The following is a 72,089-nucleotide window of genomic DNA, read 5'->3' on the forward strand; positions in this document are numbered from 1 at the left end:
TCTCGTAATTAACCGTGCAAAACCCTTGAAAAACCCTCTTCATTTCTTTCGGTTAAAATAAATCAAAATTTTTATGATACAACTTGAGTGTTGTTTTTACATTAGACTTTTAATAACTCAATAACAAATCAAATAAAACTTTAAATTTGTGTGTTAAAATATTCTTAACAATATACAGCTAAGAAATCCACTATCTTATTTTATTTTTATTCTAAAATATACTTAATTTCAAAAATAAAAACTTATATATAAGGTTCTCTCCTAAACATAATGTATCTTCTTTCTCCACCATTTTCAAACCCCTAAAACTCATCACAATTCACAACCATCACAAAAATCTCAAACTTTTACCATTTTCATTACTTATTATGCATTGCCTAAGATACACGTAACACAACACCTTGAACGCACCGTTTCAAATAACTCTTCATTTCACTGAAAAACCATTTACACGAAATTACCAAAATGGGCACCGTTCGAAAACTCATAGTAGAAGTAATAGACGCACAAAACCTTGCACCAAAGGACGGTCACGGAACTTCAAGTCCTTACATTGTAATTGACTTCTACGGCCAAAGAAAAAAAACCCGAACCGCGGTTCGTGACTTAAACCCGGTTTGGAACGAAACGCTGTCGTTTAACGTCGGCGAACACAACGAAATTTTCGGCGACGTGTTAGAACTCGAGGTATATCATGATCTGAAACACGGACCGATTCGGAGAGAAAACTCACTGGGTCGAGTTCGACTCAGTTCAACTCAGTTCGTTAGAAAAGGTGAAGAAGCTTTGATTTATTACGAGTTGAAGAAGAAAAGCTTGTTCAATACAGCACAAGGAAAAATTGGATTGAAAATTTATTATGCTGATGAAGAAATTCCTCCGGCGCCGGTACCGGAAAAACCAGCATCACCACCGGCGGAGAAGATAGATGAAGCAAAGATTGATGATCCTGAGAAAGTAGAGCCACCACCGACCCAGCCGTCTGATCCGTCGCCAGAAGGTGAAAAGCTAAGAGAAGAACCACCGGAGGTAGAGAAAACCGAACCACCTCCGAAACCCGAAGCTGAACCCGAACCAAAATCCGAACCAAAATCTGTTACAGAAGGTGAAGATCCTGTGGATGCGCTACCACCGGAAGCATCTCAAATGTCAGCAGCAACTATTTCAAGATCAAATTCAGAAATCAGATTCAGCGGAATCAACGGTCCACAACCAATCAGAAGATCAGCATCAACGGCTAGTTTTACATCAGAAGCTTCAGTTGACAGCATGTTAATCGAACGGTCCACATTCGATCTCGTAGAAAAGATGCATTATCTCTTCGTTCGTGTAGTAAAAGCAAGGTACTTACCAACAAACGGTAACCCGATAGTGAAGATTTCTATTTCGGGTTCGGGTCAAACCGTAAATTCCAAACCCGCTCTCAAAACAACGTTATTCGAATGGAACCAAACTTTCGCTTTCACCCGCGACACACAGGATTCTTCCCCTATACTTGAAATCACCGTGTGGGACCCACAACAAATTGCTGATGTGGAGAATCATAGTTTGCTTGGTGGTGTTTGTTTTGATGTGAATGAAATTCCGGTGAGGGACCCACCGGATAGTTCTCTTGCACCACAGTGGTATAGAATGGAAGGTGGTGGGGCCCAACATGGTGACTTAATGATTGCCACGTGGATTGGTACACAAGCTGACGAATCATTTTGTGACGCGTGGAAAAGTGACACTTCCAATCACGTGACCTCGAAAGCCAAAGTGTATCAATCACCAAAACTATGGTATCTTCGTGTAAGTATTCTTGAAGCTCAAGATATAACACCGTTAATAACTCCGTCAAAATTTCAGTTTCAAATTAGAGCTCAATTTGGATTTCAAGTGTTGAAAACGAAAACCACCGTTAGTTCAAACGGTGTCGTTTCATGGAATGAAGATCTTTTATTTGTTGTATCAGAGCCAATATCTATAAGTGATTACATTGTTATAAGTTTGGAAAACCGGCAACCGAAAGCGCCGGTGACAATGGGTGTTGTGAGAATACCTTTGGCGACAATTGAGAGAAGAGTTGATGACCGGAATGTTGGGTCACGTTGGTTTACTTTTGAAGATTTAAAAGAAGAGAACAAAAACAGTTACAAAGGAAGAGTGCATTTACGGTTATGTTTTGATGGAGGGTATCACGTGATGGATGAAGCTGTTCACGTGAGTAGTGATTACCGGCCAACGGCAAGACAACTTTGGAAACCACCGGTTGGAAGTATTGAACTTGGGATCATTGGTTGTAAGAATTTGATACCGATGAAAACGGTAAATGGTAAAAGCTTTACGGATGGTTATTGTGTTGCGAAGTATGGGAACAAATGGGTGCGAACGAGGACGGTTTCAGATAGTTTGGAGCCGAAATGGAATGAGCAGTACACGTGGAAGGTTTTTGATCCGTCGACTGTTTTAACTGTCGGAGTCTTTGATAGTTGTTCGATTTTCGAGTTGAATGATTCGAAAACTGAAATGACTAATGACTCGACAAGACCTGATTTTCGTATTGGTAAAGTACGGATACGTATTTCTACGCTTCAAAATGGTCGTGTGTATAAAAATGTGTATCCGCTTTTGGTTTTGACGCAGGGTGGTTTAAAAAAGATGGGTGAGATTGAGTTAGCGATAAGATTTGTTCGCACAGTTCAACGGTTGGATTTCCTTCACGTGTACTCTCAGTCGATGTTTCCATTGATGCATCATATAAAACCATTGGGTGTGGTTCATCAAGAGGTGTTGCGAAACACGGCGGTGAAAATGGTGGCGGGGCATCTTTCGAGATCTGAGCCGCCGTTGAGAAAAGAAGTTGTGTTTTATATGCTTGATGTTGATTCACAAAATTTTAGTATAAGGAAGGTACGTGCGAATTGGTATAGAATAATTAATGTGGTTGCTGGTTTGATTGAGATCGTAAGATGGATAGAGGATACACGTGGATGGAAGAATCCAACAGCTACGATTCTTGTTCACGCTTTACTTGTTATGTTGGTTTGGTTTCCGGATTTGATTGTTCCCACATTGGCTTTTTATGTCTTTGCTGTTGGCGCATGGAATTATAGGTTTCGCACGCGTGATCCTCTTCCACATTTTGATTCGAAGATTTCACTTGCTGATGTGGTGGATATGGAGGAGGTTGATGAAGAGTTTGATACGATGCCAAGTAGTAGGTCCGTTGAAGCAGTGCGTATGAGGTATGATAAGTTGCGTACGCTTGGGGCACGTGTGCAAACAGTGTTGGGAGATTTGGCGACTCAAGGGGAACGAGTGCAAGCAGTGGTTACATGGCGTGATCCATGTGCGACTGGAATTTTTATTTTCCTGTGTTTGGTTGTGGCAATGATATTGTATTTAGTACCTTCGAAGATGGTGGCTATGGCTTTTGGATTCTATTATCTTCGCCACCCTATCTTTCGTGATCGCCTGCCGTCACCAGGGTTGAATTTTTTTAGAAGACTCCCTTCATTGTCAGATCGAATTATGTAGAATTTTTTTAATTTTTTGTTGAATGGTAAATTAATTTAAAGAGATTTAAAAGTTATACAAAATTGATATGTTATAGTAGATGAAAGGAGGTTTGATTGAGTATTTGTCAGCCACTTTTAACTATTCTGAAAATGTAATTTTACTTTGAAAAGGAATTTTTTTATCAATTATACAACTTATAAGTTTAAGAAATGCTTACGGGTGAGGCAAAACTAGTACAAAGTACCAATAGAAAAAAACATTAACTATTCTCGAACATTATGTATAAAATACATTAAAGTTTTGTTTGGGAGTTGGGAAGACGGGATCTTGAAAAAAGGGGAAAAATATTGTAAAAAAAGAAAGAAAGAGTAATTTAGTTCATGAGGTTTTTATGTGTTTCATTTGATTTATAATACGAAAATCCTCTAATTTGAGGGAACTTAAAAATTATATTGGAGGAGGGTTTGACGATTTTAAAGGGCTTAAATAAATTCTTTAATTATATTCTATATTGTTATAATATTTTAAAAATAAAAAATATATTGATAAATATTTATTTATCATTCTATGCAAACTCATTGTTTTAAAAAACTATTAAAGATTTCTCTATATTTTGTTCAAATATCTCTTTTTTGAAAGTTATCTCTTCTCATCTCCTATAAACTCCTAAACAAAGTCTAAGATCCTACCTACAAATCAAAATAGCCAAACAATCCACTTCTCTCCTATTACTTGAGATCAATACATTAAGCATATAATAAGTTAACATTCAATACATTTCAAATCAACGCTAAAAACTATCACCCTTTTCCAACGAACAAGATCAGTACCAGGAAGATGAAAATGACAACAAAATGCTACATCCACACTTTTTCATATCTCCAAGAAATGATAACTAGCTCCTCACAAAAACAACAACCAAAGGGAGAGATACATAAAACACTTTCCTCCTTTAAAAACACCTTAAGAAGTGGTAACGCTTTTCCGAAACCACGCACATTTGTTATTAACCGATTTTGCCTCGACAACTGCTAGACCTCCTTCATTAAGGTGGGGGCTTCTCATATAAATTATGGTCTGGCATTTTTCGGGGTTCTCCTCTATTCCTTTTATAGTCAGAATGAATCCCAAGAACTTGCCCGCCTGAACCACAAAAGAGCATTAGGCGGGCTTGAGACACATGTTGTAGCTTCTGACTGACTTTAGGATTTCTTCTAGGTCACTACATTGATTTTCTTCCTTTGGGATCTTTAAGACCATGTCATCAATGTAAATTTCTAGGGTGCGCCCTATTTGATTGAAAAATACAACTTCCACTAATCTCTAATACGTGACACATACAGATTTGCTCCCGACAAGTGTTGAGAGGCATAAATTTTTTACTGGGCCTCCTACTTTTCTTGAAAGTCTCCATGTATCTATCTGACATGTGAGATATAATGACCCATGCGATGTTGTTCCTATGAATCGAAAAATGTCATATGCACGCTCCTTGATGTCTCTGGCCTTCTTTGTAATGTTGCTTTTTTCACCCTTGATGTAACACTTAGTACGAGCCAGGATTTCATTCATGGAGGCGACGAGCTTCTGGGCAAGAGATTTGTTAAAATTTCCAATCCTTACACTGTTATGGAATACTCCCACAAACTTCTATTGGTTTGGGTGAATTACCTTGATCACCTCATTAAAACAAGCAAGATACTCTCTCAGCGACTCACAATGTCCTTGGCAAACATTGAACAGATTGGTCGTAGACACCTTTCAATGCTTAGTAACCGAAAATTGGTGGACCAGTTTTTTGGACAGATCCTAGTAACCGGTTGACGAGAGCCGAGGGAGGCTCATGAACCTCCTCAAGGTTCCCTCATTGAAAGTGATGGATAACAACTTTCACTTTAAAGAGTCGAATGCAGCTATGATCGCCATCTGAGTGTTGACCATGTCATCAATGTACATTTCTAGGATGCGCCCTATTTTATTGAAAAATACAACGTCCACTAATCTCTAACATGTGGCACATGCAAAATTTATTCCGATAAGTGTTGAGAGGCATAAAGTTTTCACTGGGCCTCCTACTTTTCTTGAAATTCTCCATGTGTCTAACATGTGAGATATAATGACCCAGGCGATGTTGCTCTGATGAATCGAAAAATGTCATATGCACGCTCCTTGATGTCTCTGGCCTTCTTTGTAGTACTTCTCTTTTCACCCTTGATGTAACACTTAGTAGAAGTCATGGTTTCATTCATGGAGGCGACGAGCTTCTAGGAGAGAGATTCGTTAAAATGTCCAGCCCTCAAACTGTTCTGGAATAATCTCACAAACATCTATTGGTTTGGGTGAATTACCATGGTCGCCTCATTGAAACAAGCAAGATACTCTCTCGACGACTCACAATGTCCTTGGAAAATATTGAACAGACTGGTAGTAGACACCTTCCAATGCTTACTAGCCGAAAATTGGTGGACCAAAATCTTGGAGAGGTCTTAGTAACTGGTTACTGAGAGGCGTGGGAGGCTCATGAACCTCCTCAAGGTTGCCTCTTTGAAAGTGATGGACAACAACTTTCACTCTAAAGAGTCGGATGCACCTATGATCGCCATCTGAGTATTGATGGAGGCAGTGTGTTCTTGAGGGTCTTTTTCCTTCAAAGTTCACTAGTGATGGCGGTTTGAAGTTTTAGGTACTAGAGCATCCCAATTCTTGTATGAGAGAGGTTGGGATTCCAGAACCTCATCTTCCACCCGAATGTATTAATGGTGCCACTCCTAGAGCGTTAAGATATTCACCTTGATTAGAATGGTGTAGCTTGTCCATAGAAGCATGCATCTTTGCAAAGGTTTCCTGGTTGTTGCGGTTGCATTGGTAGCTGTGGCCGCGCTTCATCGTGTCTCCATATTGGAGAAGGTGGTTGGAGCGCTTGAAAGTTGAATTTGAGTGTGGTATACGTTAGTTTTATCAAGACCCCACGGTAGGCCCCAATTATACTTGTGAAATATTGCGTTATGGTTGTAAGAGGCATTATATGCTAGGTGTTGTAGAAATATTGCATAATTATCCAAGCCGATAGGTTGGAGTACTTATGGACAGCTTCCTGGGCTGAGTAATAGGGAGAAAAATGATTTCCCTGACTTCCCAACGAGCACGTGGGAGTATGGAAGACTGGTTCTTCCTCAAATCTTGGAAAGGACAGTTTCCTCCATGACTGTCATGACCTAACCCAATTTCTCCTATACACCTCATTGACCCCATGTGCTAAAACAGATGGAGGATAAGCATGGAGGATAAGCATGGAGGATAAGCATAGGTTCAACGGGGCGACCAAGGTCCAATTAAACGATCCGGAAGAACACTCACCTGATAATCCAACAACTTCTTTGCCTCGCTTTCATAAACCGTCTCTTTATAGGTCCAATAAAATCATCATAATTCATAACTCAATCCTCATCATCTCTAACCACAATAGGAACACAATCAAATTGAAGTTTAAGAGCAACCAAATTGAAGTTTATGAACATCAAGATAAATAAATATTGAAGGAAAAACAAATTTCACAAGAGCAAATAAATAAATAAATGCATATTCTATAGATAACAAAATTTCTTGTTATATATATTTTTTAAAAGTAACTTTTCAAGCACATCAAAAATATTAATCTTTGAAAACATAATTACCTGTAGTTATCAATACTATATGCCTTTGCTCTTCTAATAAGTTACTAAGTGATTTATTTTTCATAATTTATTTTTGCAACTTCTCAAGCAACATTTTAAAAAATTGGAAAATCGAATCTTATTAAAAAACACCTCTCCAATATTGTAATTAAAAATCCAATATTCTGTCCAATTAATTTTCTCACTCACCGGTGGTATATATTATATATATTTTTATATTTACAATTTTGCCCCTTGGTGACAAATTTAGCTACATCTTATATGTTGACATGTATACCCTTTCTCCACTTACACTTGCCAAATTTTATCCTCATTATTTGGTTTAACACTAATAAAAATGGAAGTTCAATTTGTTGTTTTTGTAATGTTTGTTATTGTTGCTTCTTCATCTTGTTTATGTGTTAGATTAACATCAGATGATTTAAGTCACAGCTTCAATGTTCTTGACTATGGTGCTGTTGGGAATGGCAAAAATGATGAATCAAGGGTATGTTTTCCAAGTTACTTCTTCTTTTAAATGAAAAAAAAGAAAGAAACTCTATAGCAAATTTGTAAGATGCACATTTCTTTAAGAATAGATTAAATGTACCAAATTTTAATGAAAAATTAAGTTATGATTAAAATGTATATATTTTTTGGCTTATCACCACCGGTATAGTCCAGTTCGGAGGATCAATTCTGGCATCAAATAGGTCAAGCTCCCTCCCGATCGCAGTTACATTTTTTTTTAAATTATTATTTATTTACTAACTAGTGGAATCTTATAAAGGCTTTTATGGATGCATGGAAAGATGCATGTAGTGCAATTTATGAGAGTTCAACACTTCTTATACCTAAAGAAAAAACATTCATGTTGCAACCTATGTGGTTTATGGGTCCTTGCAATTCTCCAACTATTTATGTAAAGGTAATAGAGATGAAATTTCAATAATAAATTTTACTCCAAACAACATAATTAAATATAGTTTAGTGTTGTTCTTCTTTTGCTTTTTTTCTTCAAATTATTTATGTATTGTTGGATTTTGGTAGCTTGAGGGAATTATCATAGCTCCAAGCACCATTGAAGCTTGGAAATGGCCCAATGAGAATGATAGAGGCTCATGGATACGTTTCTCAGAGATAAGAGGGCTTGTTATTTATGGAGGTGGACTCATTGATGGCAAAGGTGCTCCATGGTGGGATTGCTATTCTAATGCCATGTGTGAAAGTGAAAATCCAACTGTAAGTTTTAACAATGTCAATACTTTTACACTGATAGTGTTATATAAATTAAACTTTTTTCCTAATTGTTGGAGAGAATATGAAAACAAATTAGAGAACATGAATTTTAAATATAAAAAAAAAATCTTATTTGAAAATTTTCAAAAATTTCCAAATTATTTTTTAAAATCTATTATCAAAAACTTTCATAATGTATTCTTCGTAATTTATTGTTAGCTATACTCCTTTTGGTTCTTTATGTTTATTTTAGAGTTTATTTTTGTCCCTTAAATAAAAAGTATTATATTGATCTATCAACTCTTCCAAATATATTAAGTTAGTCTTTTCGTTTAACTAATGATAAAAAAAATTCAAAAATCAATCGTTAAACTCATCAATAATAAATGGAAAGAACAGACCAAAAAAATTAGAGAGGTCAAATTAATCCCTAAGAAAAAAAATCTCAAAAGTATTTATGTCGCCCAATTTTTGACTGGAGTGCCTATATGTACTATTTGCATCAAGCAAGGCTTACCCCTAGTAAATTCTGAATAACACTTATATCAATGCAATTTTTCATAATTTTTTTTATCATTAACAATACTTTATACATTTTTATCACTAACAAAAAAAAGACCCTTCAGTTAGTCTCATACGTTCAAAAGTTAATTAGAGTTAACATTTTGATCTCTTACAAAATTTAATTCGACCATGTTAGTCTCATACGCTCAATCGTACAGTACCATCACATTGAAACCAAACAAAAAAAATCTACATTATCATCACATACATTATAGATGTATCATTAAATTCAAAATATTATAGTACCATCAAATTCCAAAATATTGTACCATCAAATATAACTTCAAAATCTAAAACATCTATCACCAAAATAAAACCAACAAAACAAATAGAGTGCCCTCAAATTGCAAAGAGCGTTGTACCAACAATTACATCTTAAAAATAAAATATATGTTGATGCCATCAAATCCAAAAGACAAACTAAATAAAGTAGAAGTAAATGTCATGTTGACCGTCATTGCGTAAATTCAAAATTAGACATGAATTTTGATGGTACTATAATATTTTGAATTTGATGGTACATCTATAACGTATGTGGTGGTAATGTAGAACTTTTGCTGCCTAGTTTCAATGTGATGGTACTATAATGTATGATTGAACGTATGAAACTAACATGACCCAAATAAATTTTGTAAAAGATCAAAACGTTAGGCTTTATTAAATTTTGAACATATGAGACTAACTTAAGGGTCTTTTTTTTTAGAGATTTGAATGTATAAAGTATTTCTAATAATTAAAAAATAATAAGAAAATATATTGATATAAGTGTTATTTGTAAGATAAATTAAGAAAAATACATTGATATAATGGTAGAGCAGATTGTTCATTGACCATGGTTTCAACTCTTGCTTGGTGCAAATATTTTTATTTTTATTTTTGCATATTTCTTTGATAAATAAATTAAATTAAAACAAATAAATAAAATTAACAGAGTCCAATCACGGTTTAAAAGTAGGAAAAAATCAGTTTAAGAAAAATATTAATATAAGAACTAACACGGCTCGGTTAAATATTGCAAGAGATTAGATAAAGACTCTTTATTTCTTTGGGATTAATTTGATCTCTCTAATTTTTGTGAGGAACTAAAATGGAACTTCACTATAGACCATATTTTAAGATATTAATTGAAATGAAAACATAAATGACAAAAGGTAAATAGGATTTAATATATAAATTTTTTTATTTAGATTGAAATTTTATTAGAACATTAATTTATCTATATGATTGATGATAACTTGTGTAGGCTCTTCATTTTCACGCATGTGAAAATCTAATTCTAAGGGGATTAACTCATATCAACAGCCCAAGAAATCATATAAGTTTAAACGCATGTCATGGCTCACGAATCTCTAAATTGCATATTATCGCGCCAAATGAAAGCCCTAACACTGATGGAATTGACATTGCTGAATCAACCAACGTCATCATTGAGAATTCAAAGATGGAAACTGGTAACTAAAAAACATTTTGTATGAAAATTTAAATCAAATTGTTACACACTCATTTCTTTTTGAAATATATTTCTCTCTCTGTCATTAATTTGAGTGTTTTAGTCAATAAATCACGAGAAGGTTAGGGTGGGAAATTTATGAGTTGGGTTTAAGGTTCATGAGGATGCATTTTGCTTAGGAGGAGGAGAAAGTGACCGAGTGTTGTTATTTGCTGAAAAACTTTGAATTACAAGATTGGTTAACTTAATATTGGGTGTGGATTCTAGATCATGAGATTGGATATATAGTGAAATGAGGTTGTCATGAGCTTACTCATGTATACTAGATTGACTCCGAGCCTGTTTGAGAGTTTCTTTGGAACAAAATCGTGCGTCTAAAAGTATCTTTGTTTGCATGGAAGTTTTTTAATCACATAATTTTGGCTAAAGAAAACTTGGTCATAAGAGAAACTATATTGAACATTTATTCTTGGAATACGAGTTCTTTAGTTAAATTTAGTCTACCTTTCTAAAATGGTTTAGGATTTAACATGTCCAACCAAATATGATCTATGTTCATGGTATTCGAATTTGCAACCTTTACTTATTTAGAAGGAGGCTTATCAGTGTTTTCAAGTAATTTGGTTGAAAGGGTTTCATATGGCGGAGTGTTGTTTTTTCTTGGATAACTTTGTATTGTAGGATAACTTAGTTGATTGTTGGATGTGGATCCCAAATCTTGAGATTGAGTATACAGTGAAAAAAGGCTACCGTGCTCTAACTCATGCAGGCCTGATTGATTCGAAGTCGATTTAATAGCTTCTTTAGAATATAATTGTCTCTAAAAGTCTCTTTGCTAGCGTGGAAGCTTTTCAATCACACAATTTTGAATAAAGAAAATTAGGCCAGGAGAGGAATTATATAGACTGCCTTGATAGGATATGTAGAGGGTTTCAGGGAAAAGAAGAATATTCAACATTTATTTTTGGAACGCGAGTTCTTTGGTCAAATTTGATCTAACATTTTCAACAGTAAAGAATTGTTTCTTCCGCTTTTGCTGGAAAAGATTAAAAGTTTTCTTAGTAGTGAATGAAAGCTAAAAGACCAGAGGTGTTTTTTTGAGACAATTACTTGGTGGTGTACCCTTGTGTCTTTATAGGTTATTCCACTCATAACTTTGTTGTGTTTTGTTGTTTTTTTCTTCTATTATGTGACTTTGTGACTTGTGTTGAACTTTCACGATAGGTACTTCTTGTACTCGATTGACTTTGTTATATATAGATATATTTTTATTTGAAAATATATATTAATCTAACTAGTTTTGTTTGATCATTACCTTATTTAAGGTGATGATTGTATTGCAATTAATCATGGTTCCACATCGATTGATATTGTTGGCATTTTTTGTGGACCTGGCCATGGCATAAGGTTAGTTCAAAGTTAATTTTTTTGATTTCAACAATAATTAATAAGTAAGTGTCATGGTCAATAATAAAATTATTTTGGGATGCGTTGATGATTATAATAGTGTTGGGAGCCTAGGAAGAAATGGAGCTGAAGAATCAGTGGAAAAGATTTATGTGCGAAATTGCACCTTCAACAGAACAACAAATGGAGCCAGAATCAAGACATGGATGGTAAAATTTATTTTTCTACATGGTGATATAAAGGTTCCTTTTCTGAATCTCGAGTCTATTAAATTCCATGTGAATATTAATCATCATTAAATAGTCGTTGAAACTTCATAGGTATATCATGGTAACCCAAAATACAATAAAAATTAAATTATAGTTAATACTAGACGCCGTAAAATATAAATTCAAATATTAATCATCATCATCAAATAGTCGTTGAAACTTCATAGGTATATTATGGTAACCCAAAATACAATAAAAATTAAATTATAGTTAGTACTAGACGCGTAAAATATAAATTCATATAATTTAAATAGTGATTATAACGCACTTTAATATTTTGTGTGTTGTTTTTAAATCAGGGAGGAAATGGGTATGCAAGAAAAGTGACATTTGAGGATATCATACTTATTGAAGCTAACAATCCAGTGATTATTGATCAAGAATACAATCCATATGATAGTTTATACGGTAATGGTGTTAAAGTGAGTGATGTAACCTTTCGCAACATAAGAGGAACATCAATTTCTAAACATGCAATTCAATTACATTGTGATGGATCCATAAGTTGCACAAACATTATACTTGAAGGGATTAACATAACATCTTCAATAGGAGACGAAGTTCACGCATCATGCAAAAATGTAAATGGGATATGTACTTCATGTATTCCATATGTTCCATGTCTTTCTCAAGAATGACAAAATTTGTGTGTGGGTCCATGTGTTTCTCGATAGCTAATGTAGGGTTTAACCTAGGTTTTTTTCTTCCCTAGTTACATTGTGATGAATCCATATGTTGCACAAACATTATACTAGAAGGGATTAACATAACATCTTCAATAGGAGAGAAAGTTCACGCATCATACAAAAATGTAAATGGGATACACGCTTCATGTATTCCATATATTCCATGTCTTAGTGACCAAATTTTTATGGCAATTTGGTCCATGTGTTTTTTGATAGGTAAAGTACGATTTAACCTAAGCTCTTTTCTTCTCCATATATCTCACTGACTCCTGATTGGTTAGTATGATCCTAGAAAATTGTGTTAGATCTTAAACTATTTTTCACTATAATTTTAAATATTATATTTAAAATTTAGATCTTAATTATTTTTAGTTATTACTTTCCCATTTCAAAATAAATGACATATTTATGAAAATAAATTGTTTAAAAATGACTAACATGTTCAAATTTATATACAATATTGATTTTTTTAATTGTTCCATCTAATTTGATATTGTTTATATCATTCTCAATTTAACATCTTCCATTTTTTATTTATAGTGAATACACAAATAAATAAAGATAATTTGGTAAAATATTATTCTTCTGCTTTCATTTATTTACTATTTTTAACTTGTGTGAGTTAGTTAACTATAGGTCAGTTTATTGGGAACAAAGAGAGTGTTACATTATACTCCCTCTGGTCCTTAATATAAGAAGATTTTTGAAAAAAAAATTGATCCTAAATATAAGAAAAAGCACAACTTTTAATGTCTTTTTACTTCTTAAATGTTATTTCTACCCTTAATGATAATTTTCACTCTATAAAATTTTCAATGCAAGAGCCTTTGAATGCACGCTACATGCTTTTTCACCAAAGATTTTTGAAAATAAAAAAGAGATAGGATAGATGTTGTATGCTTGTACATAGTATTTTAACAAGGTTGCTGTATAAATACCCATTATAGAGCTTTTTGAGATTTAAGTGTAAATTGAGTTCCATGAAAGAAACTTTTCATGTTCACACTCTCAAAGAAAATAGAGGGCATGCAAGCAATACTCAAGTGAAGAGCTTCTTTGAATAAATAAGTTAACAGAGAAGTTTAATGAAGTTGCTGAAGAGTTTGTTGAGGATTCAATGGATAAAAGTGAAGAAAATTTTTCAGATATGAAGGAGGTTGGAAGTATCTTTAGAAGAAAACTGAAATTTTGGAATGCTAATTTTTTAACAAAGTTGCAGTTTGATCTCAACAAATATCCAAACAAAGGCTATGGTTTTGGGTTTGAAAGCTTTGAACAATGAGGTTTTAGTGTGTGCGTGTGTGTGCGTGTGAGTGCGTGTGTGTGCGTGTGTGTACTATATTCATCCACCCGAGTATGTCATACCACACTTTCTTTGTGATAACGCATTCAAAGAAAAGATGGCTATTCGTCTCATTTTAATCGCAAAAAACACATTTATCGTCATTGATCTCTCCAAAATGCTGCAGACGATCTTTGGTTGGAAGCCTCTCCATACAAGTCATCCAAAGGATAAATTTGGCCTTAGGTCTAGCCAAATTCCCATAGAAGAGTTTTCTCCAAGTCACTTTAGGCTTTTCCCCTCGCAAAAGGTTATAAACTTTTCGAGTAATATATTTATCTGTACTACATAAGTCCTTCCAAATGTCCGTATGAACAAGGTCATCCCTATGTTTGAACATAACTTTAAGGATCCAGGAGCATTGGGTTCTAGGATAAAAGGTATGAGGATCTGATTTTTTTTATATAATAAGTGTGAATCCAAGAGTTCCACAACTTGTCCTTTTTTTCACAAACATTCCAGAGAAGCTTACCAATAGTTGCTTTATTCCATTCCATGAGAGAGATCAGATTTAGCCCACCAGCAGCTATAGGATTACTCAGATAATCCGAAGCAACAGGTGCTTTCCTGGATATGTGCTCTTTACCTGTCCAGAGGAAGCTCCTGCAAATACTATTAATGTGAGAAATAACTTCTTTAGGGAGCGGAAAAATCTGCATCCAATAGTTTGCAATAGAGAAAATGACACTCTTCAGTAATTGGGTTCTTCGTGCATACGATAGTAATCTTGTGCTCCAATGTCTCAATCTAGTAAGCATTTTCTCAATCAAAGGCTGACATTGGAAAATGGTTAACTTCTTGCTGGTTAGAGGGACACCAAGGTACTTGAAAGGCATATTTCCAATAGCAAAGTCGGTTTCTTGTTGAATTTGATTAATGGTATCATCATCCACACCCCAAAATAAATTATACTTTTTGGGATGCTGATCTGCATGCAGTCCCGTAGAAGCTGAGAATCCACGAACTTTATCCATGATCAATTTCACTGATGCTAGATCACCTCTCACAAACCTCAGGATATCATCACAAATTAATAATCTTTAACTTTTCACATTTCGAATGGAAATTGAAGTTTGGTACCCGACATAATCCTTGAAGGATCCGATAAAAGTATTCCATAATAAGCACAAAAATGAGAGGTGAGATGGGATCCCCTTGTCTAAGACCTAATTTTGCCTTGAGGATCTTAGAAAGAGTTCCACTCATAGAGAAGCGATAGGAAACTTTAGTCACATAAGCCATGATCCAATTAACATAGCTTTACAAAACTAAGCCGCACAAAAACATAGCTTATATTTGATACGCAAAAACTAAGCCATGATAGAAGATATTTGATACACAATTTAGAAAACTAAGTAATAATCTAATAAACAAGTTAACCCACGAAAACATAGCTTTACACACAAATAAGCCGCACATAAATTTTCTCTTTTGTTTTTACTAATTTTTTAATATACAATTTTACTCACAAAAAAACTTAGATGCGAATAAGCTGCAAGAAAGTTTTCAAAAATATTTTTTTTTATAATTTTATTCACAGAAACTTATTTTTATCTGCGGATAAATCGCAGGTAAATTTCTGTACAATTTTCGCCGGTCACACATTTGTAACAAGCATAGCAGATTGCGCCAGCTGCTAGACGTGTTAGACCTCTTTCCTTCCTTGGCACCTCTGGATCTCAATGGGAACTGGGAAGATCTCCCACAAATCTAAATCATCATAATTAGCTGCTTTAAAATATATTTATCAATTTCTACCTAATATCCTTTTTAAAGCTAGCTGTTTTAGCCTGCACCAAATCTTTAAATATGAATAATAGTAATTGACTAATATAAATGCCTCATCCACGCTTATGTACTTCATAAAATAGCCTCACTCACATTACTTACTGAGAGCAGCTATGTTGACACCAAAATTCAACACCGTAAATGCTACACCGTATGACATATAGTTAAGGGCATGTTTAAATTTGTGCTTTTATACAAAAAGTAGAAGAGAAATTAACATTAAAAAATTTAAAACCGTATCAAATACGGTGTAAGTGTTAGATTATGGTGTCAAAGAAGCATATCTATTACTTTATATTTAAGAAGATCAAATAATTTTTAAATGTCTTAATCAATATTTGAGCGGCAAAAGAAATTCGATTGTCGGATTTGTTTTTATCATGGTAAGTCGGACACTTTCTTACCGAGTAAATCAAGATTTTTATGATCTCAGAATATTAATATGAATTTTTATATTTTTAGATATTCAATCTTGTGTTTATTAAATATTTATATTTAATGTCATGAAAATGAAAATAATTAATTTTTCTATAAAATAAAAGCTAAGTTTTTTTTAAAATATTTGCATCCAATGCCTTATAAATTAAAATAATTGATTTATTTAAATAATATTTTTTATATTTAAAATTTTTAAAGAGTGTTTCTAAAGTACTCGTTAGCATGATCCTTTTAAAAATAAATTTAAGTGTGTGTTTTCTTTTTCTCTCGTTTAAATGTATATTCTAGATATTAAGTGACTATAATTCTTGAATAGTTACAATAATGTGATCAAAGTGAGAGGTCAATGTACGCATTATCTTCTCAACAATCATTTTGTCAATAAGGGTTTCAGCATAACTTTTTCTTAGATGAACAATTATGCACATTCGGCACAACCTGCAATCTTTTCTTCTTCTCCCATCTGCAGTAATTCATACTACCTTTGTAGTGTCTATAACTTGACAGTTTTAACCTTCTCACGTCCTTCGTAATACTTGACAAGAATGTCTCATGCCTCCTTTGTCGATTCAGCATGAGAAATCCGATCAAAATTCGTCGTATCTATCGCCAACTAGATACAATACACAACCTTGCAATCTTTTTTCTTCGCTTCCTTGTGAATAACTCTTTGAGCATCGATTGCATTGTCAGCAAGTTCAGAGACGCCATTGTTGACCACTTCTAGGGTTTTATGAAAACCAAACAAAGATTACATCTGTTTCTCTATCGGATCCAATTGTTGCCGTAAAAAATTGAAAGATAATTCGACATGCCATTGGTACAATTCATCTCTGCAGCAATTAATTAACTACCCACAATCTAAAAAACACGGTCACCAACGTGTGATTCTTGAAAACACGATCAAAAACCTAATCAAAATTTTATATACCAATTTGTAAGTGCGTGAGATACTTTGAGTGAGAGAATTAATAAGATGAAAAGTATTAAAAGTAGAGTTTATTATTTACATATTTAAAACTGAATTTTTGTTTTTGTTTTTACTTGTAGACAGCATATACGGCATGAATGAAGTATTTTTATTTACTTATTTTTGTGAATACTTCAACTACTTAGAATTTTGTTGATGAAATAAAATTCAATCGATACACTGCATAATAAAATTCGTCTTATCTTCCTTGGATTGATTTGCTTGTATTATTGTTATTATTAATATAAACTAAATCATGTTCAAATTCTAATTCCACTTTAGTACTAAAAGAATAATGTAGCAACAAATCCACGTACTTGTTTTATTTGGTTTTGACACAATCCACGTAGTATTTGTTTTGTGTGTTAGTGGTATGCATATCCTAAATCTTGCCTTATTCAAGCAGCCGTAACGTCACAGATGTTATAAATTACTTTAATATTCTCAAGGGATCGACCTGCACGATTCTTCAAATACTACGGGTCAATGAAAATTAAATTTGCAACGAATAGAATGAAAATTAAATTTGCAACGAATAGAAAGATAAAATAATTTTATCTTAATTTTAAATAATATTTGTGAAATTTTATAAATAAAAAATTAAAATTAAAAATAAGTTTTTGTTGCAAAAAATTAGACGGAGATCAAAATTATTTGAATTTAAAATAAATGGATTAATTTTGTAAATCAAGTAAAGTAATGGGACAAAAATTGTAATCAAGTCAATATCTTTAAAGATGAATTAAACGGTAGTTCCTCGTAAATTAGTATGTAAATATTTTTTTTACCGATGTACTCATGGTTCCATGATGGCCAAAGGCCTTACAAGATCGACCAAACTCTGGAGGTCCAACCCAAAGCATCCTCATTGAAGGGCAACAGACAAGTGAAGTATCACTACAAGGCATGCACATGATCCAAGTTATTGTTCATTAAACACTATCAGATATAATCAAACGATCTCCCACAATAGGATTTAGCGAGAGCGATTTTAACCGCTCATACATATATCAGTCATACGCCATAACAAATATTCATCTCACTCTTGCAAGTTATACATGTTTGACGAGAATATGGCGTAAGAAAATAGTTTAGAGGGGTGAGTAAACTTCAAAAATAAAATTATACTGATTGTTCAAAAACGAAATATCAGAGATTTTTAGAATTGCACGCAAAAATGTTTTAAAGCAAAATTGAGCCAATTATACTCAAATTAAATTTAAATCATGTACATTTAATCAATGTACAAATATCACAAATTGAATTAATGATGATACACAACGTATTCAATTGATATCAATCGTACAATTCACGAGAAGCGATTATACAATGATTCAATTTGTAAATTCTAAGCTCAACATATTTTTTCAGATTTAATCCCCACGAAAGCTCGAGTAGGTCCTAATTCCAAAAAAATATAATCTTAAGCAATAAATCCCTATCAATGCAATATACAATAAACTACTATATGAATTGAAATCCTAGGCATGCAATATACTACAAAATTTAAATGCAAGAGTAAAGGTAGATAGAAGACACAAAAATTATAATGCTTCGACTCGGTCGTTCTCGCGTGAGTCTGCGTGCACTCTTCAACGGCTTCCCATTGGGACCTGCATAGCTTTATTATATTTTGACAAATATTCCAAGAGTTTGTACAACCACTAGTCCACAATAATGTTGAAGAAAATAAAACTTCAACTCTAAATCTTGACTTGTATGTAGCTTTACGTGAAACTCTTCTACGCAATCTTTACTTGATTAATGCATCAAGAATCTCCCAATATCACCAATTCTACTCCAAGCCTCCATCTGTAGCAATCAACCCTTTGATCCTACTGATTCCTTGAGCGGTGAATTGTCCGAAGATCTGAGCAGAACTCCGCATTATCCGTAGCCTTCCACACAATCACTACTAAGGCAATTTGGGAGAAGAATCTTGAACTTTATACATTGGAATTTGTCAGTATTAATGATAAATTCTCAATCTTGCAACAACCTGAAAAATCTTGACCCAATCTTCAAGAACGTTTAATTTTTAGACAACGTCTCCCCCAATCAATCATGGATCTATCATCATCAAGATTTGAAAACAAAACTAAGATTGAAGATGAAATAAATTATAATGCAAGATTTTTGAACTTTTTCAAAGCGAAAGAGAGTTGATTTCATAGAAAATCACAAATGATTATGAAATTCCACACATGAAAAGTGTTGACAAAAGGTTTTATATGTGCTTGAGCATAAAAATGAGTGGTAAAAGTTGGTTAGATTTGAATCAAGAAAAATACATGGTTTGATTCAAGTGAGCAAGTCAACGGAATAAAATTAATTTAGATTTTTGACCCATTTCTGGTTTGATTTGAGTCAAGTATAAAGCATGATTCGAATCAAAGACCTCGTGATTCGAATCATGTATAAAGTGTTATTTGAATCAACCGCGGCTGGCCCTTTAGAAAAGTGTTCAAACACGGCGTGACTTGAATCAAGTGCAAAGTGTGATTCGAATCAAATTAAGCAGAGGTAACCAGTAAGTTATTTGATTCAAATCAAATTGTTTAAAAAGATATGTTTCACCCCTATTGGATTTGATTTGAATCAGAAAGCATGTTTAATTTGATTGATTTGAATCAACACACAAAATCTCAATTTTTCATATTTTCAAAAGTACTTTCAAATTTTTCTTTGCATCTAATTTAAATAAATAATACATATAGTTTTTATTCTACCAACTAATGTAATTGACTAAAAGCATATTGATCAAGCTTAAACATAACCATTGATTTATGCATGATAAAATGAATAACAAATCATTTTTAAGCTTGATTCAAAAGATGTGTTAACACGAGAGAGACACAATAAACGATGATAAACGAAAGCGATAAGACAAACAACAAAATAACCGTATTGGGGGTACTCCTCTGCATGTGTTAGGGACATGCAACAATCTCCTAGGGATATGCAGCTTCAATACATCCTAGGCCTCATTATCTTAGGCGTTAGAATGCTAACCTTGTAGGTCTACCCTTACTCCATTGAACCGGAGGCTCGTGTCGACGCATTAGATAAGCTTCTTTTCTACTGTATCACCGATCTCTCATTTTACTACAGAACAAAAGCACCATCTATGAGACTCAACTTCTTATTCTCACGAATTTTCACAAAAAAATCCATCAAATCCTAATTGTTTTTCCACCGCAATTGATCCAACTTTCGTTCAAATCCTCGATTAACTCTATATCCACAATGGTAGCATTTAAATCAGCTCAGACAACCGTTCATCACAATGCTAACGCCTATGTTGAAACGACGACACATATTTTTTCTCTCATAAGAGAAGCTCCTCCTCCTCCATTAGGAGAAATCGATCTAGTCCTCGTAAATTCTCCGAATGTCTCGTACCCTCAAGCTTCAATCCATCCCCTATTGGTTAGAGCACTTTTCTGATCTTTTTGATATTCCAACTTCTCTAGCAACTACTTCAAAGTCAAACCTCAAAGCAACCTCAACAACAAGAGCAAATTTTTAAACCAGGAATACTACAAAGCCTTCATCTACTCTAAGTCAATCTAGGCATGCAAGGAATTAACAAACTGCTTACCCACTTTTATAACTTGGTTTAACAACAGAATGTGCACCTCCTGACTAAGAGACTTTTCAGAGTATAAGAGAATCTACACAAATCATAATAAGATTAATGATGACATGAAAAAAAATTGAAGTCTTCTGATGTAACTTTCAAAAAGTTCAAGTCAACACGACCTTAAAAATTTTCAAAATCAATTTTAATAACAAGGTTACATGTTTTATCTTTCTTTCTTATGTATGTGATAGACAATATCTTAAGCAATAAAAGCATTATTTGTGGTCATAACCGTCCTAAAGCATGTTTTAATTTTTAAGGTAAAATATCCTTTTTAGTCCCTTATGTTAACCTTGGGGTTCATTTTAGTCCCTTAACTTTTTAAATTGTGTCATTTTAGTCCTTTTTGTCACATTAGCGACGGAAAAACTCAAAAATCGATCGCTAATATGACAAAAAGGACAAAAATGACACCTTTTGAAGAGTTAAGGGACCAATATGACATTTTTTGAAATTAAGGGACCAAAATGAACCCCGAGGTTAATATAAGGGACCAAAAAGGGTATTTTGTTAATTTTTAAAATTGGATCTCTAATATTAGGGGTGTTCACAGTACGGTTTGAACAGTTTTTACGTAAAAAATATATGAATCGCAAGAGAAAAAAATGTGTGATTCGGTTTGATTCGGTTGACTTTTAGAAATAAAATCGAACCAAATGAAACCAATGCCGTTTGGGTTGGTTCGATTTTTTTAAAAATAATTTATTGAGCCATACATACACATATAGATGACAACATAACTTTGTATTTAATCATTTATGAGTTATCGAATAACAACAAAACTCATCATATTTGGACAACAACTTTCCATTTAATATACATAAATAAGATTATATAAAAATGAAATAAAAACATAAAATAGTAGCATAAAACAATATCAAAAATATTATAATGAAATAGAAAGAAAAAAAGAGTGAAAGATTAGAGAAGATGAAAAAGAAAGAGCAATAGAGAGGAGAGATTAGAGAATAAGAGGAGCATCAAAAACTTAATTGGAAGAGCGAACAGTAGAATAAAAATAATAAGATGAAAAAGAAAGAACTTAAGAGATGAGAGACTAGACAAGAAGAGATGATATGTACTTGGAAAAAAAGATGGGAAAAGGCGCGATACCGCTATGTGAGATTTGAGAAGACATAAACTAAAACCTTTAGTGTGAGGAAGAGAAAATCATTGGTAATTGTAAGTCTAAGGTGTAATAGGTTTGAGTTTGGGTTGGATGTGGGTTAAATGAATGTTGGTTGTAACGTAATGTGGTTTAGTTCGGTTTGTAATTTACAATCCACAAACCGAACCGCGCGGTTTTGTTTAAAAATGGTTCAAACACATCCGAATCAAATGCGATTTTTTGCGGTTTCAATTTGATTTGGTTTAATTTTGTGGTATTGTACCAAACCGGTTTGATTTTAAACACCCATATCTAATATAAAGAGGCATAATCATTTTTTTTAAAAATAATTACACGTAGAAGATACCAGATTTATACCAAAATAATAATAATTTTTAAATTTGAATCTCTAATATAAAAAGGCATAATATATTTTTTATAGTCGTCTTTTATCGATAATTTCTATACATTTTATATAATAAGCAATAATAAAATTTGACTAAATTTATTGTGCTACAAATATAAATGATTAATTATTAGGATAAAGCTAACATGTGTCCCAAAGGCACATGTTAAAAAATTTAAATATAATAAATTTGTATTGAAAAATGTAATAAACATATTAATTATAATTTTTTTATAAAAATAATGCATAATTTTTTTTAAAAAAATTCTACATTTAGCTCTTAAAAAATGTCTACATTTAGCTTTTAATTTCTCGCATTAACCTAATTATTATCCAATGTTAATATAAAATACTTTACACGGCTGATGCATCACAATTATTTATAAGTGATATTTTATATACGATTAAGGTAAAAGTCAAACACTATCAAACATCTAACAATTATGATTAATTGAATGTGTAAAAATTCTTATAATATTGATTAAATATGTATGTTGCGGTTTGATATTTTCTTTGTTTTTTTTTGTTGTTATTGAAATTAACAATTAAATTACGAAGATTCGAATCCAAGGAGTCAACATAAGACATATTATGAATCCTATTTTACATTAGCTTTCAATTCATTAGGTAAGCTTATCGGCTATTACATTTTTAACAAAAATTTAATGTAATCATTAATATTAAAAATTATTTAAAAATAGTCCATATTTGAGTCGATCATTCAATTTGAAAAAAAGTAAAATCTAAACAATAAAAATTCTAAAATAACATCGTTTTCAGACCAAAAATAAGGTTGTTTTCACACTGTAACAGCTTGCATCACATACTCTTATTTTGTATCTATTTATGTTTCACACTCTTACATTACAATTATTCATTCTTAGTTGCATTATTATTTCTTCAGAAACAACACTTTTCTGTCTCTTTCTCCTTTTTTTCTATGATATTGTAGAGCCATAAAAAAGTTTGTTTCATACAAACTCAAACTAAGATGCACCTTTTTCCATACTTTTCAATTCATAATTAATACATAACATACACTAATAATTTGAATTAAGACGATAAATTTTAGAAATATCTTGTTTGATTCAGATAATGATTTGATTTATGTGATTCGGATTAAGTAATTACATAATTCGAATCACTCACTCAGTCGTGGTTTATCTTGCGCCTCAGTTCTAAACTATGGCCAGATTGTAAAACCATAGTTTTTATTTAATGTATAGCATACGGTTTAGTTGCCTAGGTCTTGCCACGGTTTGTTTATGGCCACTAATTAAAACCGAGGCTAAGTTTTGCACGTTTTACACCATTATTAATCTTGCCACGGTTTATTTTTGTGTCATGGCATAAAAATGTCATTTTAGTCCTGGAGGTAAACATCGATATCGTTTCCTGGAGACTTTGGTCCAGGAATCAACAATGACAACATTGTATATTCCGGTTTCATGGACAGCCAACGTGGTGTGTTGTATACCATCGTCAAGATAGGCCATGTACTATGAGACAAGCTCATCGTCCTAAATGGATTAAACCCATCACTCGTTAAGCCAAGTCTTACATTGCGGGACTCACTAGAAAAATCTGGATGGAGCTCGTCAAAGTCCTTCCAGGCTTTACCATCAGCAAGATGCCTCAATTTCCCATCCTTTGAGCGCTCTTCCTCATGCCATCTCATTGACTCAACTGTCTTTGAACACATGAACAACCTTTGTAGTCTAGGAATTAACGGAAAGTGCCTCAAATTTTTTGCAGGAACTCTCTAATCATTTTTCGATTGCTCAGACTCACATCCTTCAGTTGGAGCATTTTGTTTCCACCGTGAAGCTTCACAAATAGTGCAAGAATTGTCCTTTTCATGCTCTTTCCAAAATAGCATGCAATCATTTGGGCATGCATGGATCTTTTTAAATCAAGGCCTAAACCACTTATCATGGTTTTTGTCTTGTAAAATGATACATGAATGTTTAAATCAGGCATTGCTTCTTTCGACAATTCTAAGAGGGCGGTGAATGAGGTATTTCTCCAGCCGTGAAGACATTTCAACAAGTAGAGTTGAATCGTGAATGATAACGTAGAGAAGTCTTTGCATCCAGGGTATAGTTCTTGTTCCGCCTCTTTAATCAAATTGTAAAACGTTCTAGCATCGTCATTGGGACCTTCATGAGCTCCGTGTGCTTCTGCCCTATATACATATATGTCATGAAATAAGCCAGAAATGTCATCATGTGATCCCTCTTAATCTTCCATTTCATCACCAATTTCCCTAGACCTTTGTAGTTTCTCCCCATATTCCAACCATACATCATAACCTTTTAGAAAACCTTTGACTATTAGGTGATCCTTAATAATATCTCTTGTTTTTCAATACAAATTTTTACACTTGGCACAAAGGAATAAAAGCTCATCTCCATGAGGTATTCCATTAATGAAGGCAAAGTCTAAAAATTGAGTAACACCGTTGATGTACTCTAGACTAAACCATGGAAATTTAGTCCACTCTTTGTCCATCATTTATAATCTAAATATTTGAAACACACAACACATAACACATTTAAAGCTGAATGCATACATAAACCATACATGAACATATACAAAACAAATATCTTTGGAGCTGTACTAACAGGACCAAGGCGGTTACTTATTATTTGCAGTACAATTATTAATGTGCTGCAATGAATTTAATTCACAATATAAACATCAGTTCACATCAGCAAACATGCATCAAATCACACCCTATCCAAATTATAAACATATAAACATGCACATAAACATTATACAAATTCTAATAACCAACTGCGTTCCACCGTTCTTTCGCATTTTGGTTTCGAACTCCGCATTAGATTACTGAGTTGAGTTTTTGGAAATTTTATCATATACCCCAACAATTATCCCCACATCTGCAATTTAAACGAGTTAACCATTTTACCCTTGTATAAACACTTTAAGCTTAAGGATTTTTCATTTTTTTTCATTTTGATTTGAAGACATCTAGTCTTGTGTTGAAAGTTGAGAATTTAAAGGATTTTTGTGTACCGAAAGTCTTGAAGAGAAGTTTTTTCGATCCAAATAAACACCCGAAAGTCATGAAGAGAAGTTATTTGGTCCACATATTAGTCCCAAAAGTCATACTAAGTAGTCCGGTCAAATTCATTGCAAAAATTATACTTAATTTGTTTACTCCAATGAAAAAAATTAACTCTTTCACATGATGTCTTTAGTATAAGTTGTTTGGGAATGTTGAGTTTTTGTCCACTAGATCTTGTGTGTGACTCATTTGGTATTTATTTTTTGCAAAATTTTCTAAAATTATTTTTTGTTTTAATAGTGGTATGTAGTCGAGGATGCGATGGTATGGTTATTCTGCGTGGTCATATGTGAAGGTGTCATGTCATTTTTCAAGAGGGTCGTATGACAAGTCTCTTTATATAGGGTGCGAGTGTTACGTTACTCGTCATTTATGATACTGATAGGTAAGTAATTTCTTTTTATTAATTTGAATAATTTTATTTAATTTTAATTATTATATTTTAAATTGTTTTTAAGAACAAGGATTGAAGAAAGAACTTAAGATTGCGGCACATAGAAGTAAATTGTTAGAGAGGGTTGCACCATATCTCCCACGTGTGATACAAGGCTGGTTGAATGACTCGTGTCTGTATTCACTTCAAAGAACTAGTTTGAAAAGGATTGATGACAACCTTATATTTGCATTTGTGGAGAGATAACATCCATAAACATAATACTTTCATATGCCATTTGCGTAAATGACGATTACTTTGGAAGATGTTGCTTGATTATTTCACCTTTTGATTAAGGGTGACTCATGGGATGCCCCATCAGGTATCAATGAAAAAGGTGTTGTTGCTCTTGCTGAAGAGTTATTAGGAGTGACTATAAAAGAGGCCACACTAGAGACTCATACTTGTAAGAAGTATAAATTACGGGATAGAGTATATGCATATTTTATTTGAGCACCATCGATGTCTTTATCAATTTGATTATGTTGTTATAACTTATATGTTGATATTGGTCGGTTGCATTTTTTATAGACAATAGTTTTACTCTTATAGAGGCAAATAACTATCATTATTTAGGAACATGTCATGTGGTAGATATACTCGGGGGCACAACTGCTTTGGTCATCATGTATAAATTTCTAAGAGATGGATCTATGTTTACCTGTAAGTAGCTTGGTAGATACGCCACTTTACTACATGTATTTATTTTTAATTATTTTATTTATTTATTTATTCTTTTATTATATGATAATATTAATGTTGTAATAGTGTTGCATTTATGAGTATTTTCGAACTGTTAATAAGATAGTAGAGGGCCAGATTGCAACTAGCAGTAGGAGACTTCCATAGGCTATGACATGGACATATAATCAAGGAACATTGAAGATTGATGAGCTGAGGAGTGCGTTGGATTAGTTGACACTTGTTCATGTTATATGATGCTCATTTGAAACACATAAACATGATTGACCATCTTCGATGGTATGACACAATTGTTCCATACTTATCTGACAGGTATATAAGTTAGTATGGATTTAGACAATATATATCGCTTCCACCTCCTAATTATAACACATATGATGTTGATGTTGATTGGATTGGTTAGCATTCCAGCGTGCACTAGGTGGTTGGTCATGCAGTTGCGGCGAACACACCATAGAATGTTGATGTTGAATACATGAACTGGAGTTAGAGAATTTCACATCCTCGATTGATACCACCTTTTAAGATGTGTAGAGTGTAATGCATGTTCATATTTATAATGTAGTATTGTCATATTCGAGGCTATATATATTTTTTTGATTTAAAGAGGTGAATACATTAAGCACCTGAAGCATAAAAAACATTACAATGCATCATTTTATCTAGCGAATAGGTGCTCATGAGGAGGATTTTAAGTTTATAAATTTATTTTGAACATTAAACTTAGTTTAAGGAGTATTAGGAAGATCTTAAAGTCCCACATTAGTTGGAGATAGAGCATTGTCTATATATAGTGTGACACTCCTCACCTTACTTACCGATTTTGTAAGGATGAATTAGGTCAAACTCTAATAAGGAGGATTATTAGATAAGTTGATTTATGTATTATTTTGAGACTTGTATATTATTATTTTGAGACTTGTGTGTATCATTTTAATTCGCATTGGATTGATTTCCATCTAGTTTAGTTTTTATGTACTACTTTAGTTATTCTCTAGCTATTGTATTACTCATTTAGTGTTGATATGTGGTTGTTGGATCAATATGTCCCAATTATTTTATACTTTTTTCCTATTCATTATATTTTCCTTTAATTAAAAATATATATTTTTATAAATAATAACTAATAGATGACAAGTTGTTGACATTAATGATTTTTTTTCCATATAACTTCATATTTGCTATCAACTTTATCGATTTATTCTCTTAAAAATTTATAACATTATATTTATCTTACCAAATGAATCCAAACCAAAATAATCTTTTCTTGGAAAAAATGGATATTGTAGATTTTTTTCTTATAATTTAATGTTTTAAAAAGTATATTACTATAATATTCATATAAATTTTTGTTAAAACATAATGATATTAACTTATTACCAATATTATTTTAATAATATTAAATCTTTTGCTTATAGAAGATACTGCAGAGAGTATCTTTTTAGATAGTGACTTGGAGAGATTAGATAGTCATTAAATATATTAATTATAAAATGGATAAATTCACATTTTAGTTTCCAACTCAATAGGTAAGCTTATCTACTACTATTTCATCTTCAACAAAAATTTAATCTAATCATCAAAATTAAAAAAATATTAAAAACTGCCATATTTGAATTGATTATTAAATTTTCAATAAAAAATTAAACAAATAAAAATTCAGAAGTAACGTTGTTTTCAAACTGTAACAGCTTGCATCATAGACTCTTATTTTGTACCTATTTATATCCCACACTCTTTCATTACAATTCTTCACATTCTTATTTGCATTGTTCTTCTTCGATACAACACTTTTCTGTCCCATTCTCTATTTTTCTGCAACATTGTAGTAAATTGGTATGAACAATTTTTCTTCGTACTTTTCATTTCAATCATCTGCAGGCCGGTCGGTTTTATGGTACAGTTGACTCCAGACAGACTGCTAGTGTCTGGAGCCAGTCATACCATAAAACTGTCCTCCTTAAATGTATTTATATAATAAAAATTTTCGATGTGAATGATTATATTAATTTGTAATATTAATATGAATTTTATTGTGATCTCACAGTGAAGTTGTTTTTGAGAGGAAGAAATGGAGAAAGGTAGAATGTTTTTGGTGGGGCTGATGTTCTTGCAGTGTTGGATAGCTATGACAGAAGCTGAGTATTTGAAATACAAAGATCCGAAACAACCTTTGAATACTCGAATTAAGGATCTTATCGATCGAATGACTTTGGAAGAGAAAATCGGTCAAATGGTTCAAATTGATCGCACCGTTGCTTCAGCTGATGTGATGAAAAAATATTACATTGGTAAGTACTTTTAATTTTCAACAAAAAATGATTGATCGATGCGAATTTGAACCGCGACATCGAAGGTTTTTATGTTTATTTGTTTTGTTATAGGGAGTGTTTTAAGTGGTGGTGGAAGTGTTCCAAAACCAAAGGCTTCTGCAAAGGATTGGGTTGATATGGTGAATGAGTTTCAAAAAGGTTCACTGTCAACTAGGCTTGGAATTCCAATGATATATGGAATTGATGCTGTTCATGGACATAACAATGTCTATAATGCTACTATTTTTCCGCACAATGTTGGTTTAGGAGCTACAAGGTAAATGCTGTACTTTTTTGTATTGATGATTTCTTGTATTCAAAATTCGGTAGCACAGACACTCTGAAAAAATGTGTTTTTGTCAGTATCGGTGTCTGAAATCAACACCGATATTTGTGATTATATTTAATTTTTTTTTATTTTTTAAAATTATTGTTAATCTCGACGATTCAATGTCGGTGTACTGTTTCTACTGTCTATGCTTCTTAAAAGGTCTTCTCTTGTGTGTTTTAAAAAATGTTAAGGTGTGCTTTCATGTTTTCTGAGGAAGGTACAATATTCAAACAAACAATTATTAAATAGATAAGATATTACAAGTGGTTGATGAGACTTATATAATGCAGGATCTTACCTGTAAGATTATGAATGATGTTATCAAATATTTTATTTATTATAATATCGAAATCGTTATCAAATATTTTATCTATTATATCGAAATTATGATTTTAAATTGCGTTTAAGGTTATAGTTGCAGTTGTGATTGCAGGTGTTGCGATTGCGTTTTATGTTTTGTTTCACTGTTTCTTTTATTGATGATTTGGTTTCTTTGAATTTGAAGGGATCCTCAACTAGTGAAGAGAATTGGTGATGCAACTGCTCTCGAAGTCAGAGCAACTGGAATTCAATATGCCTTTGCTCCTTGCATTGCGGTAACTAAGATAATCGAATTTACATATCTGTCAATCGCACATCACAAAATATAGTCATTTGTTCAAATTCTACTTCGCACGCTATAGCGCTGAAGTGCGTTTATTACCACTATTTGACAGTGATGTATGTTTGTATAGGTTTGTAGAGATCCGAGATGGGGTAGATGTTACGAAAGTTATAGCGAAGATCATAAAGTTGTTCAAGCGATGACCGAGATCATTCCAGGTTTACAAGGTGACGTCCCTCCGAATTCACCAAAGGGTGTTCCGTATGTTGCTGGAAACAAGAAAGTAGCAGCTTGTGCAAAGCACTATGTTGGTGATGGTGGAACAACAAGAGGAATCAATGAGAACAACACTGTTGCAACCAGGCATGAATTGCTTAGCATTCACATGCCAGCTTACTATAACTCAATTATCAAGGGTGTCGCAACCGTCATGGTCTCTTACTCGAGTTGGAACGGAGAAAAAATGCATGCTAATCGCGATTTAATCACCGGTTTTCTCAAAAACACGCTACGTTTTAGGGTAATGTTTCACCTCATAGGCCTTCGATATTGTTATTACGAATGATTACATCAAGAAATTTCATGTTTTTTTATCTTGCAGGGTTTTGTCATATCAGATTGGCAAGGAATTGACAGGATAACTTCACCTGCTCATGCTAACTATACATATTCGATTGAAGCCGGAGTCAACGCCGGTATTGACATGGTAAACTATGATTTATTTTCAAGTTTGTTGATTAGCTTTTCTTTATCATTAGGAATCGAACTCGGTATGCTAGACTCCGATGGCATATTAGTCTCATTTTGTTTTCTGATCTTGTAATGCTGCAGATAATGATTCCATATAACTACACAGAATTCATAGATGGCTTAAACTTGCTAGTGAAAAGCAATGCTATTCCTATCAGTAGAATCGATGATGCGGTGAAGAGAATTTTGAGAGTCAAGTTTGTGATGGGTCTATTTGAAAATCCATTGGCTGATTACAGTCTCGCTGACCAGCTTGGAAGCCAGGTTAGTCGATCGATCACCTTCGAGTTAAATATGGTTTTAGTCCATACAAAACGATAAAATTCTATTTGCATGATAATTTGACAGGAGCATAGAGAATTGGCTAGGGAAGCTGTGAGGAAATCGTTGGTACTGTTAAAGAACGGTGAAAGTGCGGATGAGCCATTGCTTCCTCTTCCGAAAAAGGCTTCGAGAATACTTGTTGCTGGAACTCATGCTGATAATCTAGGTTATCAATGCGGTGGATGGACGATTGAATGGCAAGGACTGAGCGGCAACAATGTTACTAGTGGTACGACAATTCTGAGTGCGATAAAAAACACAGTCGACAAAGACACTGAGATAGTTTATCAGGAGAATCCATCTCTCGACTACGTTAAATCAAATGATTTTGAATATGCAATTGTGGTAGTTGGCGAGACACCTTACGCAGAAACAAATGGCGACAGCTTAAACTTAACAATATCCGGTAACGGAGCAGACACGATATACAATGTATGCGGCCAAGTGAAATGTGTGGTTGTATTAATCACCGGTAGACCGGTGGTTATGTTACCATATGTTGATATAATTGAAGGACTTGTTGCTGCATGGCTTCCTGGGAGTGAAGGTCATGGTGTTACAGATGTTTTGTTTGGTGATTATGGATTTAGTGGTAAACTTCCACACACATGGTTTAAGACTGTTGATCAGTTACCTATGAATGTTGGTGATTCTCATTATGATCCTTTGTTTCCATTTGGATTTGGTCTTACAACTAAAGCTGCTAAGGATTCTTATTAGAATTTGTGGAGTCATTTACCAATTTTGGTGTGTTATTTTTCTATTTTACATGTTGACACCACTTTGGAATTGTTGTGTATGTAGTTTGGAATTGGTGAAATTAATTTAAGAGATTATGCTTGGAATATTTTTAAGCTTCAATTGTTATATGAACAAAATATTAGTATAACTATATGTGTTGATTCTGTGAAATTTAAGTGCAGATTTTCACTTGGCATTTAGTTGCTTGATTCACAGGTTTCAAAATATTGCTTTTGAGAATGAAATCAAAATGGATGAAGCATGAAATTGAACACAGATGTACCATCTAGTTTTGACTTATTATTATACAATGTATTCAAGCTAAAAAAGCATATCTCGTATTGTATGTATCATCGACAAAGACACGGTTTATTCATACAAACATGATAGTGATTTTATTTTATAGGTCTATTACAAGTATTGAACATCAGACACGGTACCAGACACGGTCTATTATTGTATGTATCATCGACAAAGACACGGTCTATTAATTTACAAGTATTGAACATCAGACAAGGTACCAGACACATCGTGTCGGTGCTACATAGTCATGAACATCTACTCAACCTTCTCAATGACTACATTACCTTCACCTTCTGCTTCTTTTATTTGTTTTTCTATGTTTGTCTTTTCTTCAACAAGTGCTTCTATTTTTCCATTGATCTTTTCGAGCTTTTGCTTCAATTTGGTGACATCCTTGGGTTTGTCCTTACCGGTTAACTTTCTCTTCTTACCGGATTTGTCTCTGTCTTCTTTTTTCTTCTTCTCTTTCCCTTCCTTCTCATCATCTTTTTCCTCATCTTCCTCTTTCTTCTCAATCTTTTGTTCAACCAACTCTCTTGAAGCAACTTCACCCTCTTCTTCCTCACCTTTGTCTTTCTTTTCTTTTTTCTTTTTATCCTTTTTCTCTTTTCCTTCATCAGTTTTTTCGGCGTCTTTCTCAGGCTTGATTTTCTCATCCTTGTTCTTCTCTTTTTCTTTCTTATCCTTTTTCTTCTTATTATTCTCTTCGCCGCCATCCTCTTCTCCCTTTCCCTTCGGTTTCTCCACATCTTCTTCATCCTTGTTCTTTTTCTTCTCATCCTTGTCCTTCTCTTTTTCTTTCTTATCCTTTTTCTTCTTATTCTCTTCACCACCGTCCTCTTCTCCCTTTCCCTTCAGTTTCTCCACTTCTTCACCCTTGTGCTTTTCCTTCTCCTCTTTCTTTTTGCTCTTTTCGTTCTTCTCTTTGCTATCCACTCCTTCATCTTCTTTCCCCTTGTTCTTCTTTGTTTTAATTTCTTCATCCTTGTCCTTTTTCTTCTTCTTCTCGTCCTTCTTTTTCTCCTTGCTACCACCATCATCTTCATTGTCTTTTCCCTTTTCATCCTCGGAAACTTGTTCGACCTTTTCTTTCTTTTCCTTACTCTTCCCCTTTACTTTCTTTTCCAAATTCTCCTCGCCATCCTTGCCGTCTTTCTCTTTGTGCTTCTTTGTTCCACTTTTTTCGTCTTTTTCTTTCTTTTTCTTTTTCTCACCGCTGTCTTCGCCAATATTTTCTGATTCATCTGCTTTCTTTTCATCCTTATGCTTTTCCTTTTTCTCTACTGATTTGTTTTTAACCTTCAGTTCTATTTCTAACTCACTCTTATCTTCCTTCACATCACCTTCTTTTTCATCATTGGTCTTGATCTTCAGGGAGAGAGTTGATTTGTCTTCCATGTCTACAAAAACCTTGCCTGAATCTGAGAAGTCCCTGAAACATATGCGTGAAAATAAAACAATAAATTATGTTGACTTACTTGATATGATTGCATGCATGACATTAGATAAACGACAACACAGAAAAAATCAAGAGCAAAACATGAATCCTGCTTTGAAAACAATGACCTTATTTGAGCTCTTATAATAAATGTTCATCAAATAAGCGTGTATCTGTAAGCTATTTCAGCAATAAAATATAAAATAAAGTCAAACAGTTTTCATAAGCTATCCTAACATGCCCTAGCTAGTAAAACGGTACTCGCCCCATCAGAGAAAACAAGAATCAATCATATCATATTTATATATTCTACATTGCAACCAGAATCAGTGTTAAGTTAAAAATGTTTACAGAATACAGAATAGCCAAGAAAATCGGAAATCAAAAAGTTCAAGTCTATCATGTTATTTACCCTCTAATTGAATATTTGCAGAATATTATAGTATATTAATCCAACAGCAAGTTTATCAAGCATCCTATAGTTTAAGTACACGAGTTCTAATGCATGGGGCCAGACTCTATTTAGTTTTGCAAACAAGGAAGAAAGATAACAAATTAACAATGAATCTCAATTTTCTTAACCAAGCATAATTCAGAAAGGTAATATGCATTCCGGAGCTATAAATCTGCTTATAACAACAGTTTTTCACTACACATTGTTTTTCACTACTAGTAAGATAAACCAAACATAATGCCTACAAGACTAATGTTTTATGTAAGAAGAAGAACACTTAGTAATACATTTAATATATTAACCTTAAAAATACTACGCAAATCAATTGGCTTCGATTTGGATTTTATTTTATCGAGTTTCAGACACATCCTATTCCTAAGACTAATTGGTCAAGAAAAATCTACATGAAACAACATACAATATCTATCAGATTATTTGGTATTCTATATGAAGCCCCAACACAAACAGCGACAAGAAACTATCTAACATGTAGACAGACATGTCTTTAATCTAACTCTTTAATCTAAATAGCCACTAGTAATAATTTGAAAAACTGAATAACTTAAACGTAATCACAAGTGTCGGTGTCAATTTCGGTGTCCGAAACTGATTCACCTTTTTTCCGAGATATCAGTGCTACAAAGCTTATTACTCTAATTCACTATATAAATTTCCTCTTCAACCTGAAGACTTCTCATGTTATATCAAGAAAAAGCTATTTAAACAAAAACATTTCCAGGATTAGCTATGATTAATCATCATCATAATGAATCCCAATATCTTAATAGCATAAACATAAACTGAACCAAAGTTTACACCAACATATCTTAGTTTTCTTCTCAGAAACAAAAAAATCAAACAGAAAGGATGCAAACTCAAAAAGCCATAACATCAATTCAACGCTAAAAGATTACCTGTTTTTTCCAAGAGGAACTAACGGTTGGAATTGGAAATTGGAACTGTGTACACAGAAATGGAAACCTTAAAAGACAGAGTTTCTAGGTCGGTTGTTTTTGTAGTGTTTCCGATGAAAATGAGGGTCCCAACAACTTTAACAGCAATCGGTGCCGTTTGCATATGGGTGGTAGAATAACAAAAATTCAATCTAATTTACAATTTTTTATTTATATTTCAACCGAACTAATTTTCTATTAATTATTTATTAAATATTAAATTAATAAAAAATGTATCCAACTCAATTGGTAACAATTACTATTTTTTTTTTTTAATCAAGGAAAGAATATATTAATTCAAAAAACAGTTTATGTGCAAAGGTGATCTAAAAGATCCAACCCCCAAAAATTCTAAACCATAAGGTTAGCTATGTGATTCCTAATTTTATTTGATCTCCAACTCCTATACACTATACAATCAAGAATACTATCATAAGTGTTTCTATTAGTATTGTGTTGAAAAACCACATCATTTCTAGAAGCCCATATACCGTAAATAGCTTCAGTAAACGCCAATTTAAGGATGCTTGCCTTTCAGCCTTTCTTAGAATTGAAGTTAATAACCCAGTGGAGCTCATCAAACCAATTGTTAGGTGTGTGCACAATCTCAAGCCAAGCTAAAATCTTCTGCCAAATGCTCAGGGTATGGGGGCATTCAAAGAAGAGATGCCCAAGGGACTCATCCACTGCCTTACACAAACTGCATTTGCTGTCATGTATCATATTAAACCGGCAGAGCCTGTCTTTCGTGGCCAGCTTCCCATGGCAAGCAAGCCAAGTCACATGAATGGCACGAGGCCTCGCCATATTACCATGAAAGATAAATCTCCATGGTACCTGCAAAGTATTCACACTAGACGCAGCATAAAATCGTTTCATATTGAATCTACCTTTACCAAGCCACTACTCACAACAGTGGCTTCCATGATATTGGAATTCTTTAAGTAACGACCATGAATCCATTTCACCCAAAGAGATTCAGAATTTATGAATAAACTCCACAGACACCTGATCATACACACCTTGTTCCAAGTAGATAAGCTGCAAATGTTCTGGCCACCTTGATTAGTAGGGGAGCACATAGTTTTCCACGCCACAGGGCTTTTTCTACTGTTGTCCAGCTTACCTGTCCAGATAAAAGTCCCGCACAGAGTGTCTATTTTGTGAATAACAGCTTGGGGAAGGGGGAGGCATTGCATCCAGTACTGAGCCATGGGAAAAATCACACTTTTAACCAACTGTATCCTACCCGCGTAGCTGAGTAATCTCGAAGACCAGTGTTTAAATCTACTAGTGATTTTATCAATAAGCGGCATATAGTGGTTGATGTTCATTCTTTTACTAGTAATTGGGATCCCCAAATAACGAAACGGCAGCTGGCCTTCATCAAACTTAGTAGCCTCGATCACTTGAGCCTTGGACAAGTTATCCATGCCACCACAAAAGACTTTGTACTTCTTTGGATTAATGATCAAACCTGTAGAAGCAGAAAAAGTACTGACCACAGTGAGGAGTCTTGAGACAGAATTGAGTTCACCTCTACAAAATAAGAGAATATCATCAGCAAAGGTGAGGTTAGTGATTCCCAATTTCTCACACTTTGCATGGTGATTAAAATTGTAGTTGTTCTGCATATCATCCAATAACCGATTCAAATACTCCATCATAATCACAAAAAGCAAGTGGGAGATTCGGTCCCCTTGCCTCAGACCCCTCCTAGCCTGCATAGGGGTAGAAAACTGACTGTTTATATTGAAAACATAGCTGACAGTGTTCTGAGCAGTCGTCACCCAATGGACAAATTTCTAAGGAATACCAATCTCATTAAGAACCTGTTTTAAAGCAAACCAATCAACCATGTCGTAAGCCTTTTGTAAATCTAACAGGAGCATGCAGCGAGGAGTGCCTCCCTTCCTAGTATACCCTCTAAGGAGCTCGAAAGCTAGCATAATGTGGTTGTGAATGCTCTGACCAGGTATAAAAGCAGTCTGGTTAACCCCAATAACACTAGGAAGAACCTGTCCCAACCTGGCAGTCATGACTTTAGAGATAATTTTATAAACAATAGTGTAGCCAGCAATTGGTCTATAGTCTTTAGCATGCTTGGCCTCATCAGTCTTAGGAATAAGAGTAACAATAGTTTTATTAAAATCTCTCAGAATTTCACCCTGTTCAAAAAATTCCTGCACACATCAGACTTTATAATAGGCCAACAAGACTTAAAGAAAAGAGCTCCATAACCATCAACCCCTGGGGACTTGAGATTGCCTATGCCATTAAGAGCTTTTTCAATTTCATCTATTGTAACCTGTCTAGTTAAGAATTCTCCCTGCTCCAAACTGATTTCTTTACCCTTTCTCATGGCTGTAATGTTGATGTGGCTGATATTGGAAGCTTCCTTCCCCCATCAAGTTCCTATAGAACTCCATAATTTCTGCCTCCATTTTAGACTGAGTGTACAACAGAGTACCATCATCCTTCTGAATAAATTGAATGGTTTTAGCATTATGCCTGCTCTTGAGATAGGCATGGAAAAAGGCAGAGTTGCTATCTCCCATATTTAACCAATCAATCTTAGATCTCTGAGCCATAGTCTTCTCCTCGATAATGTTCCACTTAATGATATCATCATTAAGACTTTTAACTTTCTCAATAAGGTAACAATTACTATTTATTTGTGCCAAATTTTAAAATATTACTTTACAAAAAGAAATCAAATATTTAATTCAGTAAAGAAATAACAACTTTCTATATGTCATAATCACAACAAATATTTCACAAAAATTAAATAAAAAACAAACGTAATATATCTGTCACCATCGCAGTTACTATTTCAAAACTTTACGTTTCACAACAAAATAATAAATAAAAAAAGTAAAAATATTCAAAAATGGAAATAGAAGAAATAAAATAAATAAAAATAAAAATCACGTTCATTCTCTCTGTGTTTGTTTCTGGCCTGGTTTCTTGTTCTTAATAACTTATCCAGGTCTTAACAAGCTCCAATTCCTTTTCCAATTTCCTCTCACATTCTCTCTTTTTTCCTTCAATTCTGTTACATTTTCTTCAACAATGAACGATCTTCTAACGGTAATTTACAATTCTCAGTTTTTTTTTTATTTTGTTTTAGTTTCGTTGATTCTTTTTTGTGTATTTTTTATGGTTTTTTTTTCAGATCTAGGGTTTTGCATGATGATGATGTGTATAGTTTTTGTTTTTGGATTTGAATTTTTTTTTTGTTTTTGTTTTCTGTTATGCTTATGCTTGTTTGGCAAGAAATTGGATTTGGAAAATATTGATGAATTTTTTTATATATATGAGTTATACTGCATTGTAGTTGGATTTAGTTGATGGTTAATATTGGTGGATTAATATTAATTTGTAGTTTTATGGAATTTTTTATGTTTCTGTTTTGGAATGTGAGTTGATTTTTATGTAAGGTTTAATGTTTTATATTGAGTCCGTGTTTTGAGCATTGTCGACACCTATGAAAAAAAGTGTTTCTGTGTCTGAAACCGACACTGACACTTGCGATTACGTTTAATTTGTTTTTTTTTTTCAAATTATTGCCGGTTTCAATGTGTCAGTATCGGTGTCGTGTTTTCGGTGTCAGCTTCTCAAAACTTTTTAAAACCGAACCTGATTAGATGGTTAAACAAGTTGAACTAGGAACCAACAATGTCCGCGGTTTGGTTATTTGAGCTATTTTATAGTTTTATCAATTTTTAGATGTTTCTATTTTGGAATGTGAGTTGGTTTTTCTGTAAGATTTGATGTTTTTGTATTGAATCGGTGTCTTGAGAGAATTTTGAAAACTGAACCCGATCAGATGGTTAAGCGAGTTGAATTGTGAAGTGACGATGTATATGGTTTGGTTATTTGAGCTATTTTATAATTTTATCGAATTTTAGATGTTTCTGTTGGTCATACTTTCAATTTTACATGCATCTAATATTGGTGTGTAGTTGCAGAAAAGGCGTCGATAGTTTAACTAGGATAGCCATATATATTAATTTGATGTTTCTTTTTCCAGGAGTCGTTTGATATCCACCGTGGCCAAGGTCGTGGAGGTGGTGACGTTGAGTTGGGAGACTATGGAATGAATTCAGGAGAGCTTGGCTTGGAAAACTTCTTCAAAAAGGTGTTCATCTTTATTCATCTTATGAAAATAAGCCTTATTTAGCGTATGGTTTTAAGACTCATTTTGAATCATTTTTATCTAACTCGCTAAACGGCCCTATGCTTTAATTGTTCAATAGGTTCAAGAGCTCGATAAACAATATGCTAAGCTGGATAACCTTTTGAGAAAGCTCCAGGTAAATTGAAACATTTATAGGTTGAAATGAAACTTGTTTTTATTTGTCTTCACTGCTCACCATTTTTATGAAAATCTGTATGCAGGACGCCCATGAAGAGTCCAAAGGTGTTACCAAAGCTCCTGCTATGAAGGGTTAGTACGATATTGTTTAATTTATTTTCGAACAATTTTTTGTATGTTTCATTATCTTTTACCTAGAATTATGAAAATATATACTTCTTTTATGATATTGAAATTTGTAATAAAAATTCATAAGTTTAAAGTAAATGTACATGTTGTTGAGAAACAAATTATTTTCCTATAAGTGTTCTGCGGCTAGAAATGAAGTTAATGAGTATTAAATTAATGAATTCTACTTGATTTCATGTCTTCAGGTATAAAGCAGAGAATGGAGAAAGATGTAGATGAAGTTAAGAAAACTGCACATTACTTAAAGACCAAGGTTGAAGAGCTGGACAAAGAGGTAAGATCTCAACGGAAAATATTCCATTGTTTTGTTCAATACTTAGAATCTTTGTTATTTACTCCTTGATCTCGTCCCTTACTCACTTATTCGTCGTAGAATTTGGCTAATAGGCAGAAGCCTGGTTGTGGAAAAGGATCAGCTGTTGACCGATCAAGAACAGCAACGACAGTGTCAGTAATCATCCATCTTTTTCATCTTTAATTTTTAGTGTCATATCTCTTAGACAATTTTTATGACTAAACCTTGAATCCCTTAATCTCACATTAACCGAAAGAAAGAAAGTTGAAAACATAAATGTACACAGATCATGACTAAACCTGAGGTTTTTCCTCAAACAGGGATTACACTTTTGGGCTTCGAATAATTTTTGTGATTCTTATTGTCTTAGTGTTTTTTATTGAACCAAACTCATCTGAACTTTGTGTTTTGTATTATATAATTTTGTAGTAACTTGAAAAAGAAACTGAAGGACAAGATGGCTGAATTTCAGGTAGGTTTGTGTCATATTTCTTGTTTGAGAAATTGTTTTTTGAGTCTCTGAATCTTCAACTTAATTGCTTTATTTGTCAAAATCTTTCAGATCCTGAGAGAATCCATCCATGAAGAATATCGCGAGGTTGTTGAGAGACGAGTATTTACAGGTTTGAGCTCTTTACTTTTTTTATGCAATTTGACGCCATTAGACTTTTTTACATTAACTTGGAGTTAGTAACATTATTTTTATGTATTTTCTGGTTTTCGTGATTGTCAGTAACGGGCAAACAAGCTGATGAGGAGGTAATTTTGTAACTGAATTTTCATTTTTGGAAAAAAAAATTGTGCTTTAGAAGTTTTTCTTCTAATCGTTTAACAATGTACAGACGATTGACAGATTAATTGAGACTGGAGACAGTGAACAAATTTTCCAGAAAGCAATTCAAGAACAAGGACGAGGCCAGGTTTGTCCCTTCGTTTTCTTCTTCATTTCCTCAAATTTTAATAAGCAATGTTGTATAGAACTAAAGATCCGTTTGTTACAAATTATAAAAAAAATTGATTTTGTCATTCACAAATTTAGAGAGTATTCTTAAGAAATTTTTAAGAAAAGCGGAATCTACCTTGTAAGGTTTTCTCTCACACATTTGAGTTATCTTTTTTAGATAATGGACACTCTCGCAGAAATCCATGAACGACACGAAGCAGTCAGAGATGTTGAGAGGAAACTGCTTGACTTGCAACAGGTATTTATTCAGTTCATTCAATTAATTTGACTGTCATACATATTTGGTGTACCTCAACAAATTAGGTTAGAATGGTGTGACATTTCAACGGTTTATCTAGAAATCCACGTAGTAGATTTTAACGGATACACAATTTTTTACGCATGCATGTAATCAATCATTAATATAGTTGAGATCGGTGTAGTCAAGATTGAGTGCTGGATCGTAAGATTGCCAAGGATGCCTGAGAGTGCTACGATCAAAGAAAGACTCTTTTCATCGTTGCTGTGGTCAAGATCAAGTTTTTTGAAGCAAGATCGTAAAAAAAACATGTTGGACCTGTATTATAATTTTCATGTTTTTGTTTACATGTCTGTATAAATATATATATGAAATTACCATTTTTTCTTTCAGTAGGATCTTACCTGATGTGCTAAGGATCCGAGTTTCGCGATCTTTCACAAGCAGATTGATCCTACTTAAAATCTCATGCTTGACTTCATTGATTGAGATTTCATACTATTTCCACTAAGGTGACAGTAGCTTTAACTTCTTGGCAGATATTTATGGATATTGCAGTGTTAGTTGATGCACAAGGAGACATGCTTGACAACATAGAATCACAGGTATTTTTCATCACTTTGCACATAACGCGCCATCATCATCGAATTAATAAAAAATAATAGAAAAAGAAAGTCAAGCTCTAAACTCGTGTTTGAGTATAAATACGCAAACCTATTTGGTCGGTGAAAACTGAGAAGTTTCGTTTTGATCTTTAAAAGTTAAATAGTTGGTCGATGAGTCGGACCTATTCATTTTCGATCAAATGTTGGTCAAAATAGTCTTTGATAGGGAATGAAAAAGTTAAACTTAAAATGACGAATTTGCTCGACGAGTTATATTTGTGATCGAATTTGTTTATGTTTTTCCCGTTCTTGCATCAGGTTTCAAGTGCAGTAGATCATGTGCAACAAGGAAATAATACTCTCCAAAAGGCAAAGAAACTGCAAAGAAACTCAAGAAAATGGATGTGTATAGCCATCATGATACTTCTCATTTTTGTTATAATCATTGTTGTTTCTGTCATCAAACCATGGATCACCCAACAAGGTGCATAGTTACTAATTGGTAACACATGATCACACAAGAGCTGAATGTTAATATTCCTATTCATAATTCATTCAAATTTGTGATTATTGAACTTGAAACAAACATTGGAACAAATATTCAAATTTGTCTCCTTTGAAAAGAAAGAATGTACTCAACAAAATTAATCAACTTCACTCCATTCATTATACACGTCTATGTATTTATCATACTTCAGCCTCTTCAAATTCAAAATATTCATGTCATATACTAATTATGTTTTTTATTACATGTCGTTTTGACATTTTTACACGTATAAAAAAAAATAATCGGTGTTGTGTAAAAAAGAGAAATTATGAAATTTTTTATAGAATTGTTCTTCATTAATTATATGAGAAAAACAAATTTAAAGATTCGAAAGAAAGAGAATAATAAATTCTTAAAGTTGTAATGAAAAATAACATTAATGATTCATTAAAATGGTAAATGACTTATAGTTTGACACAAATACTTTTTTCAAAACATCTTATAATAAAAAATGTACGGAGTACTATTTTCACACAAATGTAAAGATTTTGTCAACATAGATAATTCGACCCTTTACTGATATTAGTTGTGATTTATGTTTGAATTTAGAATACATAGAAAGTTATAAATAAATTTTTGTTGACATGGATAGTTTGACTTTCTACACGTATTAGCTGTGATTCAGATTTGAATTTAGAATATCCTCGATAGTAGTGTAATGGTCAAAAAGTACAAGTGTGCATGATACCTCTACAAATGTAGGGATATTCAGAGGGCTTAGTAGGTTTATAACAATTCGGAGTGGTTAGGGTTTGCTCAAGACGGCGAGAAGTCCTCTTTTGTGATGCTATTGTGGTTTTAGAGGACTTAATCACGTAAGGTGAGGAGAGACTCTGTATTTTAGCATTATGCTTTTGGTGTTATGCGTAAGTTATGATCTGTCCCCTCAACTACTAGGGGTGAAAAAATTATAAATTCTGAGCTGCAGAGTTAGTGAGAAATTATGCCCTAACTCTATGACTAAGAAAGTGGTCAAGGGAAGATTTTTTTCTTTCTAGAATCATGGAGGAAGTGGATCCCTTATTTGACTAGCTCTTTGGGTTAGGTATCTAAACCTAAGTTCAACAAGGGGGCTTATTCCCTCGTTGTGATATTGGATGCTAGCCCGGGGGCGACTCCCTTATTCTTCAGGCTACCAGATGCTAGTCCCGGGGACAATCCACCCCTTCTTTAGACTGCCAGGTGTTAGCCCGAGAGACGACTCATCCTTTCTTTGGACTACTAAGTGTTTGCCCTAAGGGCGACTAGGTTCTAGTCTTGGGGGGTGATTCTCTCCTTCTTTGGGTTATCAGGTGCTAATCCTGGGGGCGACCACTCCTGGACTACCAGGTGCTAGACCGGAGGGACGATACCCCCCTTATTTGGATACTAACCCTCCTTCATGTGCTAACCCTTTTTCGGACACTCATATAAAGATCCAGTAAAATTATATCAACACAAGTTATACATCAATTTTGTCACACAGATAGTTGGAACTTCTATCCGAAGTAGTTGTAACTTAGGTTTGAATTTAGAATAGTCAATAGTAGGTTATACATAAATTTTCGAAAAGGATGTTGGTCACAAGTTTTATCATGCTATTTTGATTGTTAATCTATTTTATTGAGCTGATTTTCTGAATAATTGTAATCTATTTAATACATTATTTGTGAAGCTTTCCATATTTTCCTTAATAATTTCAATTAAAAAAGTTTAAACTATGCTTAATCTTAAAATTGTTGTTAACATGATTGGTTAAGTATTGCAGTCAATACAAATAAATAATAGCCAACTTGTTGAATATTGTAATGCTTGTGTCGTTTGCTTCTATCATGAAATTCAACGACAACACGTTTTTGACACGCAATATTTATTCATCAAATTTAAGTTAGTCACAGAAAGTGCATGTTTTGAATTATTATGATGAGATTCAAGAAATTACGGTGGTGTAGTCTGTTTGTGGTGACTTTTAAAGTAGTATAGTTTTTTCTGCGCCAATAAAGTAAACATAAAATTTTAAAATTATGGCAATCACGGCGACTATGGGAAAGAATAACATTGAGGGAAGATGAATATGGTTCAATATGCAACCAACAATCATTTTTTATTCTATTAACTTGAATCGACTACATAATCAAGTTTTGTCATAAGGTTTTATCTAAATTCATACTTTTATCTAGATTATTAATCTTGGGATCTTTGTAAATAATTTTTCTTTTAGTTTTTTTTTTAGGTTTTGTTTCACCTCTAGTTGTTTGACATATCTCCATATGATATATTCTCATTCTTTACTATAAAATATATAGGTCTTTTCTCTACATGTCCAAACCATCAAACAATTTTTCACAATCATTTTTGTTTCAGTACTTATCCTAACACTCTCTCTAATATTATCATATTTAGTCTTATATATTTAGTCTTATCATGTTTAATTTTACTACACATCCATCGCAACATCTATATCTGTGTTACCCTTACTTTATTCTTGAATTGATTCTTAACCGCCAAACATTTTGTCTCGTGCAAGTTCGTGGGTCTTATTGCAGTTCGGTAACATTTTCCCTTCAACTTTAGCGGTACCTTTATGTCACATAAAACTCTTGAATCTTTTCTCTATTTCAGCCACACAGTTTAAATGTGATGGTTTATATTCCCTTAAATTTCTCCATTGATTTGTATTATGGAGTTAAAATATTTAAACTATGCGATTTGTAGAATGATATGGTCTCTAACTTTGACTCTTGGTTAGAAATACTAATCCATTTGCTGAACTTACATTCAATATAATTCGTCTTACTTCTACTAAAGCGAAAATTACATGTTTCTAAAATTCATCTTCAAGTCTTCAGTCTATCATTTAAATCCTCTATCGGCTATCAAAGTAGGACTATATCGTTTACAAAAAAACATGCATCTTGTTGCTAGCTCTTGCATGTGTTTCGCCAGTATATCCAAAATTAAAATAAAAAGGTAGAGTTTTTGGTTGAACCTTATAATGGAGAATTATCTGTTCTTCCACCTTTTGTGACCGAACACTAGTCGATACACCTTCATATATATCTTGAATATCTCGAATATATACAGATCTAAATGCCATCTTCTCAGAGACTTTTCACATAATCTTTCTAAACACTCTATCCCACCACTTTCATGATTTAATATAAATGAATGGGGTTCAACATAATAATATAAAAAAAATTAACTTAAAAGAAACTTACTGCCAATCTAAACATCTAGAAGATATATAACAAAACAAATTGAATAAAAATATTCCATAATTAAGTCAAATTAATTGAAATGCCTTTTTGTAGTTTTCTTATTATCTTTCTTAGTCAAATGACAAAGAAGACAATGACAATGTCTCATGTATCACCAACATTGGATTGGTTGAAGATGGAGGATAAAGTAGTGTTGTCGGTGACGTGAGAAAAAGGTTGCAATTTACAACAAACGCATTCTACACGACATGATCATATGCATAAAATATTGTAATATATTATGAAAAATGACTTTGTCCAACTAAGTGCCAAACATGAAAAAATTTGAAGTCTTAGTACTTGGATGCATTTCAAAATCAATTTTGAGCCTCCATGTGGAGACCATTCATGCTATATCTACTAACTTTTCATATGCTTGACCTAAGTAAATTCATTATAGGTATCAATAGAGGACAAACACTAACTTCTTTGATTTTTCTAGTAATTTAGGGATTCCATTTTCTTCATTCTTGGTCTAAGAGCATTGACAATTTCATATCCATAATTAATGGATCTTTGTTGAACTTTATATATATATATATACACTATGCCAAACAGTAGTTTTTACAGCGCTTTTTTTGGGCTATTAGAGCGCTTAAAAGCGCTGCCATAGTCAGCGCTGCCGTAGGTAAAGACAGCGCTTTTTGTTACGCCAAAAGCGCTCTCGTAGCATCCCCTATAGCAGCGCTTTTTCTAGGAAAGCGCTCTCGTAGCATCCCCTATAGCAGCGCTTTTCCAGAAAAGCGCTCTCGTAGCATCCCCTATAGCAGCGCTTTTTCTAGAAAAGCGCTCTCGTAGCATTCCCTATAGCAGCGCTTTTATTTAGAAAAACGCTCTCGTAGCATCCCTTATAGCAGCACTTTTTTTATCTTTTATGTTTTTTTTATATTTAGCAGCGCTTTCGTAGGTAGGCCTTTAAGAGCGTTTTTGAAAACGCTGTCGTTGCTAAACGCAGTATTTTAAAGTGCAACCTGTAATTTAAGCCTCCCAGTTCGACCTGTAATTCATATTTATTTTCAACCTGTAATATTTTCGACCTGTAATATATTTTCAACCTGTAATATTTTCAACCTATATTTATTTTCAACCTGTAATGTATTTTCAACCTGTAATATTTTCAACCATAGGTAGGACATTATATACCAATATAATACCATTATAATCCAAAATAAAATATATACACCATTATAGTTCAATTCTCATGTTTACAACAGATACATATAACTAAATCATCTCTAACAATAACTAAATTAGAATATAAGCCCGAAATTCTCAAAATCCGACGAGCGCACGGTCCTGGTCCTGCAAAGTATGAACAGAACAACACGATCAATTAAACTAACTTTGCTCAAACACAATTAAAGGCTCCAACACAAAGTCATTATCAAAATCTGTCACACAATAATGAGCAAGCAACACAGAATGACCCAATCCCCTCATATAAAATTCTACACTAATAGTATTTCCTCAATATGAAAACAACACAAAAATTCTATACCACAACAAAGTTTCAAAACAGACCCCACAACAACATCTATACTTCAAATTTTCCAAGAAAACAAATTGTCATTCAGAAACATCAATAATATTATTAGCAACAATTTCATATGATTTGCAACTCAATCCACCAATGTAATGTGTCATCAATCCAGTCTCAAATCAAACTATCAGTACCACTTATTTAAGAATCAAACTCAACAACAAAAACAAAGTTCAGCACTCTTATTCAGCAAACAACAAACTTGATTCATATAACAATGTCATCATCGTCAATTAATATTAAGCAAAATGAACTAACATCCACCAAAGAAACTCAAACACAAAGTCATTATCAAAATCTGTCACACAGTAATGTATTCATAAATATTTTCACAGAATAATGTATTCATACCTATATGAATAGTCGCTGAATATAAAATTGACACAATTCCTCTTTGATTTCTTCCAACTTAAGTCTGGTGTAAGAAGCAGCATAGAAGTCATAAAAGTACAACATAACAAAAACATAATATGCATGATTTAGTTAAATGTAATAAATTATAAGAAATTATCCTAAGTTATAAATCCATACCGTGATTGGAATCTCTAATTGATTCGTTTGAAGGATTTCTTTCAAAAACCTCAAAACAAAGTATCCGCAATCTGTACTGTTTCGCTGTTGTGGACACTACATAGAAAAACAAATAAGATTTTATAGTTGTCTTGTTTTATCAAGTAGCATAACTATTATAAGCAAAATTGTGAAAATTAATGTACATGCACTCTGATCCAGGTAATGTTGTTTGATTTAGTCCGGGATACCTGTGCGTCTCTTTGACTTCGGAACACTTGTATTGATCTAGCAAAATATAATAGCATATATTTAGATCAATCTCACAAATAATTAAATATATAAATATACACGAATATTTAGAACGATCTCACTTACCTATCAATCGTTGACTTCATAGCCGGATAATTGGTCCACTCACCATCTATCGAATTCAGAAAATATACCACTTCTTTTATAGGGTTGATAGCAAGCAACAACCAGTGTGCTCTATAAATTAAAACAAAAGTAAATCTCCCAAAGTGTTGTGCACTTTTCCCTTGCCAACTAGGCGATAATCCGGTGACGATAAGTATAATTGGTAAGATGAAATGCCCTAAACCAATAATAAATATAGAGTCATTATCATTACAGAAATAGAACAATTGTAAGAAAAAAGAATTTATAATTACCTCGGGAAATTTTCTTTGACAATTGATACTAGCTTTATCACTAGTTTCTTTCACCGATGAAGTATTGCACTTTTCTCTCATATATATCTCTTTATCTCTTTGCAATTCAGAGACTTGTGCTTGTAATTCCTGCAATTTTTGCAACACTTCTTCATTGGTAGGATTTCTTCTCCTAGAATGCTTATAGAAAGAGGTTGGAGTCACACCATGACCTTTACCCCTCACCCGACAGGGATACTCAGGAACATCTAGTGCTCTACTAAGTACGCTCCTATTATCCTAGTCCTCACCGGTGGATACCAATTGCGACATGGGCTCATGTAATTCATTTACATTTCAAAAATTATTAGTGGAGATAAAAAATTAATTATATATTAATAAACATTTGATTTAATTAAAGACACAGTGTTATACTTACACATTCATCATAAACTTTTTGAACATCGGGATCAACAGCTCGATTCTTGCCCACACGAGCTTCCTTCCACAACACATATACTAGAAGTGAGGTTTCCTCACTTTTCGTCTCCTCTAACTATACATTGACACAAATGATAAAATCGTCAATTACAACACATTTAGACAATTAATAAGAACATAGCATTTCTATTTACTTACAATTTTTTCCTCTAAGCGTGCATATCCCAAACACCCTTTTTTGTATGGATACGCGGGTTTTGATGCTCTCTCCCTATTTGTGGCACTCCTTTTCTGAAAAGCTTCATCTCTTTGATTTACAAACTCAACCCAATCTTCTTCTTTAATGAAGATCTCATACTTTTTTGGACGTCTCGGGGCCTCTTCAAGAAAGTTTCCTTCTTTATCCTTAAGATAGGTGTTTGTTAAAAAAGCTTTCCACCCTCTATATCTTTTTATGGCCAAACCAAGTATGTAGCGTTTACGCTCATCTGGTATGTTAAAAGACCTCTGCGAAAAAACATACGCATAGAGTGTGTTAGTATAAGTAATTTAAACAAATTATCGTCAAGATAATAACAACAACCATATATGATACCTTAAGCTCAGCCCAAAACATATCTTTTTTATCGTCCAATGGTTTGCTTTTCATATTCCATTTAGATACGGAGATTGGAATATGCATACGAACAAGTGTACCAATGTAGCTTGTCAATTTTGCAACATTAGTACCAATTGCTTGGTTATCAGAATTCCATTCTAAATTATATATTAATCCTTTATCTCTATCTCAAATGATTCCCTTCATAATGGTGATGACTCGTGCAACTTCTATTGTTGATGTACCAGATGGAGGATTTGTATCTAGAGCATCTCTATCTTGTGAGTTTTCTTGTGAGTTTTCTTGATTACTAGCCATTTGACCTTGTCATACCCCAAAATTTGCCCATACTATTTCTCTTATTCAAACTCAAATTAAGGTCTTAATTCAAAAGATTGATCCCTCAATTGTTCAGAAAGTCAACAGTCAACTAGGTCGACCTAAAAGTCAACTGTGGTCAAAGTACAGTCAAAACTCCTGATTTTTTGTCAAGATCCTCGTATTGAAGTATCGTTCACCATTTGATCAAGAATTGATCATGGTTCATCAAGGAAAGATCAGAAATCAACAATTTTAAAAGTTTCTAAATTAGGGTTTTCATAGGAGAAAGTCAATTGAACTTTGACCAGCCATAACTCTCACATGGAACATCCAAAATTTTCCATCCAAAGCTCATTTTGAAGGAAATTTGATCCTCTATAATTTTGTCTCTCACATGCCAAGTCTAAAAATGCTTCATTTGGGAAATATGGACCAAAACATTATAGGTCCTTTTCAGAAGTCAACAAAAAGTCATTTTTTTCAAAAGGACGCACAAGGAGCATGGAAAATAATTTTGATATGAGACCAAAGACACTGGTTAGAGGACTCTCTAAGGTTTCTAAAAAGTCCTAGAACACTTCCATACCTCAAAAATTGAGAGAGATAGACCTTGTCAAAGTTGGTCGATTTTAAGAAGAAAAATGTGAAGAAAAAGGCTTCAAAATGAATACTTTTGCAAAGAGGCCCAATATTTTTTGATCCAATCTTGTTCTACAAATCATCAATGAGGTCTATATCCATTTACACAAATTTATAGGATTTAGTTGATTTATTATGAATTTTTTATTCATGTAAAATGATTAAATTCAAGTGAATCAAGCAAAAAATCAAAAGATGTGATATGGCTTGGATTTACAATCAAATATAATTATCCAATTGCATTATTATTGATTGAAAGTCATGGGAATATTGATTGAGAAGAAAAGATTGAAATTGAACCAATTTGGAAACCTTACAAATCAAATTTCTCAAGATTGGAAATCATGGATTTAGCAAGATACAAGCCAAAATTATTGACCTAATCCTTTCTCCTATAAAGGCATAACTCATCCAAGGCATTAGGGAACGGATTTGAGAAGAAAATTTGCTGCAGAAACCTCAGTCTTGAACTCAAAAAATCGTGGACAAAGGGGAAGTGCAAAACCGAGCTTCATTCGGATTTAGGCTAAAAGGAAGATCCCAATCACTTCCTTGGAGTCTCCTGAAGCTAATACGATCATTCACGAAGGCCAAAGCATCCAGAATCATTCATAATCGATCACGGTTTGTCAAGGATGATTTACTTTTGATTATGCCAAATTATATGCTATAAATGATTTTTGGTTATGTGTTTGAATTTGTATGATCATAAGGAACGTTTCTGGACTGGAAATTCATAGTTTCGTGGCAAAACCATCAATCCGCCATTGATAGGGTTCGGAGTTTGGAATTGGGGTATTTCTAAATAACCAAAATTAGGCAAAACGAATGGTACCATCGTGTTCGGAGGGTCAATTCCAGTCGATCCATGGTCTTTATATAAATTTATATTGCATATTGTTTGGTCTTGATGGTTGCAGGTGGTGGTGTCGTCGCGAGGAAGAAGATGATCTCCAAACATGTCGCGCGCGAGTTCTTGCGTTTGAATGTTAAAGACATTATTTTTTTATATTATTTCTTGGTTTGATTGCATAAACAGCAAACAGGTGATGGCCTAATGGTTGATGGGAGCGCGTGATCCCCATGCGTAGAGGGACGGGTTCGATACCTGGCTCTCTCAAATATTTTGTGCATTTTCCTTGCTTCAGATCCCACGCTTCTCATGCCTGAGGGACCATCATACGCTTCAACGCATTAGCCAATGGATCACAAGCTTCTAAGATCTAATGCCCCTGGAGCGAAGGACCAGGTTGTACTCCCTCAGCGCGCGCCACAGCGAATCGAAGCTGAGTATTCTCTAGTTTCTTTTTGTTTTAATTATATAATTTAATTGCATTTTTATTTTATTTGTTTTCAAACCCTCATTAAAAATTCCTTTTTGTATAAAACTTGCTTCTTGAATTTCTTTTCATAAAAAAAAATAATAATATCAAAAATAAAAATGTTTATTTTAAATTAATAGTTTTATTTGATTTAAATTGTTTAAATTACATATTTAATTACTTTTCTTTTTTATTATTATTTATTAATTGATAAAAATATATTAGGGTTAGGATATTTAATCGAAACCTTATTTTCACCGATTTAATTAATTGGGTTGAAAACCAACAATTAATTTGTTTTATTCTATTAACTATGGCTAACTTGTGCCCGAACCAGGGTTTATGAGAATTTGCCCTACACTAAAAAAAATGTTATTTTTTCTGTGCCTTTTTTCAGGGTTGATTTTTCAAATGCTTCCCGACAATGCGCCTGATCAAGATTCAAAGCTAAGTACATTATTTAATTTAAAAACTATTTTGTTTCCTTTTAAATAATCAGGGTTTGCCTTGCCTTCATTTCTCTTCTGCCTTTGCCTTTTCAGGGTTAACCCCGAGGCTTCCCGCTAACCATATCAGATCAAATCAAGCTAAGTGATTTTGTTTATTTTATTTTAAATACATTATATCCTTATTTTTAGGGTTAACTGTGTTCGTCTTCGAACCGATAAATGCACTCACCCTATTTTGTTTGCCTTTTCCAGGATTTGTCAAACCGCCGAAGCTACAAGTTTGGTAACCCTAAACCTTGTTTTCCTGTTTTATTATTACTTATGTCAAACCCTGATTAAGGGATCCGCTGGTTACAATTTCCCTTCCCCATTATTATTGTTATATTATTGTGTGGTTAGTAATCTTAGGGAGTGCAAGCCTTAAATCAATGTAGATAATTAATTATAAGATAATTTTCTGAATATAATCACGTGATTGTTGCACACACGCACGCTTTTGGGGTAACCTCTCTGTTGCCTTGTTGCCTGTTGCTTGTTGCCTTTGTGTTTTTTGCAGAATAAGCTATGTCCCTCGAATTTGAGGATACCTCAGCCATGCTGCCTCGATAATAAAAGGTCATGCGACCCTAAATGATGCTGCCTTCGATACACAATTATGACCTCGACCCTCGGATGTTGCCTACGGAAAATGGCTGAGGTATCTTCTGGTTGCCTAACGGAAAAATGGCTTATTCTGATCCTTGCCTTAGACTACCTGCCCTTCTATGGCATGGGACAGTCTTATGGCAAAGGATGCTTCGACGACCCTTCAACCTCCAAACGAAAGGCTTCCTGCCCTCTTATGGCAAGGATAGACCCTTTCATTCTGAAAGGCTAAAAGAGACCTATCATCTGAGTTTAAGGTAATTGCCCCTAATTGCCTTGCAATGCTCAAACTTTCATTATATTCTTTCTCATAATTTTTCAAAAGGGCTACGCTCATTTACGAGCTAAAGTCCCTATCTCTTTCATCTACATTTTCTAAACAAACGAGCAAGCAAAGCAATTAAGAGCCCATGGAAAACCATGGATGCAAAGGGTGCCTTACACCTTCCCTTTGCATAAATTACCCCCCGAACTTAGATTTCTTAAAAGGTTTTTTTCTGTTTCTTTTTGCCTTTCCGAATTTGTTTGGATAAAATAAAAGTCGGTGGCGACTCTTGCTTACCGCGACATTTCGATCGATAAAAAGTCAGTTCACCGTATTACAGAACTGGCGACTCTGCTGGGGATTTTCCGATAAAAGAGGGGTTACCTTAAAAGTTTAGGATTCACTTAAATGTTTTCTATTGTTTGTTTTGTTTGTTTTATTTTTCAGGGGCGTTTTGGGAAAATTGAAGGACGAATCCTATTCCCGGATTCAAGAACACCTAAGTTTAGGAGTGGCATAGTCATGGAGGCCTCTTTCACATATGTGGGAGATGAGTCAATATGAAGTTCACGCTTGAGTTAGGACTCCATAGTATATGCACACCTTTCTCAAATGAGGGAGGTCTATGTATGTGTCTGTGGGTGCGCCGGAGCTCAAGGACCTTTAGTTACCCGTAACCCATCCTGGCCTTTAGGAACGTAGTGGGGGGACTACTCTTGACAAATGTTAAGAACTAGTCGCTACCCGATGCTACAATTCAGATAGGTTCTTTCTCAAAGTATCATTGCATGATGCGAATGCATCATGTCCGAGGGTGCTTTAGAAGGGCTGACAATTCTGGATAACTTGTAGAACCTGTTGCTGAAATCTCCTTATCCATAGAAATACCCTTGGGAAGGACACTTGATCAAACCCCATGCAAGCCTTAAGCCAAAAATTGTGTGACTTGTTTGTGTTTGCTACTAACCTTCATTTCCTCGCAGGTTTTGTTGAAAGGATTTGTCTGTCCTTACCATCTCGCACTAATTCTAACAAACTGCATTCGCATAACATCATGACATCATGACATCATAAGCATAACATGATTTAATTAACCCTTTCAAGTATCTTAGGGATTTAGGGCGCACAATTTCAAGTGCTCTTATCAAGGACTGAATTCCTATCTAGGGGCAAGAGGATTTATTTTCCTCTAGCCACATGCCTTTCAATTCAGAGACTCAGTACCTATCAAGGGGCAAGAGGATTTATTTTCCTCTACCCAGGTGTTTTCAAATTCAGAAGTATCCTGAATCAGAGGCGATGACCCACTCGATATGGTGAGCTTGATTCTCAAAGAAGGATGTTCCAAGACAAAGTTCAGATTTCTTTGGACAAAGGTGCGACCAAATCATTTTCTAAAGTTGCTAACTAAATTCCTAAAGATCCTTGAAAATATTGCATTTGCATTCATAACATCGCATAACAGGTTTCTTACAATAGGTCTCTCATCCTCCCTCGCTGTTTATTTCAGCATCATGGACCTCGAACAATCTGTGAAGAATCTCCAAGCTCAGAACAACCAATTCCAAGAGATGATCTTTAACTTGGCCAAGGGGCGAGAAGAATTGAAGGCAATTTGGATAGAGAAAGAGAAGAACCAATATAAGCATCAAGGTGGTCAAAACAATCAGAGATCCAAGCCTAAGCGATCATTTTCTCCGTTACCCATGCCGCTATCACAAGCTCTACAACAACTGCTAAATCAGAACTTGATAACTCTATTGCCTCCATATTCACTTCCTACTAACCCCGCTCCTGGATATAAGTATCAGGCGAGATGTGCTTATCATTCAAATAGTCCTGGTCATGATACAGAGGATTGTAGACCGTTGAAACACAAGATCCAAGACCTCATTGATGACAAGATCGTTGACTTCAACTCACCTAAGGAACCTCATATGGCTAATGCTAGGTACAATCGGAAAGGTCGCAATGAACACCACCAATCCGTGGGGACAATTATGATCTCTACACCAGTTCCACGACAAAGACGCAAGTCAGATGCACCTAGGCGTCAGTTCACAAAGATCAACATGTCGTTGGCTCAGGCATTACAACATTTGTTGAAAGCAAACTTGATTACTGTGAGAAATCCTCCTATAAAGCCCAACACTCCCGCTCCTGGCTATAAACCCAATGCGAGGTGCGCATATCATTCCAATAGCCCTGGACACGATGCGAATGATTGTTGGTCATTGAAGAACAAGATCCAAGATATGATCGATGCTGGTGAAATTGAATTCCCTCATCCCAAGACTCCTGTAGTGATCACTACTCCCAGGCATAATCACGACAAGACTGATTAATGTCTAAAGTGGATGAGCTTTTAATCATTAGCTTTACTTTCATTTGCAATTTCTATTCTGTTTGTTTAAACATTCGACTTATGATAGACATTATATATTTTAATAATTATCATCAGTGCATTGCATATGTTTGTCTTGAATTAATTATTTCGTTATCACTCATTTTAAATTATGTCTTTACTTTGCATATGTTTTGTGATACTCAACTCCTGCTAAGCTGTAAGCCTTTTAAGGGAGGATGACGAGAACGATACCGCAACCTCATATAGTATGCTTTTGAACAGACTATGCTGACGATGTACAGGCATTGTTTCAATTCCTAAACAGTGGAGATATAAGGATGTTAATCCCTCGTCAACCACTTTGAGCCTAAGAAGTAGAAGTTTCTTTCTTGTACTAATTAAAACCCTTGATCATAACCTGGGGCAGGGTAGTTCTCAGTTAATCTGGCTGTGCATTCTATTTTAAGAGAATCATTCAGTACACAAAGGTTTCAATCGCAAGCATTCATTCGCACACATCAAAGAAGTGTTAGAGATGTCAATCAAAAGCCAATGATGGTTCATCAATCATTAAGCAAGGCAGTCAATATCTTTCATAAGGAAAAAAAATGAAAAAACATATATACAAAGAAAAGCCTGCTAAGTCAAAAATCAAAAAGGTGACTTAGGCAAAAATCAAGGCATCCCGCTGACTGTAAGCTCAAAATAGAAAGTTCAGGCAAAAGTTAGGGATATCAAAAAGATGAAGAGAGAAGTCAATAAATTCTTGAACAACTCAAAGTTGTGACTACCAAAAGGAAGAAGTGACTGCCATCTCAAAAGTTCTCCTTGTTTGTGAACCATCAACATTATCAAAGGCGCAAATCCAAAAGTCTCTTGGAACCTGAATGCATAAGTCGAACCAACTGAGCTTAGGAATGAAGAACATCACGAAGAAGGGGATGGGTATAAATAAACTTTAAGCCTTTATCTTTTGTTTCTTAAAACCGTGAACCAAGCCACGTTACAACCCTTGAAAGTCCTAACTGAAGCATGGTTAGTTCGAAAGCATACTGTCACCAAAAAGGTATCCCGACTCCTTAAGGTTTACTAAAATGCTGAGTGGATATTTCGCTTCTAAAAAAAATAGAATGTTTTACAAATATCACGCTTTTACATCTCTTGTCTTAAAACTCAAGACAAACGTATGCATTACATCTCATGAATTCATTATTAAACATATTCTGCTACATAATTTCAAATGTTAGCATCAGAAAGAACTTGCACAGGGTACAACTAATGACTAGAAAGTTATCCCGATAGGCAACGTCTCCTACATATACAAGGGGCATGACATGTTTCTCCCAATCAATCTGGGGCAATCAAGTCAAGATTCGAAGAATCTCTCAAATGCCAAAAAGTCAAAAGCATACATCCCAAGCGGAAGTCAAACTATTTCCCGGTCAATCTGGGGAAATCAAGTCAAGATTCCGAGAATCTCTCAAAGATGCCAAAAACAATCAGGGGCATGCATCCAAATAAATCTTAAGCTATTTCCAATCAATATGGGGCATTGTCCTGGACCAATGGTTACTAAGGGGCATGTCGCCCATGGTTCATATCTCATAAAGTCCTCGCGAGACGAATCTTTCCAAAGTTCCTACTAACCGGGGCAAATCTATACAAGTCCAGCTTGACATCTTGATCAACATTCAGTGGCGTGCCCTAATTAAAGTCCAGGAACGACAGGTACTATAATACTAGGGGCAACATTCAAGACATTCGCGTCTTCCCACAAAGCTGATTTCGCAAGATCATATCCCCACAGAGTAATCCCTAAGAAGATGTCTTCCAACACTCCTACCCCGACAAAGGCATGGCTCCCCAACATGGTTTCCCTTTATCCCCAATCAGGGAACATCAAGTTACTGATCATCCCTAAGCAGAAATTATAAATCCCCAGCTGAGCATCTTCAAGACGAAATCCAAACTACAAAGACTTGGAGATTTATTTTCTCGACTAAATCATATTTGCATACCATATGACACAAACATATTCATACATCGCATACATCACTATATAACAAATCCATAACATACGAAGTTTCTCATTTATTTTGAGATACTCATCACATAAACGCATGCATCATGACATAAGAAAACTAACCTCTATTTTTCAGGATATTACTATCTCTATCTGCAAGAGTTAAGTCGACACCTTTGACGGTTCCTTAAACAACACACTTCAGATATAAGTCGACACCTTTGACGGTTCCTTATACAATCTATCTACATATCTGAGTCGATACCTTTGACGGTGCCTCAATGATATGCTTCAGAGTTAAGTCGATACCTTTGACGGTTCCTTAACAACCCGCATCAAGAGTTAAGTCGACACCTTTGACGGTTCCTTAACGACATACTTCAGATATAAGTCGACACCTTGGACGGTTCCTTATACAATCTATCCGCATATCTGAGTCGATACCTTTGACGGTTCCTTAAATAACCCAACACAGATTTGAGTCGATACCTTTGACGGTTCCTCAACATTCAAAAGAGGGAAGACAGCAAAAGCAGAAATTGCGTAACAATCTACACTCTAACAACTATCAGATGGCATCTACAAGCCCATCTCCGACAAAAGTCCCTACTTCAAATAGGGCAAATTTCTTGGTATTCTTGTGTTCAATCATCTTCCACCTTCAGATACCGACTGGCACACAAACCACTCTACATCTTCAGGTTTAAGATAATTGAACAGGGGCAGCTGTCATACCCCAAAATTTGCCCATACTATTTCTCTTATTCAAACTCAAATTAAGGTCTTAATTCAAAAGATTGATCCCTCAATTGTTCAGAAAGTCAACAGTCAACTAGGTCGACCTAAAAGTCAACTGTGGTCAAAGTACAGTCAAAACTCCTGATTTTTTGTCAAGATCCTCGTATTGAAGTATCATTCACCATTTGATCAAGAATTGATCATGGTTCATCAAGGAAAGATCAGAAATCAACAATTTTAAAAGTTTCTAAATTAGGGTTTTCATAGGAGAAAGTCAATTGAACTTTGACCAGCCATAACTCTCACATGGAACATCCAAAATTTTCCATCCAAAGCTCATTTTGAAGGAAATTTGATCCTCTATAATTTTGTCTCTCACATGCCAAGTCTAAAAATGCTTCATTTGGGAAATATGGACCAAAACATTATAGGTCCTTTTCAGAAGTCAACAAAAAGTCATTTTTTTCAAAAGGACGCACAAGGAGCATGGAAAATAATTTTGATATGAGACCAAAGACACTGGTTAGAGGACTCTCTAAGGTTTCTAAAAAGTCCTAGAACACTTCCATACCTTAAAAATTGAGAGAGATAGACCTTGTCAAAGTTGGTCGATTTTAAGAAGAAAAATGTGAAGAAAAAGGCTTCAAAATGAATACTTTTGCAAAGAGGCCCAATATTTTTTGATCCAATCTTGTTCTACAAATCATCAATGAGGTCTATATCCATTTACACAAATTTATAGGATTTAGTTGATTTATTATGAATTTTTTATTCATTTAAAATGATTAAATTCAAGTGAATCAAGCAAAAAATCAAAAGATGTGATATGGCTTGGATTTACAATCAAATATAATTATCCAATTGCATTATTATTGATTGAAAGTCATGGGAATATTGATTGAGAAGAAAAGATTGAAATTGAACCAATTTGGAAACCTTACAAATCAAATTTCTCAAGATTGGAAATCATGGATTTAGCAAGATACAAGCCAAAATTATTGACCTAATCCTTTCTCCTATAAAGGCATAACTCATCCAAGGCATTAGGGGACGGATTTGAGAAGAAAATTTGCTGCAGAAACCTCAGTCTTGAACTCAAAAAATCGTGGACAAAGGGGAAGTGCAAAACCGAGCTTCATTCGGATTTAGGCTAAAAGGAAGATCCCAATCACTTCCTTGGAGTCTCCTGAAGCTAATACGATCATTCACGAAGGCCAAAGCATCCAGAATCATTCATAATCGATCACGGTTTGTCAAGGATGATTTACTTTTGATTATGCCAAATTATATGCTATAAATGATTTTTGGTTATGTGTTTGAATTTGTATGATCATAAGGAACGTTTCTGGACTGGAAATTCATAGTTTCGTGGCAAAACCATCAATCCGCCATTGATAGGGTTCGGAGTTTGGAATTGGGGTATTTCTAAATAACCAAAATTAGGCAAAACGAATGGTACCATCGTGTTCGGAGGGTCAATTCCAGTCGATCCATGGTCTTTATATAAATTTATATTGCATATTGTTTGGTCTTGATGGTTGCAGGTGGTGGTGTCGTCGCGAGGAAGAAGATGATCTCCAAACATGTCGCGCGCGAGTTCTTGCGTTTGAATGTTAAAGACATTATTTTTTTATATTATTTCTTGGTTTGATTGCATAAACAGCAAACAGGTGATGGCCTAATGGTTGATGGGAGCGCGTGATCCCCATGCGTAGAGGGACGGGTTCGATACCTGGCTCTCTCAAATATTTTGTGCATTTTCCTTGCTTCAGATCCCACGCTTCTCATGCCTGAGGGACCATCATACGCTTCAACGCATTAGCCAATGGATCACAAGCTTCTAAGATCTAATGCCCCTGGAGCGAAGGACCAGGTTGTACTCCCTCAGCGCGCGCCACAGCGAATCGAAGCTGAGTATTCTCTAGTTTCTTTTTGTTTTAATTATATAATTTAATTGCATTTTTATTTTATTTGTTTTCAAACCCTCATTAAAAATTCCTTTTTGTATAAAACTTGCTTCTTGAATTTCTTTTCATAAAAAAAAAATAATAATATCAAAAATAAAAATGTTTATTTTAAATTAATAGTTTTATTTGATTTAAATTGTTTAAATTACATATTTAATTACTTTTCTTTTTTATTATTATTTATTAATTGATAAAAATATATTAGGGTTAGGATATTTAATCGAAACCTTATTTTCACCGATTTAATTAATTGGGTTGAAAACCAACAATTAATTTGTTTTATTCTATTAACTATGGCTAACTTGTGCCCGAACCAGGGTTTATGAGAATTTGCCCTACACTAAAAAAAATGTTATTTTTTCTGTGCCTTTTTTCAGGGTTGATTTTTCAAATGCTTCCCGACAATGCGCCTGATCAAGATTCAAAGCTAAGTACATTATTTAATTTAAAAACTATTTTGTTTCCTTTTAAATAATCAGGGTTTGCCTTGCCTTCATTTCTCTTCTGCCTTTGCCTTTTCAGGGTTAACCCCGAGGCTTCCCGCTAACCATATCAGATCAAATCAAGCTAAGTGATTTTGTTTATTTTATTTTAAATACATTATATCCTTATTTTTAGGGTTAACTGTGTTCGTCATCGAACCGATAAATGCACTCACCCTATTTTGTTTGCCTTTTCCAGGATTTGTCAAACCGCCGAAGCTACAAGTTTGGTAACCCTAAACCTTGTTTTCCTGTTTTATTATTACTTATGTCAAACCCTGATTAAGGGATCTGCTGGTTACAATTTCCCTTCCCCATTATTATTGTTATATTATTGTGTGGTTAGTAATCTTAGGGAGTGCAAGCCTTAAATCAATGTAGATAATTAATTATAAGATAATTTTCTGAATATAATCACGTGATTGTTGCACACACGCACGCTTTTGGGGTAACCTCTCTGTTGCCTTGTTGCCTGTTGCTTGTTGCCTTTGTGTTTTTTGCAGAATAAGCTATGTCCCTCGAATTTGAGGATACCTCAGCCATGCTGCCTCGATAATAAAAGGTCATGCGACCCTAAATGATGCTGCCTTCGATACACAATTATGACCTCGACCCTCGGATGTTGCCTACGGAAAATGGCTGAGGTATCTTCTGGTTGCCTAACGGAAAAATGGCTTATTCTGATCCTTGCCTTAGACTACCTGCCCTTCTATGGCATGGGACAGTCTTATGGCAAAGGATGCTTCGACGACCCTTCAACCTCCAAACGAAAGGCTTCCTGCCCTCTTATGGCAAGGATAGACCCTTTCATTCTGAAAGGCTAAAAGAGACCTATCATCTGAGTTTAAGGTAATTGCCCCTAATTGCCTTGCAATGCTCAAACTTTCATTATATTCTTTCTCATAATTTTTCAAAAGGGCTACGCTCATTTACGAGCTAAAGTCCCTATCTCTTTCATCTACATTTTCTAAACAAACGAGCAAGCAAAGCAATTAAGAGCCCATGGAAAACCATGGATGCAAAGGGTGCCTTACACCTTCCCTTTGCATAAATTACCCCCCGAACTTAGATTTCTTAAAAGGTTTTTTTCTGTTTCTTTTTGCCTTTCCGAATTTGTTTGGATAAAATAAAAGTCGGTGGCGACTCTTGCTTACCGCGACATTTCGATCGATAAAAAGTCAGTTCACCGTATTACAGAACTGGCGACTCTGCTGGGGATTTTCCGATAAAAGAGGGGTTACCTTAAAAGTTTAGGATTCACTTAAATGTTTTCTATTGTTTGTTTTGTTTGTTTTATTTTTCAGGGGCGTTTTGGGAAAATTGAAGGACGAATCCTATTCCCGGATTCAAGAACACCTAAGTTTAGGAGTGGCATAGTCATGGAGGCCTCTTTCACATATGTGGGAGATGAGTCAATATGAAGTTCACGCTTGAGTTAGGACTCCATAGTATATGCACACCTTTCTCAAATGAGGGAGGTCTATGTATGTGTCTGTGGGTGCGCCGGAGCTCAAGGACCTTTAGTTACCCGTAACCCATCCTGGCCTTTAGGAACGTAGTGGGGGGACTACTCTTGACAAATGTTAAGAACTAGTCGCTACCCGATGCTACAATTCAGATAGGTTCTTTCTCAAAGTATCATTGCATGATGCGAATGCATCATGTCCGAGGGTGCTTTAGAAGGGCTGACAATTCTGGATAACTTGTAGAACCTGTTGCTGAAATCTCCTTATCCATAGAAATACCCTTGGGAAGGACACTTGATCAAACCCCATGCAAGCCTTAAGCCAAAAATTGTGTGACTTGTTTGTGTTTGCTACTAACCTTCATTTCCTCGCAGGTTTTGTTGAAAGGATTTGTCTGTCCTTACCATCTCGCACTAATTCTAACAAACTGCATTCGCATAACATCATGACATCATGACATCATAAGCATAACATGATTTAATTAACCCTTTCAAGTATCTTAGGGATTTAGGGCGCACAATTTCAAGTGCTCTTATCAAGGACTGAATTCCTATCTAGGGGCAAGAGGATTTATTTTCCTCTAGCCACATGCCTTTCAATTCAGAGACTCAGTACCTATCAAGGGGCAAGAGGATTTATTTTCCTCTACCCAGGTGTTTTCAAATTCAGAAGTATCCTGAATCAGAGGCGATGACCCACTCGATATGGTGAGCTTGATTCTCAAAGAAGGATGTTCCAAGACAAAGTTCAGATTTCTTTGGACAAAGGCGCGACCAAATCATTTTCTAAAGTTGCTAACTAAATTCCTAAAGATCCTTGAAAATATTGCATTTGCATTCATAACATCGCATAACAGGTTTCTTACAATAGGTCTCTCATCCTCCCTCGCTGTTTATTTCAGCATCATGGACCTCGAACAATCTGTGAAGAATCTCCAAGCTCAGAACAACCAATTCCAAGAGATGATCTTTAACTTGGCCAAGGGGCGAGAAGAATTGAAGGCAATTTGGATAGAGAAAGAGAAGAACCAATATAAGCATCAAGGTGGTCAAAACAATCAGAGATCCAAGCCTAAGTGATCATTTTCTCCGTTACCCATGCCGCTATCACAAGCTCTACAACAACTGCTAAATCAGAACTTGATAACTCTATTGCCTCCATATTCACTTCCTACTAACCCCGCTCCTGGATATAAGTATCAGGCGAGATGTGCTTATCATTCAAATAGTCCTGGTCATGATACAGAGGATTGTGGACCGTTGAAACACAAGATCCAAGACCTCATTGATGACAAGATCGTTGACTTCAACTCACCTAAGGAACCTCATATGGCTAATGCTAGGTACAATCGGAAAGGTCGCAATGAACACCACCAATCCGTGGGGAAAATTATGATCTCTACACCAGTTCCACAACAAAGACGCAAGTCAGATGCACCTAGGTGTCAGTTCACAAAGATCAACATGTCGTTGGCTCAGGCATTACAACATTTGTTGAAAGCAAACTTGATTACTGTGAGAAATCCTCCTATAAAGCCCAACACTCCCGCTCCTGGCTATAAACCCAATGCGAGGTGCGCATATCATTCCAATAGCCCTGGACACGATGCGAATGATTGTTGGTCATTGAAGAACAAGATCCAAGATATGATCGATGCTGGTGAAATTGAATTCCCTCATCCCAAGACTCCTGTAGTGATCACTACTCCCAGGCATAATCACGACAAGACTGATTAATGTCTAAAGTGGATGAGCTTTTAATCATTAGCTTTACTTTCATTTGCAATTTCTATTCTGTTTGTTTAAACATTCGACTTATGATAGACATTATATATTTTAATAATTATCATCAGTGCATTGCATATGTTTGTCTTGAATTAATTATTTCGTTATCACTCATTTTAAATTATGTCTTTACTTTGCATATGTTTTGTGATACTCAACTCCTGCTAAGCTGTAAGCCTTTTAAGGGAGGATGACGAGAACGATACCGCAACCTCATATAGTATGCTTTTGAACAGACTATGCTGACGATGTACAGGCATTGTTTCAATTCCTAAACAGTGGAGATATAAGGATGTTAATCCCTCGTCAACCACTTTGAGCCTAAGAAGTAGAAGTTTCTTTCTTGTACTAATTAAAACCCTTGATCATAACCTGGGGCAGGGTAGTTCTCAGTTAATCTGGCTGTGCATTCTATTTTAAGAGAATCATTCAGTACACAAAGGTTTCAATCGCAAGCATTCATTCGCACACATCAAAGAAGTGTTAGAGATGTCAATCAAAAGCCAATGATGGTTCATCAATCATTAAGCAAGGCAGTCAATATCTTTCATAAGGAAAAAAAATGAAAAAACATATATACAAAGAAAAGCCTGCTAAGTCAAAAATCAAAAAGGTGACTTAGGCAAAAATCAAGGCATCCCGCTGACTGTAAGCTCAAAATAGACAGTTCAGGCAAAAGTTAGGGATATCAAAAAGATGAAGAGAGAAGTCAATAAATTCTTGAACAACTCAAAGTTGTGACTACCAAAAGGAAGAAGTGACTGCCATCTCAAAAGTTCTCCTTGTTTGCGAACCATCAACATTATCAAAGGCGCAAATCCAAAAGTCTCTTGGAACCTGAATGCATAAGTCGAACCAACTGAGCTTAGGAATGAAGAACATCACGAAGAAGGGGGTGGGTATAAATAAACTTTAAGCCTTTATCTTTTGTTTCTTAAAACCGTGAACCAAGCCACGTTACAACCCTTGAAAGTCCTAACTGAAGCATGGTTAGTTCGAAAGCATACTGTCACCAAAAAGGTATCCCGACTCCTTAAGGTTTACTAAAATGCTGAGTGGATATTTCGCTTCTACAAAAAATAGCATGTTTTACAAATATCACGCTTTTACATCTCTTGTCTTAAAACTCAAGACAAACGTATGCATTACATCTCATGAATTCATTATTAAACATATTCTGCTACATAATTTCAAATGTTAGCATCAGAAAGAACTTGCACAGGGTACAACTAATGACTAGAAAGTTATCCCGATAGGCAACGTCTCCTACATATACAAGGGGCATGACACGTTTCTCCCAATCAATCTGGGGCAATCAAGTCAAGATTCGAAGAATCTCTCAAATGCCAAAAAGTCAAAAGCATACATCCCAAGCGGAAGTCAAACTATTTCCCGGTCAATCTGGGGAAATCAAGTCAAGATTCCGAGAATCTCTCAAAGATGCCAAAAACAATCAGGGGCATGCATCCAAATAAATCTTAAGCTATTTCCAATCAATATGGGGCATTGTCCTGGACCAATGGTTACTAAGGGGCATGTCGCCCATGGTTCATATCTCATAAAGTCCTCGCGAGACGAATCTTTCCAAAGTTCCTACTAACCGGGGCAAATCTATACAAGTCCAGCTTGACATCTTGATCAACATTCAGTGGCGTGCCCTAATTAAAGTCCAGGAACGACAGGTACTATAATACTAGGGGCAACATTCAAGACATCCGCGTCTTCCCACAAAGCTGATTTCGCAAGATCATATCCCCACAGAGTAATCCCTAAGAAGATGTCTTCCAACACTCCTACCCCGACAAAGGCATGGCTCCCCAACATGGTTTCCCTTTATCCCCAATCAGGGAACATCAAGTTACTGATCATCCCTAAGCAGAAATTATAAATCCCCAGATGAGCATCTTCAAGACGAAATCCAAACTACAAAGACTTGGAGATTTATTTTCTCGACTAAATCATATTTGCATACCATATGACACAAACATATTCATACATCGCATACATCACTATATAACAAATCCATAACATACGAAGTTTCTCATTTATTTTGAGATACTCATCACATAAACGCATGCATCATGACATAAGAAAACTAACCTCTATTTTTCAGGATATTACTATCTCTATCTGCAAGAGTTAAGTCGACACCTTTGACGGTTCCTTAAACAACACACTTCAGATATAAGTCGACACCTTTGACGGTTCCTTATACAATCTATCTACATATCTGAGTCGATACCTTTGACGGTGCCTCAATGATATGCTTCAGAGTTAAGTCGATACCTTTGACGGTTCCTTAACAACCCGCATCAAGAGTTAAGTCGACACCTTTGACGGTTCCTTAACGACATACTTCAGATATAAGTCGACACCTTGGACGGTTCCTTATACAATCTATCCGCATATCTGAGTCGATACCTTTGACGGTGCCTCAACAATATGCTTCGAATTTAAGTCGATACCTTTGACGGTTCCTTAAATAACCCAACACAGATTTGAGTCGATACCTTTGACGGTTCCTCAACATTCAAAAGAGGGAAGACAGCAAAAGCAGAAATTGCGTAACAATCTACACTCTAACAACTATCAGATGGCATCTACAAGCCCATCTCCGACAAAAGTCCCTACTTCAAATAGGGCAAATTTCTTGGTATTCTTGTGTTCAATCATCTTCCACCTTCAGATACCGACTGGCACACAAACCACTCTACATCTTCAGGTTTAAGATAATTGAACAGGGGCAGCTGTCATACCCCAAAATTTGCCCATACTATTTCTCTTATTCAAACTCAAATTAAGGTCTTAATTCAAAAGATTGATCCCTCAATTGTTCAGAAAGTCAACAGTCAACTAGGTCGACCTAAAAGTCAACTGTGGTCAAAGTACAGTCAAAACTCCTGATTTTTTGTCAAGATCCTCGTATTGAAGTATCATTCACCATTTGATCAAGAATTGATCATGGTTCATCAAGGAAAGATCAGAAATCAACAATTTTAAAAGTTTCTAAATTAGGGTTTTCATAGGAGAAAGTCAATTGAACTTTGACCAGCCATAACTCTCACATGGAACATCCAAAATTTTCCATCCAAAGCTCATTTTGAAGGAAATTTGATCCTCTATAATTTTGTCTCTCACATGCCAAGTCTAAAAATGCTTCATTTGGGAAATATGGACCAAAACATTATAGGTCCTTTTCAGAAGTCAACAAAAAGTCATTTTTTTCAAAAGGACGCACAAGGAGCATGGAAAATAATTTTGATATGAGACCAAAGACACTGGTTAGAGGTGTAACACCCCAAATTCTACCCGAAAAATATAATAAAATCAGAGTATAAATTTCAAACAAGCTCATTTGAGGTATCACATATTCGTCATTTCAAAAACAGTTACGGCTTATTTGCCTTCCCTCATAGATACATAGCACAAAAATTTAAAACGATAATCAAATCATTACTAAAAATCACTTTGTTTAAATTCAATAATTAACTTGCAGCGGAATCAACAAACTTCATAAATATTCAATTCAAGTCGTAGCATCATTGCACGGTAACTTTAAGTTACAATTTAAAACATAGTTCACTTAAAAATTCAGCAAACAAAATAATAAATAAAACAATCTCTTTATCCCCCCGAGTGCTACGTATCAGAGCAAGACACCAACTCGAATAACAGCAACTAAAGACTTCATAAAATCACTTCAAACTTCCACCGCTATCTTGAGTACCTGTCAATTTCCCATGGTAGGGAAACATCATTCAGAAAGGGTGAGATATCTACCAATATAAACAAACGCATGATAAACAATATATTAGAATTTAATCATACGAAATTATCACGTTACAGCTTTCAGACTACATTTATAATAACAATTAACCTGAACAGTTATAATTAACAAAAATAAATAACAACAACATATTAATAGTTATAACAATTATTTCTCATCTTCCAGACAATACCTGTCACAACACGTCATTAGTATAACAATTTATAATTACAACTCCATATTATCACAATTTAACAACAACTCAAGTCACATCACATCACAATTAAATCACACTCATGCCACATACAATGAGACTCTACAACTGCACATGCATGTGGTACCCAGGGCTTCAGCCCCCATCGCCAATTGCCAGTTAAACAGAGGCATCAAGGCATAAGCCTTCGTCACTAATTTGCCAATCCAGGCCGTCGCCAAAAATGCATATGTATATGAATGCAACAAACACACACAACAAACAACATCATCGTCACAAGGCATAAGCCTATATCGTCGCTATACTAATAAATAGAGGTACACATCGTCACTGAAACATCCTTCAACTTTGCATAAAACAACAACAATTATCACCACAACAACAACTAATTTCATCGAATCAACACGACAGAATCACAACAAATAATCAGGAATAATTTCCTACGAATTTAACCGCCACATATCGTTCATCATGAGTCCGGTTATAGAGTTAGAACCCCACCCCTTACCTTGTATTCGGAGTCCGTTCTACAATTCTACCGATCGAAGCCATCTAACCTTAGCTCCCAACCATTGCCTCTTTTAATCAGAATCAAAAGCTGAAAATTTTCCCAAATATGCAGCTATAGTGCGATGATCATATCTCACAACTCAGACCTTATTTTAAAGATCCCAACGGTCAAACGTTAGCTATAGGTGTTGCGAACCTACCCACAAAATTTGGCGACGATCCAACGGTTAACGAATCGGGGATCTTTGATTTAGTGAGACTGCTGCAAGAAAAACGGGAATGAATTTCTCTCCTATTTTCTCTCTTCTCTACAATTTCCCATAACCAATTCCCCAAGACTTTTTCTCTTCTAATTAGCCTAATCCTTATCTTAACTTAATTTCATTAAACCTATTGGGCCTAACATTCACACCCCACGTTTTACTACCACCATCACTTAATTAGGTCCATATAATAAATCTAGTATTTCTTCAATACTATTTCTACAACTTAATCAATTAATTAATCGACTAATTAATCATAAAAATCAATGTCAACAATTCTCAACACTCCACAAATTCAATAATTAAATTTGAAATAATTTGAAAGTATTTAATTAAATAATTAATTAAATACCGGGTGTTACAAGAGGACTCTCTAAGGTTTCTAAAAAGTCCTAGAACACTTCCATACCTCAAAAATTGAGAGAGATAGACCTTGTCAAAGTTGGTCGATTTTAAGAAGAAAAATGTGAAGAAAAAGGCTTCAAAATGAATACTTTTGCAAAGAGGCCCAATATTTTTTGATCCAATCTTGTTCTACAAATCATCAATGAGGTCTATATCCATTTACACAAATTTATAGGATTTAGTTGATTTAATATGAATTTTTTATTCATTTAAAATGATTAAATTCAAGTGAATCAAGCAAAAAATCAAAAGATGTGATATGGCTTGGATTTACAATCAAATATAATTATCCAATTGCATTATTATTGATTGAAAGTCATGGGAATATTGATTGAGAAGAAAAGATTGAAATTGAACCAATTTGGAAACCTTATAAATCAAATTTCTCAAGATTGGAAATCATGGATTTAGCAAGATACAAGCCAAAATTATTGACCTAATCCTTTCTCCTATAAAGGCATAACTCATCCAAGGCATTAGGGGACGGATTTGAGAAGAAAATTTGCTGCAGAAACCTCAGTCTTGAACTCAAAAAATCGTGGACAAAGGGGAAGTGCAAAACCGAGCTTCATTCGGATTTAGGCTAAAAGGAAGATCCCAATCACTTCCTTGGAGTCTCCTGAAGCTAATACGATCATTCACGAAGGCCAAAGCATCCAGAATCATTCATAATCGATCACGGTTTGTCAAGGATGATTTACTTTTGATTATGCCAAATTATATGCTATAAATGATTTTTGGTTATGTGTTTGAATTTGTATGATCATAAGGAACGTTTCTGGACTAGAAATTCATAGTTTCGTGGCAAAACCATCAATCCGCCATTGATAGGGTTCGGAGTTTGGAATTGGGGTATTTCTAAATAACCAAAATTAGGCAAAACGAATGGTACCATCGTGTTCGGAGGGTCAATTACAGTCGATCCATGGTCTTTATATAAATTTATATTGCATATTGTTTGGTCTTGATGGTTGCAGGTGGTGGTGTCGTCGCGAGGAAGAAGATGATCTCCAAACATGTCGCGCGCGAGTTCTTGCGTTTGAATGTTAAAGACATTATTTTTTTATATTATTTCTTGGTTTGATTGCATAAACAGCAAACAGGTGATGGCCTAATGGTTGATGGGAGCGCGTGATCCCCATGCGTAGAGGGACGGGTTCGATACCTGGCTCTCTCAAATATTTTGTGCATTTTCCTTGCTTCAGATCCCACGCTTCTCATGCCTGAGGGACCATCATACGCTTCAACGCATTAGCCAATGGATCACAAGCTTCTAAGATCTAATGCCCCTGGAGCGAAGGACCAGGTTGTACTCCCTCAGCGCGCGCCACAGCGAATCGAAGCTGAGTATTCTCTAGTTTCTTTTTGTTTTAATTATATAATTTAATTGCATTTTTATTTTATTTGTTTTCAAACCCTCATTAAAAATTCCTTTTTGTATAAAACTTGCTTCTTGAATTTCTTTTCATAAAAAAAAAATAATAATATCAAAAATAAAAATGTTTATTTTAAATTAATAGTTTTATTTGATTTAAATTGTTTAAATTACATATTTAATTACTTTTCTTTTTTTATTATTATTTATTAATTGATAAAAATATATTAGGGTTAGGATATTTAATCGAAACCTTATTTTCACCGATTTAATTAATTGGGTTGAAAACCAACAATTAATTTGTTTTATTCTATTAACTATGGCTAACTTGTGCCCGAACCAGGGTTTATGAGAATTTGCCCTACACTAAAAAAAATGTTATTTTTTCTGTGCCTTTTTTCAGGGTTGATTTTTCAAATGCTTCCCGACAATGCGCCTGATCAAGATTCAAAGCTAAGTACATTATTTAATTTAAAAACTATTTTGTTTCCTTTTAAATAATCAGGGTTTGCCTTGCCTTCATTTCTCTTCTGCCTTTGCCTTTTCAGGGTTAACCCCGAGGCTTCCCGCTAACCATATCAGATCAAATCAAGCTAAGTGATTTTGTTTATTTTATTTTAAATACATTATATCCTTATTTTTAGGGTTAACTGTGTTCGTCATCGAACCGATAAATGCACTCACCCTATTTTGTTTGCCTTTTCCAGGATTTGTCAAACCGCCGAAGCTACAAGTTTGGTAACCCTAAACCTTGTTTTCCTGTTTTATTATTACTTATGTCAAACCCTGATTAAGGGATCTGCTGGTTACAATTTCCCTTCCCCATTATTATTGTTATATTATTGTGTGGTTAGTAATCTTAGGGAGTGCAAGCCTTAAATCAATGTAGATAATTAATTATAAGATAATTTTCTGAATATAATCACGTGATTGTTGCACACACGCACGCTTTTGGGGTAACCTCTCTGTTGCCTTGTTGCCTGTTGCTTGTTGCCTTTGTGTTTTTTGCAGAATAAGCTATGTCCCTCGAATTTGAGGATACCTCAGCCATGCTGCCTCGATAATAAAAGGTCATGCGACCCTAAATGATGCTGCCTTCGATACACAATTATGACCTCGACCCTCGGATGTTGCCTACGGAAAATGGCTGAGGTATCTTCTGGTTGCCTAACGGAAAAATGGCTTATTCTGATCCTTGCCTTAGACTACCTGCCCTTCTATGGCATGGGACAGTCTTATGGCAAAGGATGCTTCGACGACCCTTCAACCTCCAAACGAAAGGCTTCCTGCCCTCTTATGGCAAGGATAGACCCTTTCATTCTGAAAGGCTAAAAGAGACCTATCATCTGAGTTTAAGGTAATTGCCCCTAATTGCCTTGCAATGCTCAAACTTTCATTATATTCTTTCTCATAATTTTTCAAAAGGGCTACGCTCATTTACGAGCTAAAGTCCCTATCTCTTTCATCTACATTTTCTAAACAAACGAGCAAGCAAAGCAATTAAGAGCCCATGGAAAACCATGGATGCAAAGGGTGCCTTACACCTTCCCTTTGCATAAATTACCCCCCGAACTTAGATTTCTTAAAAGGTTTTTTTCTGTTTCTTTTTGCCTTTCCGAATTTGTTTGGATAAAATAAAAGTCGGTGGCGACTCTTGCTTACCGCGACATTTCGATCGATAAAAAGTCAGTTCACCGTATTACAGACCTATATCAAACAAACTAAAGCACATTAGTACACTATTAATATTTAAACATGTATACAAGTCAAATAGAAGTCAAAGTAACTATGTTCAAGTAAATCGGAATCGAAATCGGTGAAATCGGAATAAGTGTCAAAAAAAGAAAGTTGTCGGAATTGAACGAAATTTACATGGCTATGGTTAAACGTCCTCACGGACTCAAAAATGAAGTTGGTTTTTCGAAATTCAGACCCTAAGCCCGACTTTTGTTTATGGACAAAAGCAAAACCGATAAAAAAACAGTCCCAAAATGTAAAGATAAGTGCATGAGCAGCTCCAAAATCGTCAAAATAGTATAGTTACATGTATAGAAGTCGACAAACAGATACATGGTTCAAA

The 72,089-nt window shown here is 34.5% G+C and overlaps 6 protein-coding genes across 8 annotated transcripts; 4 read left to right on the forward strand and 2 right to left on the reverse strand.

The window, feature by feature from the left end:
- Positions 1–275: 275 nt before the first annotated feature.
- On the forward strand, positions 276–3,687 carry LOC131594527 (multiple C2 domain and transmembrane region protein 16-like). Its single transcript, XM_058866692.1, has one exon. The coding sequence runs from the start codon at positions 466–468 to the stop codon at positions 3,517–3,519; it is 3,054 nt and encodes a 1,017-aa protein (XP_058722675.1). The 5' UTR covers positions 276–465; the 3' UTR covers positions 3,520–3,687.
- Positions 3,688–7,468: 3,781 nt separating this feature from the next.
- On the forward strand, positions 7,469–13,040 carry LOC131598835 (probable polygalacturonase At3g15720). Of its 3 annotated transcripts, XM_058871406.1 has the most exons (8): positions 7,553–7,662; positions 7,834–7,867; positions 7,945–8,082; positions 8,205–8,396; positions 10,201–10,408; positions 11,733–11,814; positions 11,915–12,056; positions 12,383–13,040. In XM_058871406.1, exons 3-8 carry the CDS (start codon positions 7,951–7,953, stop codon positions 12,719–12,721), a joined length of 1,095 nt encoding a protein of 364 aa, XP_058727389.1. In that variant the 5' UTR covers positions 7,553–7,662; positions 7,834–7,867; positions 7,945–7,950; the 3' UTR covers positions 12,722–13,040. The 3 variants fall into 3 exon arrangements, with proteins under 3 accessions (XP_058727387.1, XP_058727388.1, XP_058727389.1); XM_058871404.1 differs by lacking the exon at positions 7,834–7,867 and having other exon boundaries at positions 7,469–7,662; XM_058871405.1 differs by lacking the exon at positions 7,834–7,867 and having other exon boundaries at positions 7,469–7,662; positions 11,915–12,023; positions 12,383–13,037.
- Positions 13,041–14,479: 1,439 nt separating this feature from the next.
- LOC131596790 (uncharacterized) lies at positions 14,480–15,085 on the reverse strand. The gene has a single exon (XM_058869530.1). The coding sequence runs from the start codon at positions 15,083–15,085 to the stop codon at positions 14,480–14,482; it is 606 nt and encodes a 201-aa protein (XP_058725513.1).
- A 13,320-nt stretch (positions 15,086–28,405) lies between these two features.
- Positions 28,406–31,897, forward strand: LOC131594528 (uncharacterized). The gene is made up of 8 exons (XM_058866693.1): positions 28,406–28,523; positions 28,735–28,978; positions 29,072–29,276; positions 29,836–29,926; positions 30,065–30,454; positions 30,536–30,640; positions 30,766–30,948; positions 31,033–31,897. The coding sequence occupies exons 2-8, from the start codon at positions 28,759–28,761 to the stop codon at positions 31,726–31,728; spliced, it is 1,890 nt and encodes a 629-aa protein (XP_058722676.1). The 5' UTR covers positions 28,406–28,523; positions 28,735–28,758; the 3' UTR covers positions 31,729–31,897.
- Positions 31,898–31,989: 92 nt separating this feature from the next.
- On the reverse strand, positions 31,990–35,011 carry LOC131594529 (uncharacterized). Its single transcript, XM_058866694.1, has 2 exons — positions 34,859–35,011; positions 31,990–33,484 (listed from the first exon to the last, which is right to left on the reverse strand). The coding sequence occupies exon 2, from the start codon at positions 33,448–33,450 to the stop codon at positions 32,308–32,310; it is 1,143 nt and encodes a 380-aa protein (XP_058722677.1). The 5' UTR covers positions 33,451–33,484; positions 34,859–35,011; the 3' UTR covers positions 31,990–32,307.
- Positions 35,012–37,828: 2,817 nt separating this feature from the next.
- On the forward strand, positions 37,829–42,177 carry LOC131598836 (syntaxin-132-like). The gene is made up of 13 exons (XM_058871407.1): positions 37,829–37,987; positions 38,931–39,038; positions 39,157–39,213; positions 39,299–39,347; positions 39,590–39,678; positions 39,778–39,851; positions 40,129–40,171; positions 40,262–40,322; positions 40,433–40,458; positions 40,542–40,619; positions 40,821–40,901; positions 41,441–41,506; positions 41,825–42,177. Exons 1-13 carry the CDS (start codon positions 37,970–37,972, stop codon positions 41,996–41,998), a joined length of 924 nt encoding a protein of 307 aa, XP_058727390.1. The 5' UTR covers positions 37,829–37,969; the 3' UTR covers positions 41,999–42,177.
- The last annotated feature ends 29,912 nt before the right edge of the window (positions 42,178–72,089 follow it).

Source organism: Vicia villosa, linkage group LG4, assembly GCF_029867415.1.
Source record: "Vicia villosa cultivar HV-30 ecotype Madison, WI linkage group LG4, Vvil1.0, whole genome shotgun sequence".
Classification (NCBI taxonomy): domain Eukaryota; kingdom Viridiplantae; phylum Streptophyta; class Magnoliopsida; order Fabales; family Fabaceae; genus Vicia; species Vicia villosa.

Bases quoted from the DNA above. Each gene is read 5' to 3' on its own strand.
- LOC131594529 (XM_058866694.1), bottom strand. From the start codon at position 33,450: ATGGAAGACAAATCAACTCTCTCCCTGAAGATCAAGACCAATGATGAA.
- LOC131598836 (XM_058871407.1), top strand. The intron at 39,852-40,128 runs GTCAGTAATCAT...ATAATTTTGTAG, and splicing joins TCAAGAACAGCAACGACAGT to TAACTTGAAAAAGAAACTGA. The intron at 40,459-40,541 runs GTAATTTTGTAA...AACAATGTACAG, and splicing joins GCAAACAAGCTGATGAGGAG to ACGATTGACAGATTAATTGA.
- LOC131596790 (XM_058869530.1), bottom strand. From the start codon at position 15,085: ATGGATAAAGTTCGTGGATTCTCAGCTTCTACGGGACTGCATGCAGAT.
- LOC131598835 (XM_058871404.1), top strand. From the start codon at position 7,513: ATGGAAGTTCAATTTGTTGTTTTTGTAATGTTTGTTATTGTTGCTTCT. The intron at 8,083-8,204 runs GTAATAGAGATG...GGATTTTGGTAG, and splicing joins CTCCAACTATTTATGTAAAG to CTTGAGGGAATTATCATAGC. The intron at 12,057-12,382 runs GTTCCTTTTCTG...TTTTTAAATCAG, and splicing joins TTCTACATGGTGATATAAAG to GGAGGAAATGGGTATGCAAG.
- LOC131594528 (XM_058866693.1), top strand. From the start codon at position 28,759: ATGGAGAAAGGTAGAATGTTTTTGGTGGGGCTGATGTTCTTGCAGTGT. The intron at 30,455-30,535 runs GTAATGTTTCAC...TTTATCTTGCAG, and splicing joins AAAACACGCTACGTTTTAGG to GGTTTTGTCATATCAGATTG. The intron at 30,949-31,032 runs GTTAGTCGATCG...ATAATTTGACAG, and splicing joins CTGACCAGCTTGGAAGCCAG to GAGCATAGAGAATTGGCTAG.
- LOC131594527 (XM_058866692.1), top strand. From the start codon at position 466: ATGGGCACCGTTCGAAAACTCATAGTAGAAGTAATAGACGCACAAAAC.